General features: G+C 46.8%; 1 protein-coding gene and 1 long non-coding RNA gene across 4 annotated transcripts; one reads left to right on the top strand and one right to left on the bottom strand.

The window, feature by feature from the left end:
• Positions 1-21,047: 21,047 nt before the first annotated feature.
• LOC309882818 lies at positions 21,048-39,633 on the bottom strand. Of its 3 annotated transcripts, XR_014318364.1 has the most exons (6): positions 39,354-39,633; positions 34,959-35,123; positions 34,693-34,750; positions 33,696-33,869; positions 32,382-32,497; positions 21,048-27,696 (listed from the first exon to the last, which is right to left on the bottom strand). It is a non-coding gene; the product is annotated as an uncharacterized lncRNA (long non-coding RNA). The 3 variants fall into 3 exon arrangements; XR_014318363.1 differs by lacking the exon at positions 32,382-32,497; XR_014318365.1 differs by lacking the exons at positions 32,382-32,497; positions 39,354-39,633 and adding an exon at positions 38,903-39,136.
• A 770-nt stretch (positions 39,634-40,403) lies between these two features.
• On the top strand, positions 40,404-44,032 carry IRX5 (iroquois homeobox 5). Its single transcript, XM_082769697.1, has 3 exons — positions 40,404-41,072; positions 42,162-42,573; positions 42,706-44,032. The coding sequence occupies exons 1-3, from the start codon at positions 40,824-40,826 to the stop codon at positions 43,449-43,451; spliced, it is 1,407 nt and encodes a 468-aa protein (XP_082625823.1). The 5' UTR covers positions 40,404-40,823; the 3' UTR covers positions 43,452-44,032.
• The last annotated feature ends 27,829 nt before the right edge of the window (positions 44,033-71,861 follow it).

The raw sequence follows: 71,861 nt of genomic DNA on the forward strand, positions 1-71,861 counted from the left end.
TATAGCAGTGAGAAGCATGTTATTAGCTTGTCTTGATTCAGAATAGGTACAATTAACACAAGCCTCTCAAATAACACTCAAAAACAGTCCTGCTTACAAGCAAGCCAGAACTAAGTCAACAGCCTGAGTTTTTTCCTGTCATTTTCCACACGAGCATACCTAACCGGACATAGAGAGCCTCCTGGCCACACGTCCTGGCTGGGTGGTAACAGAGCACGTGGTCTGCTTTGACCTCGCCAGAAACAAAATCTATTGTGGATGGCTATGTTATTGCTCTTATATAAAGATAGGAGAACTCTGGTACACTTAATTCTAAATTAATATATACGAATAATTCCTTATTTAAAATAGATGTATAAACACAATGCAGTGTCTGAGGAGCATTCTGTTCAGTGACCCCCCAGTAACTTGCAATCCTATCCCATGCACCACTGTAAAGATTCAAATAGGACTAAGTCTTCATACAGTACATATCTACGGAACAAATCTTTGTGTTAGATATATCAGAATGCTAAGCTGTTCTTAGGAACCTTGGCTGCATGCAGAAAGGCAGGACTCTGCATATTCTCCATAAATAAATGGTCAAGAATTGAAGGGGACACCTGTCTCCTTCCACCTGCCCATTTAGCTAGAAATGTTAAGCCTGCAAAAGTTTACTGAGAGCGATCAATGTAACCGCTCGCATTTGCTTTGTCATTCTCAGATCTCTTCTTAAATGACTCAGGATTTCTTCTGTTACTCACATTTGGCAACGGCACCGTGCTGAACGGGGGCAAACTGCTATTTGTCTCGGCTTTACACAGCTACGTCAAGGTAATTCCTCAAAGGTATTTGAAGTAGTCTTTTTCCAGATACAGAATATGCTGAACTATCTGTGAGCAAAGACAATAAGGTATCTAAGTCAGCTATTTTAGTCTTTCCTGCTTCATGAAAAAATGTTGTGTGCCTAATAAATGGTAAAGCGGAGTGCAAGGAGTAAGTTCAAAAGTGAAATGTTCCCAAAATCCAGTAGGTATCTGTAACAGCAGGTTTCACTTAAAGTGGATATCACTTTACTGGTTTTAGCAAACTTCAAAGTAAGTGTCCTAATGCTACTCATTTTGTGTGTCTGTTTTACATCAGTCACAATTCTGTATCACGGTTTCACTTCTGCCTGATACTTATCATAAATTTTTGTAACTGGAAAGCACACTTAGTGTATGGATTAAATTAAGAATGGTTTTACAAAGCAGCATGATAGCAGACATGTTATTAACTCACTTTTTTACATATCTGCTGATATGTTGTTAGAGCATGTTAAAATATGGTATGGTAATCCATACCACACATGTAAGCAAGATAAATATATTGAACTGAAATAGAATCAGAAATCAGTTTAATGGGGCTCAGTTTCAGCTAACTGAAATGTAGTGTTTTTTTTTTTTCAAATTACATTTATTATTATATTTAATTAATTTTAGCATCTTAATTCAATGGAAAATGGCTAATTTTAATAAAAACAAGTCAATGCTTATGGTGAAATCTTACACCTACAGAAAGTTGGTCTCCAGGGAACATGAACTGGCAGCGATATCTTGAATACTGAAAAGGTATTACCCAAAATGGAAACTTTACACCATTTGCCTGAAAACGAAGCAGCTGGGATGATTTCAGAGCCTCCTAGTCCTTGTCAGTTTGGGGAGCAAGACAATATGCAATGTCAGCATCTGCAACACAATTTGAGGGGGTTTCACATGGCCCTGACACCAAACTTCCACAGCCACAATGCAAGAAATCTTCTCTGTTCCTTTAGAAAAACTCAACCCAAAAGAAATGCTGTGGGTCTATTTCCTATAAGGAGAAGTAGAGCTACATATGGAGAAGGATCTGGGAGTAGGTGGTGGCACTGGTTCTCACTTACAACTTGCTAGTACACTCGCAAGTCCACTCAGACCTCTTCTAAAATTAATGCAGTGGGAAGGAGATCAGTGGAGGTATGTTTTGCTTCATTTCCTACACCTTCAATTCAGTCTGGATGGGATATTCATTGCTGTTATTCAAAATATTCCCAGTCTTCCTTCTGAAACACACATTTATTTTTTTTCCCCAAGACTAAGGAGCATTTCATTCTAAGCAGCTGTTCTTAAAATATTTTTAAGCTGGAGACCTTACCTTGCAACCAACTCCCAAAACGTAGACTCATTAACAAATAGTGCAATTAAATCTATAGTCAAGCCTGTCATTTTGCTGGAGACACTTGATTCTACCTGGGTCAGCTACCCTATTTCCATCTGCTCTAGGAGGTGCACAAAGCAGGAGCACAGTTGCCAGTCACTTAAGAACAGGAGTCATTTGCAGAACGGAAGGTAAAAATCCTATCAGTGATCCCAGGAGCAAATGATCCTATCAGATACATTTCCAAGGCAAAATTAAATTGTTCCTTAAGGCCGTAATAAAAGCCCACCATTGGAGCTTGGTTAGGAGCATGTCACTGTTCCAACAGTATGAAAAATAAAGGCTGAACACCATTAGGAGGAAAAAAAAATAGCAGCCATGCACACATTTGAGCAGCAGGACTGAAACAATTCTGTCTTGCGCCCAAACATGCTGTGCTGCAGCATCTCACACCTCTGCTTGGTTTTGTAAGCAAGGCATACAGCAAGTATGTCTCTGAGGGCCAGGGTGGGTGGATCTCACAGCACACAGCCCAAGGCTGCAGGATTTACCTGCACATGCCAACAGGGAACACCAGGAGACCCTTCCTCCTTGTGGAGACCTCAAGTGCTGCCAACAGCTCCTCTGCAGTACAGGCAACACTGGTGACTTTACCTTTGACTTCAGAAAGCTAACAAAATCTTCTGGGTACCTATTGCTGCTGTTTCTCTTCACCCAATGTCCTCTAACTGGGGCTCCTGCCCTGGCACTGGCTGATGACATGGGAAGGAGAAGGGCGGCAGCAGCACAGACATGCAGAACGCACGGCAGCAGGACCTGCAGCTTTTCTCCTCCGTCCCCCTATGTGCAAGTACAGTATTTAAACCTGTCAGACACATTCACAAGTCATAAGTGCCCCCATCCAGGAGGAATTATGATTTATTGCAATTTTGAGATTATACAACAGTTATTTAGTCATTTTAGAGTACAAACAACTACTTTAGTAAGCCTACAGATAAATTATTAGTGCGGTGGATAGCTCCTTTGAAACAGTAATTTAATTACTCTCCCACTTGAAAAATCTACAAAATCTAGCACACATAAAAGGAGGCATCTCATGCACTAACTTGTCCAACACTTATAAAGACGTAGGGAGACATGAAAAGATGCTGCTGAAATATGTATAACCACCGAGTTCCTGAATAATAGCAGTCAAGAAGATAAGATATCAAGGATCTTTGCAGTCTTTAAATACTGCTAGAGGCCACATTTAAAAAAAAAAAAAAAAAAAAAAAAAGCAAGGTTATTTTCTCCCAAGTGTATCAGTACTTTGACTTGTATTCAACCCACATGTTTTTCAGGGCCAGAATCATCTGGTTTGGATGTGTACTGCTCCACAAGTGAGGCTTCTCACCCATAACCAATGCTCCTAGATAAGTTATGGAAATATATATATATATATATATATATATATATATATATATATATATATATATATATATATATATATATATATATATATATATATATATATATATATAAAATTTTAAAAGCGCTACTTATAAAAAAGGAGTAACTTACAGGTTTTACCCCCTTTTCTTAGGGCACATTACACCGTCACCCACATGCCTCCAAGAGACGTACCCCAAGCAGGTCTGAGCTGCCTAGATTGGGTGCCATGAAGCACGCAGCTGCAGCACGGGGCTCAGCACACATTCAGCACCCAGCTGCTCCATCAGTTTTGCAGCCCACACAGACACAGCGCTAGCAGAACACAGCACAGATGCTTCCATACCACATGTCAGGCCAGCAGTTATGGACCCCTTTTTTAAGTTATCCTTTCAGATCTCTGTAATCTCTTCTTCAGAATGATGTTTTTCTGTCCCACGCCACGTGGAAGAGCCACATGAAGAGCTGGGGAAACGAAGATGCCGTAAGGCAGAAAGAAGAAAGCGTGCATGACCCTTCTTGGGTGGAAGTTCAATTCCAAGAGTGGAGAAAAGAGCTTTTAAAAGCAGGAGGTCATCTAGTTCTAGAGTCCTGTTCCAGCAAAGAATCAGTACTGCTACAGAAGTAGGTAAGCCTTTTTTCCAGATAAGAGCACGATGTCCACTCCCTTTTAAAATCCAACACCAATGCCAGACTTACTTATTTTGTAGGCTGACGTAGGAAGAACACAAATTTTCAGCAGCAGCACTTGAATCCATTCAGGTTTGAGAGATGTATACCTCCTCTCCCATCCAAAAGCACAGCTGAATTTCTCAGATCCATCGACAGACAAAACTGTACAGACAGTCCTGTGTAGCGTAAAATGTAATTAAACCAAGTGCCCCCCAAAGGTTATGCTCCTGTTCTAGGTGTACAGCGTAACAGTCCCCTGGCTCTGGCTGTTTCTGGTGCCCACGTGTTCTGAAGCAGCCACCAACAGCGAGATACTTACTGCTCAGAGGGAGCTGACTACGTGGGCAATTCATGACATACATGCCACGTCAGTGACAGCACACGTACCAACTGCACAAATGCTTATCAATCAGTAGAAGAGCAACCTATAAAAATACTGCTTTGTCCCTGAAATGAGAGAGCCAGGCACTTGAAAACAGGTATACTCCTCTAAAAAAGGGAAGCATGTTACAGTAAATATCTATCCCTAATAACTATAATGATCTATGCCATCCATACTACTTACTGGAACTATCCATTCCAGCATTTATATCTACATGAGAATTTAGATAAAATGTAAGTTTGCACAGAAGTTACTTCCAAGGTGGGAAATATCCTTTTATTCACTGATGGATCTTGACTGAACGCTGCTGACTCTCTGGGCAGCACAAAGTCACTTAGCATCACGGCACACCCACACAGTAAGCTGCTCACACAGACAGCCACACAGACACCAGAGGACATACAGCCCTTGGTTTCCATGACAAGTCTTTGGAGAATGATATCTTAAATAACATTTTGAAAAAGCTGCAAGGGAAAGTGATGCAACTGTGAGACTGCAGACATCTTTTGCAACCACCCAATATAATTTTCCTAAGGTTTTTTTTACTTTCGGATTTCCCTTTTTCTTGTTATTGCACTCTGCATCCAACAGCAGCCCAGAGCCCTGAAGGACTCCAGGTGACCAGCACAAGCCGATACCAGCTGCTGCATCCTTACGAGGGTGATCCTTGAGTTTGGTGTCTTTTCACCAGAGCACCAGTTAACAAGAAGACCCACACTGACCACCACGACTGTATCTGGACTCCAGCACAACCATGAAAAAAGCACATTAAGGACTCTGTTGGGTGTTCCTGTTGCTTTCCTTCATCAGCCATCACGGACCCCATCCCATTCAAACCAAGCTTTCATTCATGGCCCGGTTGCCTCAGATACTGGGGAAAGCAAGGAACTTTCACTGACTTGGTCAAACAAGGTAATTGCCCAGAAGTCGATAACTTTATCATTGGAGATACTGCTGCTAATTGTCTCAGGGGCCCCATAAACTTCAATGGCTCTCCAGATAAGGATCAGCAGACTTCCACATGATGCAAACCTCAGAGAGAAGCATCTCGGGAACGTGAGGCAATCGCAAGTACACAGAAAACAGAAAGGGAAGACAGCCGAGTGGAAGAAGGTATAGCATGCTCTTCCTTATCCATTCATATTTTAAGTTTATGGCGGTGAAAGGGAAAGCTTACACAATTTTGACATAGGGACTTCATCTGCCACAGAAACGAGCTCCATTTAGCAATATCTTGTAAGATTAGGCACTTTCAATAGTACTTCAAAGAAATTCCCTACAAATGTTTTGTCAACATCCCCAAATGCTATGTTTGAAATGAACCTTCTCCAGAAAAGACACAAACAAACAAACCCGGTAAGATGAGAAAATCATCTCAACACTAAAAAATAATTAAATTATGCAAGGAATTAACCATTTCTTCAAAGAAACTAAGATTATCAAAATAAATAGTCCACTTTGCAGGTGAGTTGTATGCGCAGCTTTTACAAATTTGCAGTTTCCAAAAGCTTGCAAACACTGATTTACACGATACAGTGAGAGAGAGATCAGATTCATCAGTGGAAGCTGAGCAACTGATACACATTTCAGTTACTTTTTTTTTTTTTTTTTTTTTTATAAACTCAAGGATAGTTCACTGACTGTGTAATAGTTCCTCCCAAGGTAATTTGCTATGATGCTAAAAATGGTCCCAGAATATCAGAAGCAAGATTTTATTTTATGATAAAACTAAAAAGCGTATAAATTATGGTTGGCAAAATAACCAAGGATAACACTAATTTATGTAAATATGTACTCTACAATACAAAGAAATATTCATTTTTGAGAAGCATATAATAAGATTAAAAATCCCGCTGATTAAAGCAAATAGCCTTTCTAATGCGTTTTGGGTTAGATGGAGAATGATTCGAACATGAAATAGAATTTTGCTAAATTCAAAATATAAATAAAAGAAAATTAAAGAATTAATTAGAAACAACAAGATGTATTTCTCATCCCAGCCAAGAATACAAATCAGATAAGATAAAAAGGAATTTTCTATCAAGTATTGTCTATCACCCACCTCATCTGCCTGTGTGATCACAACTTCTGGGATGCTGCTGCTTCTGTCATCTTTTCATCTTCGTGCTGAGCTTCTTCTGTTCCTCCACGATCCGATAGATCCGAAGAACCACAGTCTAGCACTTCGCCAACACGCTCCTCGTCTTCTAGAAAGCCAACGCTGACTGAAGTCTCAAAGTCTTCCACAAAGGCTGACAGGGACTCTTTGTCAGCACAGTACGCGCTGTCAGAGGTTACCTGAGTCTCGTCAAAGGTCTGGTGTCTCAGGATGACAAACTTTGTTCCCTGTTGAACAAAGAAGAGACAAGACATAAAGGGCCTTTCAATAGGACACTGACTTCTTTAGCTCTGCCGTGAACTGTATTTGATACATAAGGGATCCTAAGCATGTATGATGCTGGAGACTGTAAAGTTTCAAAGCTTGTATACTACCTTTCTCAGGGACAGGATGCTGCAAACCAAAATTATTAGAGCAACATTCATCCATTTCCACAGAGAAATCCTTTACAAAAAGGAAAAAAAAAAAAAAAAAAAAAGCAGAAACCTGCACGCATTCTGTATCAAATAAACAAGCAAGTCTCAGCAAGAGGAAGAATTCTTTGAATGCGCTCACAACCACCACAAGAACCGGAACGCGCTCCCAAACTGGGCTGTTGCAGGGGTTTCTCGCTGCCTCCCAAGCACCTGGTGCGGGCAGCAGCCCAGGGGCGAGCAGAGCCACGCGCCCGTCAGGGAGCCAGCGAGGCTGCGCAGCGGGACGGGATGGCAGGGTGCTGGCACCGTGCTCCCCTCGCCCTATTAGCATCGTGTTTACAGGCAAAATACGGCGTGGTGCCCGTCCAAGTGCTGCATGCTCAGGGCAGTGTTATTAAGCACCTTCCTTTCCCACATATTTGTCTCCCACTAGATTCCAGGTTTTGGTACGGGGCGGGTTCTCACCTACAACGCGCACCACGCACCCGTTCATCCTGAAAACATGTCCTGCTGGACAGGCCTGCAAACACACCGCCCCCTTCTTTAATGCAACCCACAGTTATATGCTGTGCAGCCCTGTCATCCAACGTTTGAGTATAAAGAAAAAATATTTTTCTATAATTGTTCCTCCCATTGTTTCTGTTTCTGGCCTTGGAATAAAATAACTCAATGTTATTTGCTTTTAAAACCTAGCAGAGTATAACTTCACAAGTGATGTAGGGCATGATTCACTACAAAAAGGAAACAGTCTATGACTAAAATGACATAACGGTGATTTCCATGCAAAGCTTGGCTTCAAGGATTTACAGAAAAGGCACAAATGACCATTTATACAGCTAGAGCTACACTTAATAAAGCCGTGCAGCAAGTTCAGAGTGGTCAGTTAGGTACCCCAGTAAAGCCCTGGTGATCACCATGCACTCAGAGACCAAATTTTACATCTGTATTTGTGATGTGCTTCATGCACAAAACACGTGTTAAGTGAGACTCACCACAATATGATGAGTTCCCCTCTCAAGAGCAAATTAATAGTGTTTGCTCCTTCATACGTGCTGGACACCGGGCCTGGCGTTGTGGTTACAGGTCAGAAAGCAGCTGTGTTGATTAAGATCTGAACAGCGGGCGTTGTTGTTCTGCTGCATGTTTTCACACAATGACTGGCAATGAAGTTGCATCTTGACCCACAAAATCAGTATCAGACATAATCTCACCAGGATTACAAGCACCCAGCATTTCCTCCAGATGCTGCAGACGCCCATCAAGCACCGCCAACGCGTTCAGAAGGCACCACCTGCAGAACCAGCTCAGCTCCTCGGACACGGGCCCAGTTCAGCTCCTGCACTGGGAGAAAGCTCTCTCTGCACCATGATGTGTGATAGCTGCATTGGAGCTGTGCTATGTGAGCACATGAAAGCTCGTGGGAAGCAGCACTGTCCTTCCCTACCGAACTGATGCAGCAAGCTCTGAATTGGCAAGCTTCTGGCCACAAAAGTTCTCCTTTGGTCCTGCAGCTGAAACATCAAGCTAGCAGCAGTGAGGAACGGCTGCTCTGGAAGCACAGCTTTCCGAGGAACCGGGGACGAACTAGTGCTGGGCTGCTGCTGAAAGGCAGTCTCAAGTACGAAAAAAATTAAAAAAAAAGGAAAAAAAAGTCAATGAAGCAGAAACATTTGAGATTTCACATCAGAGGAAAGGAGGGGGGAAGAAGAGGAGCCTCGTGGCAGTTAGCTCAGCACTCTCGCCGCCGAGCGCTCCCCACGGGCTGATTAGCAGCAGAGAGCTGCCTGAGCACAGCCCCTGCCTGAGCTGGCGGGGTCCGGGCGGCCTCAGAGCGCCCCGGTGCCTGGTGCTCCACCACAGAACATGGGCAGCTACTCCTTCCCCGCGGTCACCAGCACAAGCTGGAGAAGAAGTAGTGGTTTCCTCCCTAATTAGGGACAAACTACATACATCAGGTTCAAGGGAGTGTGATGCCTGACAGATCCTCTGCTTGCCTGCTGTAGCAACGGGCACATGCCCAAAATCTCCCCTTGCGCTGGGGGAAGGGGGCTGTTGATTAAAGCTGTGCTACGGTCGGATCTGTTATCTTTAGAGAAACCTGATTTTCTGCGGTGAGGCCAAGACTTAAGAGCTATGCCTTTATATTTGGCTGTAACCTCAGAACAAAGGGGTAAAAGCACCATCAGGGCAACGTTAGGGGATAATGTAGTAGTTCTCTGGATGCCACAACCCTAGATCATCTTTTTTGTTGTTCTGTAGTCTAAAACCCGTAAACAGAGAGCACTTGTGTTTCACATCGCACCTAAAAACATGCAATAAACAGCACCTACGTGTAACCACCCCAGACAGAACTACTTCCAAGCAGAAAGCACCCTTTTCTCCCAAAGACCTATTCAAATGGACCAGAAAACGCCTTCCTAATTACAAGCCATGAATCCCACGGTCTGTTTCGCATGTGAATTTCGCCTGCAAAGCATCACAAAACACATGCATGGAGCACTTCAGATACACAGCCCGGCTGTTCCTCAACTCCAAACTTGCGCGCAGGCACAGCGCTGTATTATTTACACCACCTCCAACCACGTAATCCGTCCTGATGGGCGAGCTCCCCGCTAAATACTAGCGCATCGTGTGCCCCAGCCTCCCCGCGAAGGAGCCCATTCGCTGTCAGTTGTGCAATACGGGCAACTTTGCTGCTAGTCAAGCGGAAAAGACAGTGGGGAAAAAAAATCTGCGCGGCGAGTGTGACGCGGCGCTGGAGAAGGAAGCATTAAATGAGAGTGAGAGGTTATAAGTCTGACAGAAACCTGATCTGTATTCCCTAATTATGGAGGCTCGCTTTCACAAAACTGACACAAATGTTAAGCCAAATTAAATGTTGTCTAATTAACTATCATATACAAGGCTTCAAAGCAGAACGTCTACATGTTATTTAGCGAAGGAACTGAAACGCGAGGACTTGTGGATTATCAGTCAAGGCAGAGCTGCCACCTCAGCTGAGCGCGGCGAGGCTGAGCCACGGCGGCCCCACTCAGCCCTCCTTGCTCCATGGTGAGCTGAGAGCTGATGGGCACGATTTGGTGGCACCCATCTCCCCAGGGAGCTGCCAGCAGTCATGGCGAGCGGCCCAGCGGATGGGCTGATGACCGATGAAGAAGAAGCTCGGCACTCCGACCTCGGGAAAAGCCACGTGGAGATGTGACAGCCACCAAGGCGAGTGGAGTTTGGGAATCCTCCTTCCTCAGATCATCCACACGCACACTGTATTTCAGGGGGAGGTGGGAAGTCAGCTGGTGGATCTGCTCCTTCCCTTAGGGCCGGGAGAGGAAGGCAGGAGACGCCCGCCCGCGCCAGACTCGGCCCCAGCGCGTCCCCGCTGCCGCCCCCGTGCTCGGGCAGGGCTCAGGCAGCACGGATCCGATCGATTCGCAGGGGTTTCGCTCGTCCCGCAGAGGGAAACAGCTGCAGCGGCCCGAGCAAATCAGCCCCCGTTTCCCATACAAATCACTTCTCATCCCGTCTTAGCTTCCTGAAAACATGATTTTGTTGTTTAGGGAGAGCCACGTTAAAATGCAATAGCCAAAGCACTGGAAAATTGATTTGGGGAAGTTTGGGAAGATCTGCGCCCAGCCATGGTTTAACGGATAACACTGACCATACACAACGCCAGCGCACAGAGCTCTACTGTTTGCGTGCTCTCCGAGCATGGTAGGAAAGGCATGTTACAGGGAAAAAAAAGGAAATTGGGCAAGAGAAGTATGAACAAAGCCTTCTATTAACATAATTCCCCCTAATTGTTTTACAGCTGTTAAACTGACAGTATAAAAGGCTCTGCTATTATTACCAGCTGCAGCGCCTCTCTCCCTATCCGCCCTAAGCTTCCCAACACTCCAGTTACCCAAACCCAAGCTGAGCTAAACATTTAACCTGAGGTCAGCCTTCCGAGGCCCTCCTTTTCGTTTAACCTCCACCTAGTCCCAGAGGGTGGAGCAGCAATGGGACAGCAGGAAAAGGACAAGCGGGGTCCCCTTCCTGAGCCAGGCCCAGTTTGCCTCTGCCCCCACAGCCCCGAGATTTCCAAGATCAACACAAACACGCAAGCGTTTTAGCACCGAACATCAGCATACATGACTGGACTTGCCAAACAAAAGAAACGTGAAAAAAACCCGCAGCACTTTCACAAGGGAACCAAACACACCCTGCTTCCCCTTCCACCTCCGTCCCCTGCCAAGCTCAGAGCCATGCACTGCTCCCTGCCCTCGGCCCTGCTCACCTCCTGCTGCCACCCCGCAGGGACACCCGTGCCCACCTTCGCCCCCCAGAGGGGTCCAAAAACCTCCCACAGCCTTGCCAGCCGCTGGGCCCAACTCCGGACAGGTAGGGCAGCAGGGCAGACACCGGCTCCAGGTGCAGTTTGCCCAGTGCCCACCCCAACTCTGACCTCGCCCAAGTTTTTGCTGCCTGCACTTTTCTCCTCCGAATGCTGCCAGCACTCACGGCAGCGTCAGGTTATCCTCTATTTCAGGACAGACTTCATTTTTCTTTTTGTTTTGGAGAATCATAATCCAATGCTTCAATATGAGTATTTATATCTAAGCATTACGTACTTATATTCTAAGCATTCTATACTTATGTATTTATAATAGCATTTATGCCTTTCTTTGACTTACACTTGGAATTTCCATGGAGAATAGCCTATTAATCTCTGTATTTGTCCTCACACATTCACCTCTCCTTTATTTTTTACCCCCAGCAGAGATTTAAGAGCAATCTCCAGCCCCAAAGAAGTTTGTAACATTTCCACTCCAAACTCACTTCAGTCTACAATTACCAAACAACATAATTGTTATAATTATATATGAACCTTTGCCGTAAATTAAGATTAAACCAGGCTGCTGAAATAAATGCTAATATATTTAATTGTGGGATGAATTACCTTGGCTTCTTTGCTATTCCTCAACAGCAAGCCTTCTAAACGAGCATGACTGAACAACATCTTTATGTACATTCGCCCAAGTTCATCGTGCAGCAAACACAAGCCACTCCAGTTTCAAGCAGAGGGCACACTTTCCCTGTGTGCCTTCAGTGAGCAGCTACCTATTCACACGGGAAGGCAAAGGTTCTTCATTTTCACTTTCAAAGTTCAAAATTAACCTGCTAATGGCAGAAACCTGTTGTTTTCTGACACATGAACTGGTAGACTCGAGGAGATCCTCCTGAAGGCGTGGAGTGAGGCTGAGACTGAAGCAGGTTTGCCGTACTCTGTGCTGCTGAGGACGAGAAGTTACAGCCCTAAGGAAGCAGGAGGAAGCAAGAGACGGTTACCAAAGGCACCACTGCCTCCCCTCTGCCTTGCCCACATGGGCAGCATGCCGCCTGTTTCAGTATTTCCCTTCCCTGAGCTGAATCTGAATTCTAATCACAGTTAATAAGGATGCTACGATGTACGTGGGACGGGGAAGCTATCAAACTGCTTTTCCCTCAAAACTTGAGCCCAGATCTCTGCCACTGCAATAACAGTCCGAGTTTGGCAGCCCCTGATCTATGCTGCTAGCTTATTTAGGATATGTTAAAGGTAGGTATGGTAAATTTGATTTGCAACCCGTCACGTCTCATTTACGTGATGAAGCCGTCGCAATAAAATACTTCTGACATACTACACTGCCCTATGACATGACGCCAATGGAAAATGACATGCCCCACCGTGCTGAGCACGGTAACAGTTAGCTGAATAACCAGTATCTCCAAACAATTATACATTTGGCCAGTAACCATAGGGAGATTAAGTGTGGATTAAAAGACCTCTGTTCTCAGCACCTTCCTCAAGGCCCTTCGAAAATCAGCCCAGAGCTCAGCAGGTAGTACCGAGGTACTCCCAAACGTGCAGAAGTGTTTGTGCATCTTCCTGAAATAACCCCCTCACAATTCATTAATCATTCAAATGTTTCTGTTTTATGTGTGTGGCTATTTTCCCTTTATCACTGGAGCCCAAGCACCATCAAGCTGCAAGGGCTCTAACTGCCATTACACAGGGGCTGTGGGTTTTGGTCCTCAGTGGGCAAGTCACATGCAAGTCAGAAACAACAAACAGCCAAAATATTTTGTCACGGTACTGCTAATTCACTGAGGGCAGAGCACGAGAAGCCCTAAGGTTGGGAAGAGGTCGTGGTGCTTTGGGAATTTCTAAGTCTCTGGACAGCTCTAAGCCCGTGATAAAGAGGAACGTGTCAGCCCCGGAGAGTCACGGCCCAGGCCGCGGGAGCCGTGCATGAATCAACATTAAGGCTTCACGGGCGTGCAGCATTCCCCTTTAACAGACCTGAGCTACTGGATAAGCATTAATGAATTAAGTGTCCGGCTCTTCTGCGAGAGGGAAACACTATCCTTCTTTTACAGGCTGGGACTCCGGGCAGAAAGAGGTTAAGTGATTTGTACAGGGTCACAAAATAAATCTGTGTAAGTTGGAGCAAAACTCATGTATTCTGTCTCCAAGTCATGAGCTTTAGCGCGAGACCATCCTTCATCCCAACTCGGTCACGCAAGGGCTGTGCCAGAACCACAGATAGCTGAGACACAAGAGCTCGCACGCACGCCCCGTCTCCTTCCAACTGCTCGTATTTTAGAAATACTCACATTTTTACACACTTCCTCCCACGATAAAGCTTCACCAGGCCAAGAACTTGCAGAAGGTCAGAGTAATTATGTGTGAATGTGTCATATGTGTGGTAACACCCCACAGAGAGCTGCCAGGACACTTCAAGGCCAAACTGGTGAGGACCCCAGGTGCAACGGGGGGAAGCCTTGGAGAGAGAAGAGCCACCACTGGGTGCCATCTGCAGGACTGGAGCTTGGAGATGAGCAAGTTGAGCACATCGCTTAGCGGATCCTGACCAAGGAGCAAACCCTCACTCTGAGAATTATTGTTTTTCTTGCCAGCTCTTGTAATGAGATTAAATTAATTAAAGAAATTTTTAAATTGAATACCCAGGGCAAGAAACCAACTTCCTGATACTCAGATGTATTAAGCAACGTAATCTCCCAAAGGAAGTGGTGGAACCCAGATTGCTCAGAGCACTTAAAACCAGACAGGACCAAACAATTAGTTCCCTTGTCCAAACTGAGACAGACAATTTCTCACCTGCAAGCAGGCATTATTCCAGCAGACAAGCTCAGTCTTCGGCAGGATTCGATTTTTTCCCTTTGTGCACTCACAAACATGACTGGGCAGGCACGGCCAAGGACAGGGAGTTCCTTCAGCACCCTGCCTGCTTGCACCCACCCAGGCACTCGCCAGGCACGGATGGGTGGTGCGGGGAGGTGGGACACCCTGCTCTGCAGCCAGACTGAGGAGAGAAACCAGCGAAACCCACAGAACCCAAAGTGAAAACGCTCCTCCATTAAGTGCCTCTGATTGTGTCTATGCAGGCAAGCAAGTGAAAAACTTTGTTTAAAAGACTATCTTGGCATTTAATTGTAAACGTTTTCATTCACCCAGCTCCGTGACCTACGGAAGGCCACTTTAGGCTTACGTTTCATGTGAAAGCACAGAAGCCTGCTTGTGATGTGCCAGAACAAGCAAGCGAGAAGAAAAGAGTGACAAAAATTAAAAGGAGAAGGAGCCTGCTTATTCTCGCTCCTGGCAACCCTGAACGTTTAAACCGCACGCAGAAATTCAGAGCTACTTACAAAGTGTACTTGAGCTGATGCTGATAAATATCAAATGAAGTACGAATGGTTTTGCAGCATGTAAAAGACATTCTGAGAGCCTGCTAGGATCTGCCAGGCACAAACAGTGGGAGTAAACCAATCCACGGGATCTCAGGGATCCAGCTGCAGCACTAAACCCCGCTGTGGGTCCTGTTACACCAGGCAAAAAGGTTGCGGCCTCAGATGTTTGTCTTGCACAAGATTTTAGAAACCTGAAAGAATTTCTCGGGTGCTTCTTCCAACAAATGTTTTAGCTGGGAACAAAGCATTTTTACACCATGCTACTTGTTTGGCTGGCTGATTTAAAAGCAAAACAAAAACACCCCATGCCCCAAAAGGGAAACTTAAAAAGGGTCACCGGATAAAGTTTCATCATACCCATTGTTCCCAATGGGAAAGGACACTTAGACCACAGCACATCTCTGCTGGGGAAGGATGCAGTGCCTGTGCTCCCACACGCATGCTCCTGCAAACGCAGTTCTTTATTGTGGACTACCAGACGGCATCACCTGCAGTAATGGGAATGACCTACCATGTTGGTCTCGTACCGGTCACATCCCATGGGTTAACCATTCAATCATTATTTTACTTTTAAAAATATTCACTGTTAGACAGCGAAAGTATTCAGAAACAAAGCTTAAGAGCTGCAGAGGGCCCGGCACTGTGGTGCCCAACTTGTCTTGAAGGTCCCTTGTTGGGAATCTTTGCTTTGACTTCTGCATCAACAACACTGCCGATGTAAGGCCAAATAAAGGCAGGCTCTTCTCCTGCCTTTCCAGCACCATGCTGAAATGCAGACCGAGGGCACTGCATGCATTTATATTTTTAAATACCTCAGACAAGCAGGCCCTTCTGGGGTTCTCCTGCCTCAGCTTCAGCCGGGCCTCCCACAGCAGCCACGGCACCCAGCTGCAGAGCCGCACGTTTTGCTGGATGAGCCGCCCAACAAACACTCTTATTGTCTCCTCTTCCCCGCAGGCACCTAAACCACTGCCAAATCCTTCAGACGGAGCTCTGAGATTCCTCCATGTCCTCGCGCGTCTCCCCGCTGACAGCCTGCATCCGCACCGAGGCCGAGAGGTGCAGCCCCGTCCCAGCCCCGCCGGGTTTCCTGCAGAACGGCCGCACCTGAGGCACGCAGGGCAGGGACTCAGACACAAACGTCCCCAGCTGGGGACATCTTGCCCCAGCTGCCCACTTCAGCCTTGGTTCCTCCCCTAGCCCACGGCACCTGGAGCAGGCTGCAGCAGGAGTCACAGAGCCCACCGTGGTGCTTTATCCCACTGACACCCACCCAACAAGACAACACATGCCTCCCTCCTCCCCCCCAAATCAATCTAACATCAGAAAGCAAATCTGCATGGCTTCAGCAGCACTGGTAACCCAGAGGCAAAAGCCCTCTCCTATACACAACTCTCCTTGCAGTTCACCAAGACCCCAGATCCATTTAATTTCCTTAATTCAGGTTGGTTGTGTGGTTTCAGCTATTTCTGAGCTTAGCAACAAATGTGTAATGTTTCTGTCTTTCAGGCATACCAAGTTGCTTTGCTGTAATGTGCCTGATGGGTCAAAGCCCTCCTAAATCATGCTCATCGTAAAGTGATACTACCATCACATAAATTTAAGCCTTTTAGTGGGGGCCTTTCATCAACTCATAATGCTGTCCGTGCAGTGAAAGCTAGACACTTTAGGAAGCCTAATTGTAAGTTCAGGCTATGAAATGCTCATTTTTCTCTTTGAAACTCTTTTTATCACCATTTCTTGTTGCCCTATGGTGTATATTGATTTTATATATTATACAGCAAGAGAGATAATTGTGTGCAAAGAGCTGCATGCCATTTAAGAAAAAGGGAAATAAATAAGTCTGTTCGGTGAGACCAGGAGATGAGTGGAGAGAGTACACGTCACTCTTGCTGGAAAAATACACGCTGGTTGCGGACTCTGCTACAATCTAAACTGTAGCAATTACAAAAGTAATCACTAGATTACAAAAATCCATCATTCAAGCTCACAGACTTTCTTGGGGACCCTGTACATTTGTCTAAATGCTCTTCTAGCATTCGTTCATCATTTGCAGTAAAACTAAAGGTGGGTGTCCCCTTTGTCAGTATATCATGAAAACTGTACCAGGTGGCTAATCCTCCTTAGGGAACTTGAACCTTGGCAAAGTATCTACCAGAGTCTGAACAGATGCTTAGGCACTCATTAACCAATTCATTTCATCGTCACACACGCTACGTGAGTGTAACATTAAGAGCTTAACAACCCTTCTTCCCCACCCCCAAAACGGAGAGCCGAGCCTGAAAATCTGCCCTTCATTTGTTCAATATGGCCTAGGCTTGTAATGCAAGTTTAAGTTTTCCAACTGTCTGGAAACATGTAGATCAGCAACGCAGCACAGCAGGAACCCAATTTCAGAGTTTTCTGAGCAGTGGGATGCAGTTTTTGAATGTATTTTTGTGGTCCAGCTTCCCTATTTGTAATAAAACAGTAGCAGTAGGAAAAACCTCTCTCCATGGGTCCAATTCTGTAACCACAGTTAGATGAGTTGTCATCCTTATTGCACTGACAGACTCATTGCTGGAAACATCATGCCCAGCTGCAGAATCAGGCCCTGAAGACTGCAGATCGCTTAAGGATGACTTGAAACTTCACACTGCCCTTCAGTGCCACAGTGAGTCTGAAAACATTAACAGCTACCTGAGGAGTCAGAAGAGGGTTTATGTTAAATAAATGGGGGTGGAGAGAAGGGTAGATAAAAAATAAAAACACACAACAAAAACCCTGGAAGATATTCAGGAGAGATCTACAATTCTGCAAATTAGTTCATTTCTGTGTGCATGTTTGTTTTTAGCGAGAGCGTCAGAAGTAACACTGGGTATCCTTTGGCTGGGATTAACCAATTCACCACGGCTGAAGTTCATATCTTTTAGTTTACGTTTAAGGTAGAAATAGGTGGAGTAGGTTGTGAGGGGCCTCCAAGCAGAGGACGCTGACAGAGTCTGGAGCAGAAAAAGGGCATTTTGTCCTCAGCTGGAAGGCTGAGAGATTAGTAAGGGTCAGATACTGCCTTTATGCTTTACAGCACTGGGTACAGCACGTGCTGAGACAAAGAAAAGATGCCAAAAGAGCAAAAATAAAGCAAAAAGGAAACATCTTCACAGTTGTCAATCTCCAGGCAGGCAAAGCAGGCAGCCCCTGCTCACCCACTGCAAGACAACATCCCTAGAGAGAGATGGGCACCGCAGAGCTGGCAGGAGCTGAGCCTGGCAGCAACAGACACTGCCCAAGCCTCAGGAACCTTGGGAGAGAACAGCTTTGTACAAGTGGACTCCAAAACATAAATAAATAAGTTGCCCAGGGATGAAACAAGGACTTCTCAGATTGCTACCATGATAGTCAGCATCATACCACTGACGGTACCCCAGCATCACGCCCCTGCTGCCCAGGGCCCAAAGCTTCAAGCAGAAGGGGGGGGCAATGCCTCCATTTTGTTTATGGGAGCAAGAGAAGTTTTACACTCAGCAGTAATCCACCCACAGTCACACCAGCACCTCGGGTGCCCACTTCTGAGAGCCACACAACACAGGGGCTTCTGTCTACAAGCCTCTGGTGAGCAGGTGACAGCTCGGGAACCTGAGGCGAGCTCAGCCCTGGGGCACCACAGGGCCCTGAGAGGCGCTCACAGGAGGGGCACTCAGGGCCCGTATCCACAAATCCATTAGAGGCCGATTTCCTCAGCAACACCCCCTGCTCCCCATGACCACTGCTGTGCCCCAGCCCCTTAGGTGGCCATAATTATTTGTAACCCCAGCCTTGTCCAAAATCCCCCTCCACTTACCTGAGCAGCTCCTGCAGTCTCGGTGGCAGAGGCTGGGCACCCCTGGTCACGGTGCTGCCTGTAACACAGGCAGCTCACCGCCCTCCTGGAGCTCAGTAACTGGGCAGATACTGAGGTGAATCTCTTAAAAAAAACCCCTCAGCTAACAGCTAAAACCACACTAGGGGAGCTGGGCTGAAGCAGAGCAATGAGTTTTGAACACACTGAGGCCAGCCTTATGCCCACCAGCTCCCCAGGAAGCAGGAGCAGGGGCATGAGGTGGGCCAGGAGGAGCCATTTTGTGCCTGAGGCAGGCCAGGTGCTGAGTGCGCCCAGCTGGGCAGGCAGCAGCCACCTGGGCCTGCACCTGGCCCTGATGGCCACCTGATGGCCACCTCCTGGCCTCATGGGGTGCCCTGCGGGGTCCCCTGCCATGGTGCAGATGGGTGCTTGCCGTGCTCAGCACCTTTACAAAGCCTACAGTGCAGGCATGTGCCAGTAGCAACAAAAGTGCCTTCACAGACTAGCATTGCACCTCTTTCTGCCCAAATGTCCTGTTTCTGGGAAGTAAATCGGTGTTTTGAAAAGGCAAAGATGTGTGGTGCCCAACTGCAGCTTTTTTTTTTTTTTTTTTTTTTTTAATTTGAAAGAGACGCAAACAACTTCAAGCTGCCCTCCTCCCCCTTATACCCCAGGGGAAAAAAGAAAAAAAAAAAAAAAGTAAAATATGCTTTATTCCTTATTAGCTGGTAACACAACACCTCCTGAGCGGTTGTAGCAGCGGCAGTGAAAGTCGCCGCGTGGCCTGCTTAGAACAAAAACAGGAACGGGAGACAGCTCTGAAGAGGGGTTTTTACACGCAGCCCAGCCATCATAGCGTGCCCAAACCAAGTACTTTTATCCAGTTAATTTGGTGAATGAATCCCTCAGGGTCCCCAGCCATCCACCACTACAGCTCATTAGAGCCCCATATCCGACTTCTCACATTGTACCACTGAAAGCACTTCTGCTTAAAATGTAATTAAACTTAAAACAAACAAGAGCTCTCTTCCCCCCCTCTACCCTGCCTCCCCCGGCCCCTGCCCACTGCCGACAGAGGCACCGACCCTGCCGCGATATTTGGGAAAACGCGGCACATTTCCACCACTTACGGCGTGACATTTGCCCAACCGTTTGTCCTGTGAGCAATTAGAAGTCTAAATACTGGGTGTAATGCATTACTGCTGGGATTTAAACTTGCAGATCTTTTACAAACGAGTAATGTGGTAAGACTTGCTGTCCAATGAGGTGTCTTATTGAAATATCCCAGGCTGCTTCACTTGTCACAGCTGTCGTTTCAGCCATTTGCACTTACACTGTATTGCTTTCATTACAAAAATAGAAATTTGTGTCTTAAGTGCTGTTACATTACTAATGCTAAATATTTAATTCCCCAGGGCTCTAATTATGGTTGAGCACTGGCAACACTGATTCTACTTTTTAATAACAACTGTAAAAGCAATTTGAGCATTTTTCAATTAATTAAATACATAGTGTACGAGTAACCTCTTGTCATTTTGCCCTCCAGGACCTGAGCTAATTTGTGTGGAATAAAATGTTTTGAAAATTAACTGATATACTGGTCTGATCATTGTTGTTCTATTAAATTATAGCCTGCCAAACAAGCATTGTATAATAGTTACATACTAAATACAGTTTCCTTATTTATGACGGTATAGTGTTTTTTGAAAAAAGAAAAAGAAAAAAAAAAACAACAATCAAAAACAACAAAAAACCACAACACTTCTACATCCCGTTTCTAGAGACCAATGTTCACAAGGCCTAATTAGCAGGAAGGAGATGGTCTACGTGTGCTATCAACAGCAGACTTACAGCACAGTGAGTCTTCAGCTATGAAAAACAAAGCCTCTCTCCACTTTCCAGACCTCACTTTCACCTTCTTTCACAGCTGAAATTAAAAGTGTTAATTAAATGACTTTCTCCTGCATAAACTCCTACGGATTAGTTAGTGGTTTACACTTTAACACATGGGAATCAACTCACAATGTTAAAGCATGCAAGTAGTTTAGAAACTAATTTTTGTCTTCAACTTGCAGAGCCCAATGTGATAAGACTTTGCCGTCAGCTGAATTTCTTGGAATACACAGACAACTAAAAATACATAGCCTTCTCACTCGCACATTCAGGTATAAAACTAGTTTCTATGCATATGTAACGTGATGCTAAAATTAAAAAGTATGTATTTCCAGTTGATACAACACAGACACAGAAATTTAGAACAGCAATACACAACAGCACTTTATGCATCCCAGTAAGGGACACTAATCTCTTTTTTTTTTTTCCCCACATCCCACATAAAAATAATGTAAAACTTACTGTAAAGAATTAGAAAAAAAAATATATTTTTTAAATATTTTTATTTGTAGCTGATGAATAATATTCGTTCAGCCTGCACTTTAATATTGCGTTTTATTTTATAGCATGCAATAATAGTAAGTCAAACAATGCTTGAAAAGTGCTTAAGGTTTAATAGTTTAAATATCCCAAAATACACAGGTGAAAGTATGATGTTTTTTGTTTTTAGACAAATAATTCAATAGTAAGGGCAACATTCTTCTTTGAAATCATCCAAAACCTAGATGATATACAACACTACTAAGAATTGGACACTACCAAAGCACTTTTTATGTCTTATTAAAGTACACTGATATAATGGACATTCCAGGCAAAGGTTGCCTGTGAGTTAAGATTTAATTACTGCTATTTAAAAAGAAGACTTTGAAAAAGGCACCTCCAGCCACTTTGTTGGTCTGCAGTGACTTCCTCTCTCTCAGCAAGGTAACGGAGATGGCCATGCTTTAACCTGGAAGCACTGAGAAAACACGAAACAGCATGTTTTAGTACCTGCCTCCCCTCCTGCCCTTGTCCAGTTACCTGCTCATCCCTGGTCACTGCTGCCACGGCCGCTGGCCGCAGGGCCACCAGCCACAGCTTCCACCCACCTGGCGCTGCCTGGGTCTGACAGAGGTGTGGCTGCTTCTGATAGCATCAGCTGCGTGCTGGGGTCATTCACAGTGGAAGAATTTGGCCCTCTGATATTTTCCAAGACTGCCTACTCCTTCAGGAAAGCACATTGCCTGTATCTACATAAAGCATGGATGCTGATAAGGCTGTGTGCTTAGCTGTGCACAGCTCTGGTCATTCAGTTCTCACCAAAACCCAGAGGAGTGGAGTGTACTTGGCAGGGCTCTCCATGCCATGGGCCACGTAAACAAAATGCAAACGAGAGCTATAATATGGTCTGATCTTGAAAGCTACATATTTGTTACCATTACCTTAAATACACACTTTAAAAAAGAAATATTAAAGATAATTTTAAGACATGAGCCATTGACAGGAAAGGACGACTAACTGAATGTTCTCAATTTGACTTTAAATTATTCCAATATGCTGGAAAAAGACAGTTAAAAATTACACTATCAGTAACTATATCTGTTCAATAGACATTTTGAGGAATTTCACATCTAACATGATTGGTCACTGTGTGATGCAATTACAAGTTCACATTTTTTGCTACTTCCAAGGCATCATGCATACGGCATGCTGAACTCGTATCATTTAAAATGACCAAGTCTGCAGTTTACATTAAGTGAGATTCTTCACTTGCTTTGTCAAACTCTCAGACACTAAGAGCTGCAAGTCAAACTATGCAGGATTGCATCTCAGTTAAAAAATAAAAATCAATAGGCTGCAGCATTCCACTGGGACCAAGTAAATTAAGATCCTCAGTCAACATTGCAACACTATTTTTCTGCAAATAAATACTAAATAGAATAAACGATGGTGTTACTGTCAAACAAAATTGCTCAGGTCTTCAGCACTTCTGTACAGGTGTGTGCGCATATGCATCCATGAAACGTATGCATACAGAAAACACAAAGGTCATGAGTAATGTATTGCAGTAATAGCTCTCTTCTTAGAGACAGGTTTATTTAACTGTGTAAAAACTGAAGTTATCTTTACTGCTATTGAAAGCTTCCCTGGTATCTCGAGGTGTCTGACTTTCAATAAATCCTGGAAACATTCTGCTCACATACTGAGTTTTACAGAACGTGCAGCATGTGTCAACTTCAATAAAAGCGGTGAAGTTCTTTAATTACCCCATTCACTCGGGAGCTACTTTAACGAAGTATTTTTCAGACTGTGTAAAGATGTAAAATCCCCCCCCCCAAAACCAACCCAGTTATCTGTGTGCAATGACTACTCAGCATCTAACAATAATGGATATACTGAAGAATAAAAATGTGAATTATGCCAAGCCCATAATTCTCAGTGACTGACTACAAAGCTCTTATAGTCAGCATTAAGCTTTTAAAACTCTAACCCTAATCAATCATAAACACAGAAATAAAAACCTTGTGGTCTTTTTTGAAATCTAAAACACTAGTGCATGACTTTAAATAGCATTTCTATTTTCTCTGAATCACCCAGCATTCTTTCCATGTAAAATGCGTACTTCTGCATGAAAGCTGACTAGTACATACAAGTTAAAAAATAACAACAGCTCTTTAAACACATGAGCTAATTATACCTGGCATATTGGACTTCACTGATAACATACTGCATGCCATAGAGCAGAAGATATCCAACCTGGCCAAAAATAAAGGTGCGCAAGTTTCAGAGATCGAAGTGCAAACAACCTCTCCCCTTCTCCAGTGCTTATGCCCCCGGGTCTTTTCCCAAAGAGCCAATATCATCTCCCCAGGCTGCAGAGAACTTGGAATCGCATGACTTGCACACGTTTATTTCAACCTGGGTGACAGCACAGCAACAAAAAGCCCATTAAAAAGAAAAAAGGCAGATAACCGGACGCGATCTACTTGTGATCATTTTTTTGTGATGTGTTAGTGAATGGGTGCCAGCTAACTAATCTTAGCAGCGAACAAACCTAATTTATACACAGCAGGATACTGTCAGATTATTTTAAACCTAACAATTATTTCTAGCAACAAGGCGGCATTGCACTTAGTAAGCAGCATAAAAGACATTTGCTCTGTTTTTTCCATGTGCTGTTTGAATAATTGAGGGGGGGGGCAGGGAGGAGGGATGGATGAGTGAAAGAAACCCACCTAAAGCCAACAAAATGTTCAGCTCTTTGGAACCAAGTGCAGTGAGATAAAAAAGCATGTTGGAAAAAGGCACGATCTGAAAAGTCAGAAGCCTTGCCAAAGTAGTTGTTAGGCAGTGCCCCCTCCCAGATGTGTTTTTGTTGTTGTTGTTGTTAGTTTTTTGTCTTTTTTTTTTTTTTTTTAGAGCGAAGTTCAAGTAAATTTTAATAGCCATTTGGTGGAAGTTGCTACGTTATAGGTATTAGCTATAGCAAGATACCGCCCTCTCTTCTAAGCCAGAAGTACGTTTAAGACGACCCAGTCTGACCCCAGGTGTAACAAAAGCCTCAGAAGCCCACGAGGAATTCTTCTACCCCACCCATGCATTTGTTCAAGCACATATGTCTGTGAAAACATTTCATCTTCATTCAACAACTTCAAATGCTAGAAAATCTACTATTCCCTTTCTAATAATTTCTAATGATTCATTGCTCTTATTAAAAATTTACACCTTAGAGTTTGTCATTAACTGATTTTTATCTCCACACATTGTCAACATATATTGCCTTGAAAATGCTTTGCTATGTCTGGAGTATGAAAACAGCCATGTAAAATCAACGGCCATATTACAGATGTACAGATTATTTTCAGGAATGCACATTTTATTCAACCAAGACTGAAGTTAAAGAGGTTCAAAAGTAAAAGTACAGTACCATTTCAGAAGGTAAACTATGTTTTGTCCAACATAGTTGTGGCAACCATACACAGAAATCATGTGTTTATAATAATAAACATAAATTATGAAATGCCTGGAATTCTGATATATTCATACAGAATGCGGCAATCACTGAAGAGCCAGAAAGTCTAGTTGAAACCAACCTATTATTTGGAGTATTTATAAGAAAATAAAGTCTGTCTGCTCTGAAACCGTATTTTGTTTTCTTTTTAGTGCTATATAAACAATATGACAGCCTTAACTATAGCGCTTGATCATTTTAAGTGCCTGGACATAAAATTTTACTCATTGGCATAACACAGCCATGACAGTGCTCTACATAAGACAGATGTTATTTTTTCAGCACTGGTTTAATTACACATAACTATATGGTATTAACACTCGAGCAGACAAAAACTTTATTAGGAAGTCACAAGCGTTTCATTAAGTATTTTAACGTGGGTATGACAATGGCCCATATTAAGATGCAAGAATTACGGGCTGTCTCATGGAGCTGCAGCAGCTCAGCTCTCAGCGGCCATGGGAGACATCTCAGAAGTTCTTGGGATGAGGCACTTCACATCTGAACCCAGCACGGATGCCCAGAGCTCAGCAGGAGCTTGACCCCACGCTGCCGTCACAGGGCTCAGCTCTCATACCTGGAGCCAGCCCGAATTCACCTTAGAAATAAAGAGATCGGATCAGTAAAAAGGTGAGGAGTTTGGATATTATGTGGTTGGTGCTTTGCCTCCTTGAGCTACGCACATTTGCAGCGCAGAGCTCGGTGTACAGGCTAACAATAACAAAGAATTTGATGGAAGAGCTCAACGCTTTCTCAACGTACAGCAGTACACAGCCAAGTTAATTCAGAGCTTGGCAGTAAAGCAACGGATTTCACAGTCCCATCAGATCTATTAACACAATGTAGAAATATTACCCATTTTAAGTTTGTGCACATTCCCAAGTCTATGCGCCTTAGTCCTATGAACGCCCATCCCTCATCTCTTCACGCTACTGCTTTAGAGGCCTACAGGAGGTTAGTGCTCAGCAGACGCAGGCTGTGGGCTGAAAGCACTGTGCTGTTGGAGGATAAACCAGCCAGGGGAGGCTGCTCTCTCCTGCACAGCAGCACCTTGGTGCACACCAGCTCCTCTGCAGATGCTGTACATTGCTTTCCTGTGGCACAGGAGAGAGGCCAGGGCATGCTTCCTCATTCTTCAGCAGAGAACCAATTAAAAGGTATCGAATGCGACGCCCTGTGAGCTGGAAGTTCAGCCCTTTCTGCTACTGAACTGAGTTCTTTTCATCTAGCAGTGCCCCAAGAGGAGACGCAGGCAGAGTTGCTGCTCTCAGGTTTCTGACTACTCAGAAAGCCTCTTGTTCTTTGTCTGCCCGAGTCCCGTTGGTGGGACAGCACCTACAGTCCACAGCCTCTGTGCAAGAAGAGTCAGTTTTGAGGTGTGCTGGTTTAACCCAGTATGCCTCCACTACTAGAGATCATCTGTAACATTCTGATTTTAACACAGGGAACACCAAGACCTTGCATATCTCACTGGATTCCTGCATCTACTGATGAACCAACAGACAAGCAGCAGTGTATGGGGAGACGGAGCTCTGCTGCAGAGGTGGGGGCTCTCCCCTCTTCTCAAAAGGCAGCTCAGGACACCGTGTGCCAAAAGCAGCTTTGCCAATGCATGCAGTAGTTGAGGCAGCCCCTTTGATGAGTGTGTTCATGCAGCAGTGTGTTTGCTAGGTACGGAAACATTTGTACTGTTCAAACATCTTGACCACAGACGGATCTCCCTGCAATCACTGTCCTCTGCTAGCTACTCACCCTCTCCCTCTCCACTTGCATTGGCAAACTATGCAGTCCATCCCTGGAACACACAAATTATACATGATATAACTGCCTAGCTTTCCACCAGGTCACATTTTTTTGCTGCATCTTAGAGATGCAAGGGAACATGATGAAAAGACTACACCAGCAGCAGCTCCTCAACGTACCTCCTGATAACACACCACTTTCCCAGACATGCTGGCCTGCAGCTGGCCTGCACACTCCCTGCTCTTCTGTCAAAATAAACCGGGCTCCCAGGTAACCAGGATTTGATAACGTGATCAGCTTGGGCTGAATTAAATCTGGGTGTACTCAGCGAAACACTTCAGCATGCTTGCCTAGCAGGGGCAATAACCTGCAAGAGAGTGAGCAAGCGTGCGTGAAGCTTCCTTCTTTAACCAGCACAGATGCTGACAAAGGAGTCTCCATCTCTTGCCTTCTCTGAAGTTAATCCCAGCAATTTAAAGCAGACTTGTGGAAAAAAAAAAGACACAAGTGAATCTGAAGTTACTCTAAAATGCAACTCTGAGGACACATTAGTTCCACTAGAGACAAAGCATAAGCCAGACATAATAGGTCGAGTTATAGTCAAAAAGATTGCACAGAGAAAGAAAGAATTAATAATTCTTAATTTGGCATAACACGACATTCTCAACAGCTCGTCTCTCCTTCCAGTAACTGTGTCTTGGCATTGTACATATTCAAGAAATCATTGCACAAAAAACACTTTCTGTTGGTAAAAAATAAAGAAAGTAAAGCACCTTTCTTTGTAATACTGTCATTCTGAAAACTAAAGAAGCTTTTACTGAAAGGTAAAATATGCCCATCAAAACACCAAGGGACAAAACCTCATTCATTCCTTACTTGTTTAAGAATTACTAAAAAGAAACATTTTGCAGAGGGCTAAGGCAACAGTAATTTAGACAATAACAAATTGAGTGTTGTAAGAATAACTATCCCATTGAATAAAAGAACTCTGGCAAGAAACTTCTCACACGGCATTCAACATACTTTCAAATAAATGACTGAAGTATGCAAGTTAAATTACTTCAAAAATAACGACTTTCCAGCGGTTTACCATAATGACAACATTGTATAGAAAGATACAATAACTCTTTGTAGCCTAAAAATTGTCAGTTTCATTTTACAAAGATAACTTCCAAAAGCATCTTGTCATGACAATCAAGTTTTGAGGAAAAAAACAACCTGTCATTTGATAAATAGATTAAATTAACTGTCACAAAAACCACTTAAGCGCTCCTCTTTCCTGTTATCCTTCTCATCTCAGCAGTAACTGATAAGAAGATTTCAGGGAGGTTCAGTCATTGATGGCAGGATCTAGAAAAGAAATAATTTTACAAACAGTTATCATTCCCATTCACAGCTTCTGGTTACTGTATTTCACCAACTTGCACTTAATTAGCTTCCTTCTGCCTCTGATACAAGCTCAATGGACAAACTGCTTCATACAAATCACTGCTCACTGCTGCAATTACACCTTACACCAAGGAATTGCCACGGTTGCATCCTGTCATGTTCATAGTGCGGATCATTAACACGGTCCTGTTACCTAACAACTATGACCTGCCGATACCAGCCAGGGTGTTAACCAGCAGGAAATGGGACTCGAGTCATTATCATGCAGTTCTTTACTTATGGCCTATGCTTCAACTTGAAACTCCTACATTTCTGTGCAGCTATAGGAAATATACCCCTTGTCCACAGCACAGGAACAGATGCAACAGCTGCCACAGAATTTGAGAACAACGATCACAGCATATTTTCCAAAAGCCATTGTCTGAGGCTTTATTTGGCTAAGGAGCCAACTTCTTTAAGAGGAAAGAAGGGCATGGATTAGTCAATAAAAAGACTCAAGCCTCATATCCCCAGGACTCTGTATGACAATCCCGCTTCCAACATTTCCACTTTAAAGCTGTCATAGCACACCTGGCAGATTTCTAGTTGGCATCTTCCACATTCTAGGTTCCTCACATCAACTAGCCTCAAATGGCAGCTGAGGTTTTAATGCCAAGAAACACTTGAATGCAAACTGTGTCTGCCTTCTACCTTTCTCTAGGCCACGCTGCCACTTAGGTCACCGCACTGACGTAACAGCTACGCTGTCTTCTACTGCACTGCAGCACCACACCTACTGACGTGATGACAGGAATCGAGGGGTCTTCAGCCCTACCGGAACCTAGCTGCCTTCTTGGTTAGCAACTGGCATCCTTTTTCATGACGAGCATCGTAAGGACAGAGCATATGGTCCTTCGAAGGGACATCAAAATAAATATGACAGGTCAGTGCAATCATCATATCGAATGAATTCAAATGATGCCGTATCTAAAATGAAATGTGTGCACATAATAAAGATTCAAATGACAAAAAACCCTACCCTTTATCCCTCTCTGAATTATTTATGAATTCTGCAACTCCAGCTGTTGCCACCAGCCCAAGGACATTTCTTCATTTTGGGAATGACATTTCATATTAAAAGATAAGTTAACAAAACAAAAGGACACCGCGGATCTTCCTTAAAAACCATTGGAAAGCACAATACATTTTTCTCCAGCATTTACCAAGGAAAATAATCAACAATCAATTAAGCTCTTGTGTCTCAACTTGTTCCCATAATTCCAAACACAGATTTCAACACTCATGCATTAACTCAGCCATGCCTTTCTAACTGCAGCAGTTAGGCTAGACCCTCCAAGCACCTTGGGTCTCCCTCGCAGACTTTTAGGGTTATCTCCCTCTAACAGTTCACCATAAACCCCATGCCACCTTACTAAGCACTCTGCAATTCTATCACTACTCAAATTAGGGAAAATTTTCAGTACATAATGTGGTCTTTCTAGAAAAAGTTAATATTCTGCATGCATGTAAATGCTTTTGATGATAAATTCTTTGTGCATAAATTAAAACCAAAAGAAACACCAACTTCAAGACATGTAGTTTAAGGCACAAGAACAGCTTTCAAGTAGCTATGTCATTTAGATTAGCGAATGCCAGACGGTGGTGACCACTTACAGACTGTTAGCTCTTAGATTTCTAACTAACAATATGGGGGGGGAAACTTAGCCAGTAAGCATGACTTCCATCACCTACACTTCCATGTCCTCCCACATTCTGCACATGACCCTAAATATTAACCCTAACCTATACTGAGCCCCGTATGGTTTACCAAAAGCTTCTTCTCTGCCACAAATAAGATAATCCCTTGTTGCCCACGACCTTCGTTTCATAGTGTTTCCTCCTCTTCTTTTGCCTAACTGATCTGCAGTTGGGTTTACGTCCTGCTCCTAGGAGACAGACGCCCCAGGACCATTTAAGATTCATTTTGTTTGTTTAATCCTCCTCAGTCACCTGAAAGCAGACTAGCAAATGTACCAGTTCTAATGCCAGAAGGAGATGTAGGGAGAAATGTAAGAGATTCCAAGTTCCCATCACCAGAAATTTCTGGTATCACCAGCAGAGCTCCCAAGCCATTTGTCAGCTTCCTGCAGCCAAGAATGCGCCACTTGGCCTCAGTGCCAAGCACATCGCTCAGGCCTGAACCAGACTGCCATGCAGGCAGGTATGTAATAAGCAAACTTTGTCTCAGGGAAAGGTGGCAGAGCAAGAGGAGCTACCTGTGTTGCAAGTGAAACAAGCCAATGGTCTTCAAGCGGAGCCCACTTTGGTTCAGCAGGATCTCCAGCAGTATCTGCTTTTGTTCAGCTTGGTAACATTGAGCTCATACACTGTTACCCAGGAAAAGCAGATGCGGTTAAAACAAACATTTATTTGCCCTTCGGTCTGCATTAGAACTGGCACCCAGCCCTGACCAGCCTCCCTCTTCCTTGCTGCTGTGGGAAAACTACCAAAGACCACCTTCCCTTCCCATCTCCTACTGTTGGGAAAAAAAAAAAAAAAAAAAAAAAAAGCACAGAAACAAAGACGCCAGTCAGAGGATTTGGGATGGGTAGAACACCATTGAGCTTCACCAGTATTTTTCAAATCCCTGGTGTTGTGAGCAATCCCTGTCAAACTAAACAAATGTACATCGCATCCTTCTGCAAACTAACAAATTAAAAAACTGTAACATCTCTCATGTTCCAGGGTTGCCATTTAAGTCTCAATGCCACAGGTTCTCCAGTGCCTTCTGAAAGTACCTTCTAGCTGTGCTAGAGGAATGACATTTGCAAAAATCACCTGTGTGAGGAAGCATCCTTCTGAAGATTTTCACGAGCTACTCGGATGCAATTGAAGTCAGTCCTCAAAATATAAGGGAAGTCATCTTTGTGCCCAAACACGCTCACTAAACGCTCCTGGCTATGATATTGTTTCATAATTGACATATTGTACGCAAACATTCCGACAAAATATCTTGTCGCATGTGACTGGCTTACGCAGCGACTTATGCCTGGTGCTTTTGCAGAGCTCTCCCAATGTTGCACAATGCTATTGAATACAAATGACAAATTGATCCCTTCACATGATAATTTTTTTTTAGTGTTCGATATTTTTAATGTTAAGAAAATTGTACCTCAACATGGTCTTTAATCTAATCCTTACCCTGAACAATTGAAGTACATCTGTATTAATCTATTAGATGCTTTTCCACACCACACCTATGGCACTGCATAAATTACTGTAATTTAAATGAATTACTGCTTGAAAATTCTCATTCTGTAAGAATCGCGTGGTGTTACAAGGCACCAGAAAGAAAAATGTGCACTAGGGTAACTAAGTTTTATAATATCGTATATCTAGGTTCTCATAAACCAGCTATTCTAAATAGCTGTTAAAGGACAAGAATATTAGACCGATCATATAGAACACACATCAATATGTCCAAGAAGTCAATAATATGAAATTAAATCTACAGTTTATTTAGATACATTTCCATGCTCATGTATGCGGAATCCACTTTAAAAATGCCATTAGGCAAGCTGAAGAATATTATTGCAAAAGACAACACCAAGAGTAATTCTATCTCTGCCCTGGATAACTTGCATTTTTCTCTTTAATCATCTGATCCGCTGAACTGCACAGAAGAAAGGGAACTTGGAAACAAAAATAAAAATAAAGAAACCACCACCAGCAACAGAAACCCCACCTAAGTTCTTTTGTTACACTACGCTGCGTACTGCTACTGTTTAAGGATGACTTCTTTAAGACTGCACACTTCCACTACCTAACAGTAAAGAATGAAAAGCTTCTTGCTACAAGCTAAAAAGAAAGTCTTTACCATGCTCCTTGAAGAGCTCATTTTCACATTACTCAGGCTTCATTATGCTGAATCAATATTCGTTTAGTCACTGGGGTTATTGACATATTTTAAAATAAAAGTATACCCTTCAGCTACTGCACTCATTACGGGTAATTTGTCTTGTCAGGGAGCAGGGAATATTATCCCAGTCTTTCAGGGGCTGACAGCCCATGGAAATACCTCCCCTTGGTTACAACTGTAAATAATTTTAAGGTAAAATATTGAAAAATCAATGACTGTTTCCTGCAATCTGTCACAAACAAATCAATCATAATCTCCACAGCCAGAGAGTATGATTTGAAGGAGATGAGAGCAGATGTAATTCTTGGCTGGAATCTCTCATTTCAAAATCACTTCACATAATGGTGTCATCATTTAAACACTTAGCAGTCACTGCAACTGCCACTCATAACATCTAGTTGGACAAAACCGCAAGGAAGAGGAGGAGAAATGCCATCACTGTTATGTAAACAAACATCTCATTTAAATGGTTGCAACATTAGCAAATTGCACAGATATAACAGCTCGGCTCAGCTCTCCACAAAAGGTCCACTACGCTTTTCTTTCTCAATAGGAGATTCTCTATAAATTAGCCTCTTAAAATGCAAAGTGTTTTAAAACAAAACTAGGCTTCACAAAAGGCGCGTAATAATATCTGGCACTAATGCTGTTTCTAAAAATATTTCAGTTTCATTCACTCCAAATTGCTCCTAACAGAATTACACATCAAATTCTCATGAGATTGAGAAAGGAAAATTGTATGAAGTACCTCTGTCTTTTTAAGACCAATAAGGATCTCAATGCTTCTTTGTCCTCTACGTATTACGTTTCACATCTAATTTTCATTAAGCACACGCCGACTCAACTTTAGCATAGGTAACACCGCTGCAGAGTACAGGTGAAAAAAAAAAGTCATAACCTACATAAATTAATTGAGAGTATATTTTCAACTTGCACTCAAAGAGATTAACCGTTGTATATGGAATTACATTTGTATAAAGGATCAATTTATACATAAAGAATTAAGTACTGTGCAGTCAAAATGCTATAAACTGATCTTTGTAAACGTGAATCATTTGTGTAAAATGAATCTATTTTTATAGAGGAACGCTAATACTTGGACTCAAATTATTTCTTCATTTGTCCTCTACCTCACCCCAGACTACATTTTCACCCTGACACCGCAGTGCTCGAGACACTTCTGTGCAGATCAGCTGAGATAAAAAACAGCAGACAGGATGCAATTGTTGTGCAACTGCAACTGTGGGCCTAAGCCTGCATTCCTTGCACAAACAAAATTCCCAAGTGCTCACTGAGTGTGTCACTTCAGAGCCTATAATTTGAGCTCTTACTCTTTAATGTGCAGAGCTCGTTATCACATATTCATTTTGATCTCATTAACCTTAACAACACATATTTCTGAGTATTTATCTTACAACTGTAGGACTAAGGAAAAAAATGCAATTGAAAAGATGGAATTATTTTCTCTTTGCTTGCAAATATTATATATAATAATATTATATATATATGCATATATATATTTATAAAAGCCTCTCCAAATTTGTAATTCCTTTCAAGTAGGTTTTACGTTTATCTTCTACATGGAAAACACATCTCTAAGACTAATTCTTTATTGATAAACATCAAAATTACTGTTGTTTGTAGCAGCTAGAGAAATAATCTTCTCAGCAAAATAAACTATTAAAAAGGGAAAACAAAGTCTCAGCCAAGAAGAAACAGTTATTGCCGTAGTTTAACCAAGTGCAAGAAAACTGCAAATACCAGCTGTGAAGTCAATCAACTTATCCTGGGGAAAGGCCACTCTATTGTCAGAGGAAGCAGGGGGTGCGAAGAAACAATCACACAAAAAAAAAAAAAAAAAAAAAAGGAAAAGAAAAAGGTAAAAAAAAAAAAAAAGAGCAGCTCCTACTAATGCGTTGCCATACCTCACTATGGAGGACATTTCTTTTCCCTGGAAGAAATCTGGAGTGAAACTATCTGATCGAGAGACAGCCTCAGCTCATCAGCCCTTCTGAATCCCCTCACTGGCCAGCAGACACTGAGGGAGTGAGACCCTGCTTACCACATGAAGCCATTCCAGGACGGAGCAGCAGCGTGCCATACTGAATACGTCAGCATCTTTCCCCAGCGCCGCTCCCCTGAGCCAGGTTGTTATTGCTCATGACAATCACGCAATTAGGTGGGTCAGGAATCACAGAAGACAGAAGAGATCCATTCTTCCTGCACGCCAGTTATCCTGTTCATAAAAAAAAAGAAGGCAATGACTCTTTCCCTTCATTGTAAGGCACTTAATAAATATTAATAATAATAAAGTCAGTCACATCTCCTAGACAACACTGACAAATGTTATTTTTGCAATTTTTGACACTCATTGGGCTCAGAAGGGAGAACCCACAAGTTCAAGATGGAAAAAGACTCAGTTCCGTACTTGGACGCAAGAGGTCACAGAGGGCTGCACCGCAGTGGACATTACACAGCACCTCTCCGACAAAGGAAGCCCTGAGAAGAGCGAGCAGCACATGCTGCAGCACTACAGACGTTCATGGAGATTTCAGGGGTCAGCAGTGTGAGCACTGTTTTCTGCTGCATAAAGCATTAAGTTGCTGTAACAGCCAAGAGGACTGTGAAGGACAATACACATGACTTTCTGGTCAAGAAGAAGAACTATTCCTTGAATGAAAAGGTATTTCTTCACTGTATCTTTCTCAAGTCACAAAAGAACTATGGGTTATGGGAAACACCGCAGAAAGAAAAGATGCTGGCTTAAAAAAAAAAAAAAAAAAAAAAACACAAAACAAAGCAAAAAAGCTGACGGTACTTCTGGATTACCCAGCTTCTCAATTTACTGTTCTCACTCACTGTTTATTTAGGCCACTAGTATATGCTCATTTCTTAAACGCTGCTCCACACAATCAAAGAGCAATAAAAATAGCACAGTGCATATTTATATCATAGTCACATCATGCAGTATTACTGGTAATATTACACTATTAACAACACTCTGCCTAGTAAGTTTATAAAATCTTCGTGTTTGGGTGTTATGGAAAGACAAACCCTGCCTTCCATCTGTGTCCTTCCCTTCTTCAGTGCTGATTACACCGGTCTCACTGAGCTCATCTGGAGAGGGAAAAAAAAAAAGAAAAACATTAGCTAATTACAATGTTTGCTATCTGCACCACATGACAGTCTGAAAAGAAACACTGATGTATCTGGATACATGAATTCTGCTTTTTGTTAGAGACCAAACTTGGTATCACAAAGCACAGTGCCACTTCTGCAATGCCTTATTCAATGAATCATAAAGTACACAAAACATATCACTTACCATGAACTCTGAATAGGACTTAATATGGCTAAAAATTGTGGCAAGCCAAAACACATTCTGGCTTTGTATGAGGTCTCCTCCTGCGCTCAGGTGTGCTTGCTGGGACGGACTGCTGGATTCATCCTCCTCATCGCGGCCCTCACCGCTTCTCCTCCTGGCTGCGTTCTATCAAGCCAAAAAACAGACATAAGGTGAACAGGGAAATGGAATTAAAATATAGTATTTGTCACTAATTGAGACAGATTTCCCTTACAGTCAAGGATTAAGGACCAAGCAACACAAGGGCTCCTTTACCCATTTATCTAGCATGCTTGTTAAGTCCCACGGACACTGCTCTCACTGCATCCCCCTGGCTGATGTTCAGTTCTGTGTTTGCTAAGAGGTGCACCACAAACAAGAGCATGCGGCAACCAAAGGTCTCCAGAATATGGAAATTTAACGGCAATTAACTAATGAATCAGTAACAGCATAAATAACTTCCTTTTGCTTGAAAACACAACAGTCTAATAAATTATAGGAGTGTGGACAACAACTGCAACCTGAGTATTTTGAAGCACTGCAAAAGGTTCCAGGTAGGCAAACGGAGGCACGGAGGTTACAGGAACAAACCTACACCATATGATGTGCCAGAAGCTGAGGGAGGAAGCTAGCCCAGGACTCAATATTCCCAGTCCCTTACCTACTACCAGGTCTTCTCTGTCACCTTCTCAGGCAACATAAAAGTTCCCCAGCATTTCCACAGCCTCCTCTCAGATAACTACCTGGGTTTCCTCAGTTTCAGTTCTACCCAGGGACACAGGAGCAGGCTTCTTACCACAGAGAATATCAGCTAAAGTTTAACTGAACCAAGAAATCAAATACCAAAATAAACTTTAGGAAAAGCAAAGAGCAAGCAGAACAAAAATGCCTTGAAAGTCGCTTTTCCACCCTGGTCTCCGCAGAGCTGTTTGCTTCCCAGGAGATCCACGCAACCTAAAGCACGCTGACGCTCCGAGAGGCTCCGGCCCTCCCTACCCAGCCAGGGAGCCAGCACAAAGTAATTCTTACACCGTTAATATCATAAAGAAGTTGTAGGCATCTTTTTATAATGACAGAGTATTCTTAATAAAAGCTTCAAGCAGGTTTTATAGCTGCATATTATCCAATGAAACCAGTAATAAACAGCACTGTAGCGTTATTTAGTGCAACTCCGATACGCCAAGAGTCACAACCTCGGTTTTATTTATCGTGCTGGCTAAAATGTTAGTTCTTAGCTTTACAGTAGCAGCCAAGACTGTCGCTGTTTTATCCCAGCACACTGCCATCTGGATACCGATACTTTGTTATGGGATATGAAAGAAGAGCGTAGTTACCTAACGCAGCTTAATTGAAAACAGAAGACCTAAATATTACACCAGGCATTATTCCACACAAAATTAAACGTGAAGGGCATGAGAAGTTTCAGAGATGCTAGCAGAGACTATTTCAGGGGTAAATGCTGAATTCCTGATGTGTGACAGAAATGCTGAGAAATACTGAAAAAAGACGTGCTCGTGAAAGGAAAGCTGGAAAATGCACCCTTTGGGGAGGGTAGGAGAGCAATCGGTCACAAGTTAGGTAGCATAGGGAGATTTCTGGTGTGATCATCTGGATCCAGCTCGAAAGACCTGACTAGCTTTCTTTTTTGAAATTGATTTATATGAAGAAAAGAATTGGCTCTACATGTATATTCACTTCCACGTGCAGAAAGCAGCTTCAAGAAACGTTTGCATCTGCATGATCTATATTAATGAACAGGAACTAGAAACCTCTCCTGTTAATAAAGATCAGAGGGTATGAACTGTTAAAAAGAATTCTTTGGGTGCAAGGCCAGAAAAGCTACCTGGCACTACATTTCTCATCGGAGAGGCAACGCCGAGCTGCCGCAACTACCAGTCATTAGGACTGCAAATATGCATGCCAGAATGGGTAAGCGTGTAAGCAAACCAGATAAAATACAAACCCTTCTGAACACGCCACTGCTAATACAAGTCACCCACCTTTAACACCCACGCCGTGGCCAGGTTCTAGCTGTGGTAGCGCCCAGCACGTTGCAGCACCGCGGTGGGAAGGGAATTTGCCCCCGCATCGAGAGCTACGGGCACACAGCACGGGGAGCCACGGCCGTCCTGCTCGCTGAGGGGCTTCTCTTTCAAAATAAGGAGCCAACTAACGGGAGATGCGGCTTGCTTTAAGTGAAAAAGCTTGTTTAGACATGAAAGAGCAGCTCTTCCCCCCACCCCAGTCATATAGAGAGTCTATTTTTCTGCATATGTCCTCAGAACTGCAAGCAAAATAAAACCTAAAGACATATTTAACTTAGTCCATGTCATGCCCACAAATTCAAGAGAATCGCACCGTTTAAGTTAATTACAGGAAACTTCAAGGAAACTGAAATGCATTCTCAGGTTCTCCCATGATACTGTCAAGATCTTTGGAGCTGCATGTTCAATACAGTAAGTATGGACTGGATTTAAGGACTGCCAGCTGCACTCACGCATGGTTTTATTCCACATAATAAACAATTTCCCTGAAAAAAGAACTAAGACTGATAATCAGGTTCCTGTCAAAAAGTAATTTTAGGAATAAAGGCTAGCTGAGAAAACAACAAGACAGGAGTGCACCTACGCTCCCCAACGCCCAGTGGCTAGAGGCAGCAGGGGAGAGCTGTCGGCAGTGCCCACGGAGGTGCCCACCACCGTCTCGAGCACTAACAAGTCGATGCCCAGGCAAAGTACACGCAGGCAGCAGGAACAACAGGGGAGCTGCAGACATCTCGTGGGGCTCTGCCCTAAGACTCACCCGAGGCTGGCACTTCCAGGGCACGTAGTGACCCCGTAACGCCCAGCACCTTGTCCTGGGGAAGGCAGCGGCAGCGTGCACCAGCCATCGGCTGCAGGAAAGCGCCCTGCGTTCTGCTGCCAATGCTTCTGCTGATATTTCAGGTGCATTGCTTTAGCTGCTCTCCAGCTAATAACGTATTGATTCAACAGAGAAAAACACAAGCCCCTCACTCTCCTTTGCAGGCTAATTAGCTTTACTACTATGGTACCGTAAAGGTGAAGAAAGTATTTTTGTTTTCTTTACAGTTAATAGATCTATATATTCACATGTATTTGCTTTGTTCTGCTCTTATTTACTGTTAATATTTTAAAATACACTATATAAGACACCTCGTAGCAGCCAATTTCCCCTGCTATCTGTCTCAGTATTTTCTTAATACGAGCAGTCTTTAACAGAGTATTTGTCTCCTATGGATCTCTTGATAATACACTCACAAATTGAAATGGGGAAACAAATTATGCAGTGAGTGTCTTTGGTCAGGTATTCCGATAAAGAAATATCAAAAAGGTTTTGAGAAAACAGCCTCCTTCTCATCTACCCCTGCAGAAAAGAAAAAAAAAAAAAAAAGAGAGAGAGAGTTGAAGTGATCTCCTAATGCATCTCCCTTCATAATTCATGCCGAAAGATGACATTTTCTCAGGATCTTAATTAAGATAATGATGAACACCTGTGTCGGCATTCTTTGGCAAGACAGCATTATCCATCATAATCTTTTAAGTACACTCAAAAAAAAAAAAGCACCACCAAAACCAACAAAATCATATGACGGAACCAATCTGTTGCCTCTCTTCGCACTAAGTTTTACATCTCAGGCACACACACAGACGATTAGATCTCTACAGACTGCAGCAAAAGCCAGGGTCGGTAGATTTTAAAGTTTCAACAGAAAGTAGCTATTAAAGTAATTAGATTAAGTGTATCATATTCGAGATACCTAAGTTTAACTCCATCCAACACAATCCACCTGCAACTGCACCCCTCACAGCCAGACACGACCAACGCTGCACTTTTCACATATATTATTTGCTGTTATTTTCACAACCACCCCGAACCTTTTCCCCTTCCAAAAGGAAAATACTCACCGGCAATCCCTGTTAGATCTTCGTGCGCTATTTTATTAAGCTCTTTTAGCCCGTCCCGCAGATGTTTGCGCATCCTAAATGAACTTATGCAAATGAAACCAGCGTGGAAAAACGCCTAAATATGCAAGCTCAAATACTGCTAAGGTTTGGTCGCTGCGTTTCGTGTGGTTGTGGCAAATTCAGGTTCTACTTATGCCTAACACTCTGCTCGAGTCTGGGTAGTAAAGCCAGCAGAGATCGTTTTAAAAAGCTCTGCAGGGCAAGCCCGTCGGATTAAAGGCTAGGAAACGGAGAGTTTTAATCGCTTGTTCAGGCGGCTGAATTTAAAGGCGGAGGAGTGGGTTTAAGTAAATTCAGGAGCACGCCGGCGGCTCGCAGACCCCATCGGGGGGAACCCAGCGGGGAGAAACCCCCGCACGGCGCTGCTGCTCCCAGCCCGACCCGCACCTACCGGCAGCAGCGCGCGGCTCCTCCAGGCTGCGGGCGGGCGGGCGGACAGCGGATCGCTGCTTTTTGGGGCGGATTGCCGCTTTTTGGGGCGGATTGCTGCTTTTTCCGCCACGCCGGGCTGCAGCCGGGGTGCTGCTGGCACCGGGCACGGCCGCGTCCCGGGGGCCCGGCACCGGCGGCGGCACCGGCCCGTCCCGCCCCGTCCCTTCCCGTCCCGGCCGGCAGGGGGCGCCCCGCAGCGCCGGGGCAGCCTCTCCCAGAGCCGCTCCCCCGGAGGCCGCCCCGGGGCGCAGCGCCTCCTGCCAGCGCCGCTTCCGCACTCCGGCCGCTCCCCCCGCCCCGCCCACCCCGCGTCGAGCGACGGCGCGGCCGGCCAATGGGAGCGAAGGACGGCCCGCCGGCCGCGGGAGGGCGGCCAACCGGGTGGCGGGAGGGGCGAGGGCGGGGCCGGCGGCGGCGGGGGCCGATGGGAAATGTAGTCCGCGGCGCGCCCGCCCCGCCCGGCCCGGCCGCCTCCTGCCCGCCGGGGGTCGCCCCCCGAGCCCCCGCCGTCGGGGGGGGGGCGCCGCCCGCGGCCCGTTTGGGGCTGAGCCCGGGGGCAGCGGGGCCGCTGCCGGGTCCCCCCGGGCCCCGCCGCGTTCCAGACAGCGCCGGCTGCACCCCCGAGGGGGCTCCGCGCCCCCCCGCCGCCCCCCGACGGCTCTCGGTGGCCGCGCACCCCCCGCGGATGCGCCGAGCGCCCCCAAAAAGCACCGCCCCCCCCCCCCCCCAAACACACCGCTCGCTGGAGGGAGGGGCGGGGGGCAGCGAGCAGAGGGGTGGGGATGGATGGGGGGGGCGGGCGGCTAATAAATCGCATTAAATCTGCCTATTTTTCATTATTCCCTCCCGCCGCTGCCGGAGCGGTGCCTGCGGGCCAGGAGCCGGCGCACTTGAGCCTCGGCTCGGCGGGGAGGGCCCGGGGGGGCCGGGGGGAGCGCGGAGCCCCCCCGCGGGCTGGGCCCGGCCGCGGAGCCCGGCGGGGTCCTGCCAGTCCTGGCGCTGACAACACCCCGCGAAGGAGGAGCCTCGGCGGGCCGCGCTAGAAGGCGTCAGGAGCTGCGATTTCCAACTTAGCATCTTGGCAGGACCCTTCGGAAAGCCAGAGCGAGGAGGAAAAAAAGAGGGGGGGAAGGAAGGAAGAAAAGAAAAAAAAAATACACAAAAAGACAAAAAAAAAAAAACAACAAGCCGCCCCCCTCTCGGTGCGAGGGGGAGAGAGAGCGAGGAGCAGAGGGGGAAAAGCAGCGAGCGGCGGGGGCGGCGGAGGACGCGGTGCCAGGCTGCGGGAGCGGCGCGGAGCAAGGTGCCGCCGCTGCCCGCCGGGCCAGGGCCGAGAGGCGCCCGCGAAGCCCCGGCCGCAGCCGCCCCAGCCCGGCAGCCGCCCCCCGGTGCCCCGGGCTCCCCCCCGGGTATATGTGTGCGCCTGGCCATGTCGTATCCTCAGGGTTACTTGTACCAGCCGTCGGCGTCCTTGGCTCTCTACTCCTGCCCGGCGTACAGCACCAGCGTGATCTCCGGCCCCAGGACCGATGAGCTCGGCAGATCGTCGTCGGGCTCCGCTTTTTCCCCTTATGCCGGATCTACCGCCTTCACCGCCCCTTCCCCGGGCTACAACTCCCACCTCCAGTACGGCACCGACCCGGCCGCCGCCGCCGCCGCCGCCTTCACCTCCTACGTGGTAAGAGCAGCCCCGCGCCCCCCGCGCCCCCTTTTTCGGTCCCCGGCGCCCCCTTTTTCGGTCCCCTTTTAGTTTTTTTTCGGAGCCGCCGCGGCCGGGGCGAGACGGGGCTGGGGCGGGCAGCGGCCGGGCGGGGACGGGTTTCATTCCTTTGAACACAAAATCTCTCTCTCTAGATATATATAAATTTTAAAAATAAAGGAGCACTTTTATTCCGCAACAATTTTCTTGTTGTGGTTTGAAAGGGAACGAACGCATCAGCGGCCGGCGGTGGGCGAAATGCGGGCGGTAAAGCCAGGCAACTTTCCCCTCGCGGCGCTAATTGGGCAGCTTCATTACGGCCCGGCTCTAATCCCCGGCCGCCCGGCGGGGCAGGGCAGGGGGCGGCCGGGCTCGGCGCTGCCGGGGGGGCTCCGCGGGACCGGCCCGGGGCAGCCCCAGCCCGAGCCCCGCGCTCCCTCCGAAGCAGCAGGAGCGGGGACTTTGCCTGCGCTTCTCCCCCCCGGTTCGCGTCCAGGCGGAGTTGCACGGAGTTCTTTCCCTTTTCCCTTTTTTCTCCTCGTTTTTTTCTTTCCCTCTTTTCTCTGCCTTTCTCCCCTTTTCCCTTTATTTCCCCCCTCCAGCCCCCGGAGGAGCAGCCGCCCTGTACGGCCCGGCCCGGCCGCCGGGGCCCGGCAGGTTGCCCGCTGCGGTGGCAGCCCGGGGGCAAGAAGGGAAAGGAAGGGAAGAGAAACGAGAGAAGGGAAGGGAAAGACGGGGAGAAAGGGAAAAGAAGGTGGGAAGGAAGGGAAGGGAAAGAAGGAGAGGAAGGGAAGGGTCCCCCGGCCGCGCTGCCCACCACCGGCTTTTCGGGGCGAGGCTCCGCGTTCCCGTAAGCGGCCTCTCGGGGCCGGAGCCTCCCGGGGCCGCCCCCCCCCTCCCCTCCGACCCCCGCCGTTCCCCCGGGGGCCGCGGTCGCGCCGGGCCCGGCGCTGGGGGCGAGGCGGGGGCCGCGGGCCGGGCCCGGCGCTGTCCTTGCCGTGTCATTGTCGCCCCGCGGCCGCCTCACGTCGCCTCGCCCCGCCGGGCCGCTGTCCCCTCTCTCCGCAGGGCTCGCCCTACGAGCACCCGCCGGGCATGGCCGGCTCCCTGGGCTACCACCCGTACGCGGCGCCGCTCGGCTCCTACCCCTACGGGGACCCCGCGTACCGCAAGAACGCCACGCGGGACGCCACGGCCACCCTCAAGGCCTGGCTCAACGAGCACCGCAAGAACCCCTACCCCACCAAGGGCGAGAAGATCATGCTGGCCATCATCACCAAGATGACCCTCACCCAGGTCTCCACCTGGTTCGCCAACGCGCGGCGGAGGCTGAAGAAGGAGAACAAGATGACCTGGACCCCGCGGAACCGCAGCGAGGACGAGGAGGAGGAGGAGAACATCGACCTGGAGAAGAACGACGAGGACGAGCCGCACAAGCCCGAGGACGCCCCGAAGGGGGACCCCGGCTCGCCGGACACAGGTAGGGCAGCGGAGCCCTCGGGGCTGCCGGGGGGAGCCGGGGGGCGCCGGGGGCCGGGCCGGGGGGCGCGGGGCGAGCCGCCGAGCAGCCCCCGACTCCCCCTGCCCTGTCCCCCCCATCCCTCCCCTCCAGGAGCGGCGGAGCCCAAGGCAGCGCCGGGCTGCGAGCGCCTGCAGGAGCCCCCCAGCCCCCGGGAGGCCGAGGGCGGCCTGAGCGACTCGGATTGCAAGGAGCCGGCGGAGGAGCGGCTCGACGGGCTGCCGGCCTTGCCCAAGGCGCCCGGCGTTTCCCCGCCGGGGGGGCGCGGCGAGGAGCCCCCTCCGTACCGGCCACCCTCCGCCGCCACCACCGGGCCGCCGCCGCCCGCCGCCGCCGAGCTGCACCCGCTGCTGCCCGCCGCCCCCTCGGTCATCCACTCGCCGCAGCAGGCGGCCCTCGCCAAGCCCAAGCTCTGGTCGCTGGCCGAGATCGCCACCTCGGCGGACAAGGCGAAGGAGGCCGGCGGCGAGGCGGCGCCCCCCGGGCCCCCCGTCCTCGGCGGTGGCGCTGCCGGGGGTCCCCCGCGCCCCTCGCCGCCGCGGCCGCGCTCGCCCGGGGCGCAGTGCCCGTTCCCCAACGGGGCCGTGCTGCCGCGGCCCCTCTACTACACGGCGCCCTTCTACCCCGGCTACACGAACTACGGCTCCTTCGGGGCCCTGCACGGGCACCCCGCCGGCGGGGCCGCCGCGCCCGGCGCCCCCTTCAATGGATTAAACCAGACTGTCCTCAACAGAGCCGAGAGCCTGGCGAAGGAAAGCAAACTGGGCAGGAGCCAGGCCCAGGTAGACCTTTGCAAAGACTCACCTTACGAACTGAAGAAAGGTATGTCCAACATTTAATACCGGCTTCTCCTCCTTACCCCCCCCCTCCGCCCCCTGGCCCGGGACTGTGGTTTGGTTCTTCTGTTATTATTATTATTTCCTTTATTTTTTTTTTTTAATTTATTGAAAGAAATGCTAAATTGCTTCGGCAGTTATTTTTCCACTACCAAAAGAAAGGCAAAACAAAGCGAGCAGAAAAAGAGCAGCTCCCCCCTCCCCCTGCGCCCCCCCAGAAGTTTATAGAGTCTATTGGAAAGGGCTGGGGGGAAACCGCCCCGAAATGTCTTAACCAAGCGAAAAGCCAACGAGTGACACGCTCTCTCTCACACACACAAAGAAGAAAGATTTGTATGAAATCTTATTCTGTATATTTAATGTAGCTTTTTTGTATTTAAATTGATAATACAGTATCTTTGAAGTAAATTATGAAATCAAGACACCTGTACAGGCATTAATGTTGTTTTCGTAATATAAATATATACATTTCTGTGTCTTTTTCCGAATTGTTTCATAGTTTTAAAAATATATATATACAAGTTTAATTTAATTTTTTATGCCTATTGTTTTTTTTTCCTTGGGTGTGAGCTAAACTATAACGCAAAAAAAGAAAAAAAAAAAAGGACCTAGGTTATACTTCTTAGATACAAAAACCAACAAACCCCAACCTGCAGTCGCCTTTGTAAAACGCAAATATTTAATTAAAAGAGATTTTTAACAGAAGCAAAACCCCTCTTTTTTTGCCACGGGCGGATACCGGTGGACGCACCGGGGCCGCTCCGCACCTGCCGCGGGGCCGGGGCTGGGGGGAGCCCCGGGGGGAGCCCAGGGGGCCGCGCTCGTCGCAGCGGGGCCGGGGCAGCGCCGGTACCGGGCCCCCGGAGCGGGCCAGAGGCGAAGGCACTTGTTCGGAGCGCGGGCCCGGCTTTTAACCTAATTACTCGCAATCAGTGTCGCGTTTTCTGCAAAGCAATCAGCCGGTGAACTTTGCTAATGAGTTCGATTTTCTGCCAGATTTAAGCCCTCGCTGGCGCGGCGGCGGTGCCCGGGGATGGGACCGCGGGGGGGAGGGGACCGGGGGACAGGGGGCTCCGGGGGGGCCCCGGCCCGGCTCGGGGCTGGCCGCGGGTGCGCAGCCGGCCGCGGGCGCGGTGCTTGCCGGCGCTGGCAGGTAGGTGTCACACTCGGCCCGGCTTTGGCTCCCGCTGCCCGCCCGCCGCTGCGGGAGCCCCGCGGGGCCGCCGCCGCCGCGCCCCGGGCAGGCTGGGCGGTGGGAGTGGGGTGGGGGGCGCCGCCGGCCCCCCGAAGCCCCCAAAACGCCCCCAAGCCCCCGCCGAGCCTTGCCCCGCCGCTGGAGCCGGAGGCCGGGCAGCTCGCCGAGCCTCCGCCGCTTCCCTAAAGTGCTCCCTGGCCCGGGAGGGACCGGCCCCGGGTTTGTCCCCCCCGTCCCTAAATAAATGGGATTTTGGGGGTGCCGGCTGCAGGCGAGGGCAGCGCCACTGTGAGCGCGCTGGGAAGAGCGGCGGCGCCGCTGGAGCCGGTGCTCGGGCACCCCTCTCCGTTCGCTTTTTTCGTTTTTTTCTTTTTTTTTTTTTTTTTGGTTTTTCGTTTTCTTTTCTTTTTTTTTTTTTTTTTTCCTTTTTAACCAGCCGGATAATAATTTCGTAATCTTTTCAACTTTGTCAGAGCCGTTTATTAGCTATAACGGGTTTATTCATGCGTATTTCCATTTTACGGGATTTCAACTAGTAGTTTGTATTTTGTATTTTAAAGATGCGCTCCGTGTTCACTTGGTTATACACTCTTTGTAGCCGATCTCGTTTAAAACCAAAATTGTTTCAACCCGAATGTGTAAAGACTCAAATATTCCTGGGCTAACAGTATGTTATTTTGTCACTTTATAAATTATATATGATTTTTGGAAAAAAAAAAAAAAAAAAAAAAAAAGAAAAAAACGAAAAACAACGCTCCAATTCCTCGGTCGGATCTTTTCTTTACAGCCGGGGAAACCTGCGGGATGACGCGTTTTGGGCGCAGGAGTGAGCTCTGCTGGCCTCACCCGCCTGGCTTCAAACGGGGCGAAGTTTGTGCCGGGAGGGGCAGGGGCAGGGGCAGCGGGGGCCGGGTGCGGAGCGGTCCCGGCAGGGTCCCGGCGAGCCCCGAGCGCCCTTTGCCGCAGGGAGCCCGCGGGGCCCCGGGCAGACAACAGGTCCCGCAGCCAAACGGCTGCGTCTAAATAAAGAGGTTTTAATTATTCATCTAACCAGGGAGAGTTGATTTTTTTTTTTAATTTATTATTTTTTTTTTAAATCGTCGCTCTACCTTTTCCCAGCTGATCTTCCTCTCTCCAAAAAAAGGCACCTCGCAAAGCAGCTCAGGAGCGCGGCTCGGTCCAGAGCCCTGCTCCTCCTAACCGGGGCTGTTTTCAGTAGGTCTATCGGCCGTCTCAACGCGCTTTTCGTTTGATGTATAAATTCCTACGGGAATTAACCGTTCCCTTTAGGTTGCAGCCCGTCGCCGATTTCAGCCCGTCACTATTATTCCTGCCCCATCGATTTCACCCAACAATTTTGCTCTTCACCCGTTTCCCCTGCAGCGGGAGCTGGACGGCGCGCCCGGCTCCCCCATCCCCGCGATTTCCCTGGGATCTCTCATTTCCTAACGGAGCCCAGGGAGGGGGCAGCGCCCGCCCTTTTCCCCTCTGCTGCGGGAATTTGTTGCTCCAAAAACCAAAAAACTGGGGGGTACTCTTAAAATAAAAATCCCGCCTGCCGCCAATTAAAGGTTCCTCGGAGGAGCCGGGGCCGGGCGCGTTTCGGGGCCGCCGCGGAGCGGGCCGGGGGCGGCCGAGAGGGGGAGCGAGGCCGGCGGGGGGGTGCTGAGGGCCGGGCCCCCCCCGGCTGCAGGTGGTGCAGGTGGGAAGGGTCCCGGCCCCGCACCGCTCCGTGCCTGCCGGAGAGCTTCGCCCCGGCGCGGGTGGCAGCGGTTTGCGGGGCGCCGGTGTCCCCCCCCCGGAGCAGAAGGAGCAGGGTGGGTGCCGCAGGGACGGGGCTCGGCCCGACCCCACGCGTGGGGTGCCAGGGATGGGAGTTTCTCGGGAAAGCCCCCCCGCAGGGTGCCCCGAAGCCGGGCGCGATGCCCCGGGGGTCCCGTCGCAGCCGGCCGGAGCCGTCCACGGCAAAACGGCCCCGAGCCCCGGGGGAAATAGGGCCGAGCCTGGGGGGAGGCCGGAGCCCAGCAGGGATTGGGTGGGGGATTTTGGGGGCGGCGGGACCCCCTCCCTTCCCCCCTTAGCTCTGTCCCCGCTTCTCAACGGCGGAGGGCAGGCGAGGCGGGGAGCCCGGCGCAGCCCGCAGCCCCGCTGCTTCCTCTTTCACGCTTAAACCCCAACCAAATCCTAATTGCGGCCCCCCCGCCCCGGGCCGTGTTTACATCCCCCCCGCTGCTCGCCCCGCCGGCGCTGCTTTGCTGCGGGCCCGCTTTGAAACTGCGGGGTCCCGCACTGCGCTGAGCGGCCGCGGCCGCGTTTACGGGGTTTTTAGGGGGATTTAAGTTTTTTTTTTTTAGGGGTTTTAAGGGCGCTCCCCCCGAGCCCGGTCAGGGGATGTGAGCTGCGTCTCCCATCATCGTGCCTGGAAACGACTCGAAAGCCCCTCCGCCGCCACGCCGGGAGAAAGCACACGGTCAGCAAGTTTAAAGGAGGCGACAGGAAAAAAAAAATAATAAAGAAAAAAGAAACGACGGAGTTTGGCAGGAGCGAAAAGTGCAGGAACTGCCCCCCGGCCCCTTCCCCTGCCAGACGCCGGGGGAGCAGGACGCGAATGTGAGCAAGGACGGGGAGCCCGGCCCGGCCCGGCAGCCCCCAGCCCGCTCCCCTCGTCCTGCGACCTGCCCGGCTTATTCTTAGTAAGGACATCTGGGGCTGGCAGCGGAACAAGTGTTACCAAAACCAGAACCGGCTGTTTTTCCAAAGGAGCAATATGGTAATTCCTCATCCCCCCTCCGGTTCCTTTAAAACCTGGCACAAATGCATCAATAGCGCAGAATAAGGAGCCTTTGCAGAGAACAAGTGGCAGTTTTGAATTTACCTTTTGTGCGCGCCTCAGATGCAATCTTGAGGCATTTTTTCCCCTCTCTCCCACAGAAAAAGAGCGTTAATCTGCCCTATCTTGGGACCCGAAAGGATTGGAGTGGAGGAGATATTCACTGGAATCACATAGGGGAATAAGGGTCTTGCTTTATTGAATCATCAAATCCCAGGAATGAAGCTCTTAATTAATTATGGGTGCTAAAAATTCAGGCCAGCTGTTTCTTTTTTACTTGCCTCTGACAGAGAAAGACAAAGTCGACGGCGAGAGCTTCGGAGGCTCGCCGCAAACCAGCGCCCTGCCGCTGCCAGATGGCGCAGTGTGCGCGCCCCGGCCCTGCGCTGCGCTCCGCGCCCGCGCCACGGGCTGCGAGGCCCTGCCCGGCCCGGCTCGGCCCTGCCCGGCTCGGTTTGGCCCGGCTCGGCCCGACGGGGCGGCCGCTGTGGCCGGGAACACGGTGCGAAGCGGATGCGGGGCGGTGCGGGGCCGCATCCTGCCCTGCGCCTCCCGGGCGGCGCGTCTCGGCCCGGCACCTTTTGTTCTCCCCCCCCTCCGCCTTTTTTTTTTTTTTTTTTAACCCCCACCCCTTTTTTTTTTTTTTTTTTTTTTTTTGGCTTTCTGTTTGCTTACAGCACACCCCAGCCCTCTCCCGCGCTCCTGCCTGCCGGCTGCAAATGTAAACGCAGCGCTCGTTGAACTGGATCGGGTCCCAGGAGAAACGCGGAGAAACGGCCCCGGGTTTGCCGAGTTGTTTGCGAGGCGGGGTGCGGAGGGGGGGGAGCGGAGAGGGGCCGAGACCCCCGCGGCTCAGCACCCCGCTCAGCACCCCTGCCCCCCGGGTGGCGCAGCCGGCTACACGGGACGGAGCAGCCGGTTATTGATACAAACAGAGGGTTTGTTGCTAAAGGCCTTCCAAAACAAATTCTCCGGCTGAATGCCAATGTATGCATGTTGGCTGGTGACAGCTGATTAGTGAAATGATTTACGGCCAAGTGAGAAAAAAAAAAAAAAAAAAAAAAAAAAAAAAAAAAGGATACTGTCAAAGGCAGCAATTTGAAAAAAAAGAGATAAGACAGCATGGCCTCGAGGCTTCCCGCTGTAACGCCACCCAACAAACCCAAGCCTACGGTACAAATACCTGGAGCACTCAAGGGATCAGTGGGTCGCAGAGGCACGGCCCTATTCCGACTCTCCCTGGCCAGCTGCGGCCCCAGGAGGAGCAGCCCCTCGCTGGCTGCCTCCGGCCTCACCTGCGGCAGGGCCCGCTCTGCCCCGCTGGCCTCTCGGCCTCCCTGCCATCGGAGGCTTAGGCCTCCTTTTTGTTTCAAGACTTTTTCTGCTCATTAATTGATTAAAAAATCCCCCCTTCCCTCATTTCTCTGTAGCTCTTCTTCATAAAGAAAGCTTTTGCTCTGCAATAAAGTAAGAGACTTTGATCCCAGATCATCCTCTTAGGCCTTCCAGCTGAAATCAGCGGAGAAACTATGTGGAGTTATTGTTCGCACTTGCTGCACTTCTGATTCAGAAAGGGCTGATTTATTAGCTTGTCAAGGGAAGCATTGTTCAGGAAGGCAATCAAAAAGCACTTACCTAGCTAAACTAAAATTACTGCCTTTTCAGTGGCTAATTTGTATAACTCCCATGGAGGAACTTGGGAAGTGTTTGATGAGGCATAAAATGATGATTAATGAATTTATTGGCCTGCTGCTCATCAAATAGGAGTAGTATATCTTTCCTCTATTGGGCGTTGGGTCTAATGCTACATGTCTGTGTAAAGCAAGTCCAATATGATCTCCTTTTTAGCCCCCTTTTAACCCCCATGACCTGAAGAATATCTCCGTGTAACAGAGGCAACATCAGGGGACTGCAGAGACAAAGAGCCTGTTTGATACAACGGTAAATGAGAAACGCGAGGAAAGTTGCTGCAGGGACAGATCTGCTCAGTTTTCGGCTTTCAATCACTTTGACTACTGAAGTGGGAAGAATGTAGAAACTAGATAAGGTGTGAGAAGCGAAAAGAAAATGACAAACCAATTTTAACTTTCATAAAGGATCCAGCCAAACAACTTCATCGCTACTCGAGCGAGCGAGCGCGGGAAGCGACGGGATTCCCGGAGCTCGGGCATGCTGCAGCCCTCACCAGCCGGCCACACGGGGCAGTCCCCCAAACTGCCCTTATTCAGGGGTGGCCTGCAGCCTAGCCACAGCTCTGATTGGATTCACAGCAACTGCTTTGAGTCCATAAATTGGACATCCTTTTTCCTTCCCTGAAATAGCTCGTGCCGCTCTCTTCCCCTTTCAATCGCTATTTTGGGGCTGGGGGCTTGGAGAGAAAGGACTTCCTTTCCCCCCTTGAAAAGCCCACACTGAACTACTTGTGATTCAGTGCCCACCTGCACGCAGGTGAGTGACAAGATACCTTACGCACTACAGGCTGCTGCTTTGAACAGGTTAAGACCCCCAGAAGATCAGAAACACTGCTGACGTTCTCAAAAACTTGCTGAAATCAATTTGCCTGAGATTTGGTGTCAGAGCTCTCCCCAGGACTGAACCGTTTCAGCCCTCAGCCTCCACGTACCGCTCCCTCCTCCTGCCAACCCTGAAGCAGGGGGTTGAGCTGGCCAGGGGACGCTCACCTCGCACGTCTCCGTGTGAAGGTGCACATGCCTCAGCCAGAGCCCGCTGCCAAAAAGGCAGCTTCTCTCCTTACCTTCTGGGGCTTTGCAGAAGCACCCTCAGGCTTATGTGTCAGCAGCCCACCGTGCTAAAGATGAAGAAGGTGCAACGGGAATGTTCTGCAGAACTACTGACTGATCACCACCTGCTGAAACAATGTGATATTTCAGGCTCCAGTAACGCTAAGAGGCGCGGGAAATGGTGTGGAGGTGCCTGGTCATTGCTGCAGCCCGTCCTCCCCTGCTGTGCCTTCCCCCCTGCGCAGCCCACCCTGCGCTCCTTGCGATGGGAGTTGAGAGCTAAAAGCAGGCTCTGGGGGAAGCAGTGGGAAGCTCCTTCCTTCCACTGCCTCTTCGCCTTGCAACTCGCCCTCTCATGTACTTTTCCCTCTCCACAACCAGCGCTGCACTGGGAGATGCCTGCTGGGGAGACCTCCAGGAGCTGCAGGGAGGCTGGCCAGAACCTGAGGCTGACCCCATCAGAGCTACGGGACGCTTTCTAAAGCCACTGTACCTGTTCTGTGGTCTAGACCTCAGCCCCTGAAGTAGAAAATCTCTCTTCTATTTCAAGAGACTTCAGTGCATATTCTCTGTGGAAAACAAACGTGGCTGTCCCATGCTAGGTAATACTGAATTTTCAAACACTCCTGCTTGCAAAACGTCAGGTGTCTAACATATCAGGAATGGGTAATTTTCCAGACCTGCTCAGAAATGCTAGAAGAAGGAAATTCCCACAGTGGAGGCTGTGGGAACAAATTACAACCAAACTTTCCTGAGCCTGTTATTGGCCTCCTTCACAAAAGGAACATGGCACCCACCTTACATTCAGAAGATCAGAAAACAAGTATTTGAGCACTACCAAAAACTGGTATTTGTCTGAGACACTTGCAGCTGAAATGCTCCCCTCTAAAATAATGTTTATAAACAACCTCAAATAAACAGCACTCCCCTGACACCAGCCTCCCATCAGCGCACTGCTCAGCAAGTTTTATCTGCAAGTCCTTGACCTGTGACTGCTTTTACAAAGGCTCTCTGTTCATTAGCAATTTCGGGTCACTTTGAGTACTTGTGTCATGAGCACATAGCACAGCTGTAAAATACACGTATTAAGTACCAGCTGCATTAATATAGGGGCTTATTTTCCTCCACTTGGCTCCCAAAAGCAACATGATCTTACACGCTGATGAAAAAAGACATAGTTATATTTGCATAATTACAGCAATATTGTAGGTCTTTAGTGCAACAGACCTACGAGGTTGATTTATGATTAAATATGTATGGCTAAAAGTTACCATGCTGGGTAGTGTGCATAGCATTAGACAATGACAGTTTTGGGGCATAATTGCTTTAATGTGGGCAATTAAGACTAAGTGCATGTGATTTTAGCGTCTGCCCTACATTCCTCTGAATGATTACAATGATCAATACACATGATTTGTAAGTCGCTTCCTATTGATCGAATGGTAAAATGTTTGACCTTCCTTTGAGGAAGTAATTTGCTAAATTATGACACCACGTAAAGTCTTTCTTGGTTCAGAGGTGAGGGGTAATGGTGCTCAGAATTAAAAAAAAAAAAAAAAAAAAAAAAAAGAAAAAAAAAAAAGGAAAAAGAAAAAGAAAGAAAAAAGAAACTTTCCTCCCCCTTTTCCTGAAAGTCTGTAAGGTCCCTGCCAATCTGCTGACTTCACCTGTGGAGGGAGGAGCCTGGCACATTCATCCTGGAAATTAACAGGGGGCAAAAACCGAGTTGCATGCTCGGTCCATCTCTACGAGAAACCCTCTTGAATGAACTTTATCTGTTTACACCTCCGTGCCAGACCATCAGGAAGCTCTTGACCACAACACCCCTGTTGCCTGTGAGCTGCGGGAGAAAACCATGCAGCGGCGAAGTTGGGGAAACGGAGCCCTGTGCGAGAGCTGCGAGCAGCTGGGACACGTGGCAGGGCTTCCCGGGCTGCCTGCCAGGCTTCCTTGTGCTTTGCACACAGAGCGCAGAATAGCCCTTGCTGTATCACATTAGCAGGTATGAAAAGGAAAACAACAAAGAGTCCACGAAACCGTGTCAGCCAGCAAACAGTAACTTAGTTGTGGCTGAGATGCCTCCTCCCTGCTAGGATTGCCACTCCAAGCGTGCAGGGCAGCCAAGGAGATTGGGAGCAGTAGGTGCAAGGCACAAGCCCCTCTGCCCAGGTCCCCCAAGGCCCCTTGCCTTGAAAGGCCCTGGCTAAATGCACCAGGAGCTGCCGCTGCTTCCCTGCCTCCTGGAGAGGTGGTGTCCGGGCATCTCGGCTGGTGCTGGGGCTGCAGAAGGCCACAGGCGGTGCCAAAGCTGGGGCAGAGCGGTTGTGCGCAGGAGGACGCAGCACAACCGTGGCGATACCCAACAGCGAGGTACGGTCACACAGGTACTGCCTGCATCGGGACACAAGAGGAGAAAGCCAGCTAACTCAGCTCACTTTGCCTTTTCACAGCGCCTCACCTGCCACAGTAACGTAGTTCTCACCAAATTTCTCTTTTTCTTAGCATACCGTGCGGTGAAAGCCCTGACCTTGGACTGGGGATCAAGCTGCTGGATATTCTTTGCGTAAGCTCTCCAGCTGCCGAGATCTGATGTCAAGCTTTGCACATTTAAAAGATAAGAGCTGTGCCACGGTTTTCTCTGAATGTTTTTCTGGGAGAACCCCTTAGCAGGTTTTGCTCAGCCTAGACCTGCCAGCTCTGAATACACCCCATCTTCTCACTGGGCCCCCCCATAGGCTCCACCTCTAGCAGGGATGCAGTCCCCTAAAAATAGATCCCAGTGGCACCTGAGACCAAGCTTTTGGGCACTGAGCTGTGACTATGGCTCACGGGACCTTTGAGAGACCAGCTGGAGGCCAGGGAGGTTCTGTAGGGCACCTCAAATAAAAGAAAATACCTGAGGGGCGAGCAAACAAGTAACAGCACTAAACACTGGTACAGTTAATAGCAAGAAAAGGCACTCTACAACGTGACTTATTTCACTCTCAAAGCAATGCTTAAAACAGATCAGAGGACAGGCACACTGAAAGGACTGATTTGGCTCTACTGGCTATGAGGAGAGTCCACACAGACTATCTCAAATGCCTGGGTCGTGGATAACTAAAGCTAGGTGAGATGCTTTCACTCGAAGCTACATACAGGTGGGCCTCTCCCTGCTGGAATCAGCGATAAAACTTCAGCGATCCAAATCCAGCAAAAGCCAGATCCACCCACTGTAGTATTTATATAGCATCAATTCTTTTAACTGACTCAAGAAATGGTGTTAAGGAGTATTTAGAAATGTCAAAACCTTTGTAATCCAAGATTCTCTGCTACCTAAGTTGAAGTGCCATTGCAGTACACAGTAACTCTGGATAGCAGTTGTCATAATAAATGGACAAGATTTCCAAGCTCTTATTTACATGGGAACTTTACTCACGAATACTTCCCTTGATTTTCTATTGAAATATTTATGGAATAAGATAAAACTCCACAACCCTCGCTCAGGAATGCCCATAACCACCTACTTAGCTTTAAACATAGAGCCACAGAAGCTGATGAGACTTCAATACCCAGCTAAAGCACTGTTGAACCACGACAGGTTCCTCATGTGGGACTGTACATAGGAGAATCTACCCCACAGATTTAATGGTTTACTTAAGAAGCAAAATTCCATCAAACATTCAATGAATCAAACGACCGCATTAAAACTAGCATTTGCATAACTAGGTTGCTAGTTACGATGAGGCCCAAAAAAAAAAAAAAAAGGAAACATGAGAAGGTGTCGATATAGGAATGGAAGAAGAGAGACTTTGTATGCAAGACTAGTAGCAGGATTGGTGGGATTTTGCAAGTTCAAAATGTAAGTGACACATTTCTTTGTTGCTGTTAATTTTGTTTTGCCTTCTTATTAACTGCATCACTTTGATGAAGATTTTTAAAAATAAAATAATGGCTATCACTCAGGCTCCTTTGAAGTATTTCTGAGTAGAATGACTGGTAGCATTTATCGATTTCATAGTGTGACACTAGAAGTTTTGATATGGGATTTTAAAAAATGATATTTGAAGTTAAAAGAAGACATCTTGATTAAAGCCAGAACAAATTGTTTGGCTGAGATTCAAACTCTGGTTCACATGCCTTTCCAAGCTTGTAGATTCACTTGCTTGCTAGGAAAGGCCCATATGCTTTCAATGGATGAGTTAAGAATTCATGCCATGGACGAGCAGAAAACTGCTTCAAAGTTGGGAACCAGCAGAACAGCCAAAACCATACGGGAAAAATATATTAATAGATGTTAGATATAAGAATGAGGTAGAAAGGTCTTGTGTTTAAGGGGTTCAGCTGTGAGCCACAGACAGCGTGACCTTGAACCAAATCCCATCGTCTTCTGTGCATCCGTTGTCCATATGCAAACTACCGATAACGCCATTCTCATCGTCTACTTCACAGGAAGCCGGGAAGATGAATAGCAGCTATATGCTGATGTAAGTCATGAGGCTGGCTGGAGAGATGATCTGTTGGGCTACCCGTTTAAATCTCAGAAAGACTGTGGCGAATGCTACTGATCTGACGGGTGAAATCACTCACTGCCAACAGTCCTCTGGGTAACTCCAGTTGTAAAGGTGCCTCGGAGATCCCACCACCCGGGGAACCGAGCGCCTGTGCTGACAGCTTCTGCTGAAAGGCTTGACAGTAGTACTCATGGCATGTCAAGGTGAAGGGGGAATGTCTAGAAAAGGACTAGCCTGTATCTGAGGGGTGCTCACTCTTCAGGATCCAGCAAAGCCCTGCAATTCTCTCCTCCTTGTCAGTCCAGTAAGCAAGGACAGTGTCCCGTGTGGCCTGAAGGAACAGGAGTTCTTCAGAATGAACCCACACTACTAAATCTTCACAGAAATACTACGCCCCAGCCCCAGCCGTACGACTTGAGTCCTTTAGGAACAGGCACTCATGCTTTAAATAACTGACCTAAAGCACCTGCTCGCTGGGCGGTTCAGGAGAAGACCATCACCCCTCTTCTTGACCTTCTTCCATCGCTGATGTCCCTGGGGATGAGACTGACTTTTAAAGGAAACACTCATTAGTGCCACTTGGGAGGGTCGTGAAGAAGAAATACCTTGTCAGTTCTGCAATGGAAAATGTAATAACTCACCAGCAGGCTATTGACTGAGTTGTTAAACTCTAGGGGGAAAAAAACTGTTAGGTGAGCTGGTTAATATCAAGGCTCACCACTCACTTCTGCATACTACAGACCATGTCAAAAGCTTTCCAGTAATCAGTAGAGCTTAAGAAAAGTCTCTGATTAACTTTTCTTTCATCTTTCTCTTTTCCATCTGGTGTTAAAGATCAAACCTTCAGTTCCTCTACTCTTTTAAGCCTTGCCTGTTTGACAGCAAACTTCTCATCCATCTTAAATCTAGTGTGGGCTAGAATGTCTTTCAGCAGTGGCTAGAGGGTAGATATATTATCAGATACTAACCATATTGCTCCTTCTCTTTTTACTTTAGCTCTGTATTTGTTATTATAGGATATAGCTGGGTTTTCTGAGTGTTCAGCTTCTATCTCTCCACTGCAGGATAGTGCTGTGCAAATGCTTTGCAAATCACTGCAGCATCCCTTTCCAGCTTTGGAATGTACCCTCTGTGCTTCACGTAGCTTCTTCCAACTTCATCAGCTGCCCAGGATACCTGTCTCCTGAGACTTCCAGCATCTGTGCTCTTCAAGGTACTTGACACAGGGCTGACAGTGGTTTTGACAGTGCTGAGGCTGTAAGCCTTTAAATTGCACTGCTACAGCTTGCCTCCTTGGTGAGGGCAGCACTCTTCCCTGTGACAGAGGCTGCAGTAGGGCAGGGAGGCTCAGCTACTGGTTAGGAATCCTTGTCTTCTTGGTTGGATATGGGTGAGGACAGCTGGAACCAGTGGGATCAGCTTAGACCTGGCTCTGATCCTCCTCCCATGGCACTCTTACAGCTAGTTCTTAGCAGCAGAACAGGAAAAGCAGCTGTAATTATTTGCTACATGGCTTGCATGAAACAGAAAAAGGAGGTAACACCTCCCCAGAACTCTGTGGGCCACTGAGGGCCACCAGTTAATATTGCAGAGCATTTGGATAATGGTAAATGGAAGACCATCAAGACAATTACATTTCTATTTTTCGGTAGAGAAAATCAAGCTGTGACTTCCTAGCTTGTGTCAGTTACCAAACCTATTCCAAGCATGTTTATCATGATGCTACTTGTGGTACTGAAAACTCAGAAAAAGTCCTCATGGATTTGCAGAGGGAAGCCAAACGTATGGAAGAGGAAGATGCCAAAAGCTGTGGCAGGAAGAGGAAAGCTGCCTTCGACAACTTAGGCTGGCATGGCCATGACCATCGTGTGCAATGGCAAGTCTGAGAAGGCCGGGTCTTCATTAGCAAGCAGTGCAGCCCAGCAGTAGCAGATCCACAGAAATGACGTGCATGCTGTGCTTATCTCGGGGGCTTTACTTCAGATTAGCTCTAGTCTGGTCATGTGGGCTGAACGAGAACGCTTTCTCAAGTGGTTTATGCAAAAGGAGTGACTGCAGTCTGTGTGTCCTCAGACCACGCCATGATGTGAGCAACAAGCAGCAACCAGAAATAATCATCAGCTTGCTTGCAAGGCACACTCCTGACCCAAAGCTAGGTGCTAGTTACACTCTCTTTCTGTAAAACCCATTGTAAACTACACATATATTAAATGTCTATACTCAGTCGGCTTGATGCTGTATAGGACAAAAGTTTAACCACATAACCTACCAGTTCCCTGAAAAACACTGGCCTGTAATGCCATGCCTGCATAAAACGGGGGTGCAAACAGGCTTTGCAAACCAGTTTCAAATTTTAAAGTTACGAAAGAAGTAATCAGACTGAATTTTAAAACAGCTTGTCAGCCAGGAAAGGCAGATGGGGTTGCTGGGGGAAGAACCGTGTGCTGCTGTATGGTGGCACACCTTCCTGCTTGCTGGTCTGAGCCTGGACCAAAGAAACGGGTGCTACTACATGTGAGCAACACAAGAAAGCACCTGTGGAAGTGATCAGGGGTGTGTCAGAAGCTAAGTCCCACTAGACAGCTGTTGTCTGATGCTGATCAGTACCTACAATGTCAGGAGAAATGCAAAAGCACATTACTGGGCAGATGTAAACTGCCTGCCTTCACATCCTGCTCTTTATTTGTTAGAGGCCGATGTACGTCCTAGAACGTGAGGTTTAAAATCCTTTTCACTAGTGTTAATTGTAACATTAGGTGTTTCTGATTTCCACAGAAGCATCTAAATCTGAATCCTTCTACGTTGCGGTCAGAACAATTTGCTGTGGCAGACGGGCCCACAGTTAAATGATGTGTTGTGTAAAAAAGCTTTTCCATTTATCAATGCTGAATTTCATACCTTTAACTATCAATTTAGCTGACACCGGAATTCACTTAAAACATTACTCCACAAGGTAATAGATTCTCTATGTGTAAGCTCATGCTCACATGGAGAAATGGCACTCAATTGTATTTACAGTTACAAACACAGTTACTGTGGCGTGGCTGCTGCAGCTCCTGCAGCTCGTGGTAGTGCCCAGACAGGATTCATATTCATGAGGACTGAAAAGGCGGTGAAAATAATAATAAATGCAAACATCCTGATTAAACAAGAGGAGGTTGTGAAACACTGACCCAACTTTGGAAAGGGCCAACTCCTCGCAGCTCTGTTTAGCTCGTATCATTACACTATGGGCCCGACTCACCGTCACTACATTATTTCAGGATTAATTTGATTAAAATCAAACACCTTTGATTGTGGGACATTTTGCTGATGGGACAGCCTGAGGGATGAAACTGAGGCCACACTTCCCATTTTTAAAATTTGTTGGTTACATGTTACATACAGCTCGCAGACATGTTTTATGTTATACAGTTTGCCAAACTGCATTTTATGTGCTAAAGAGAGGTGAACTATGAAAATAAATGATTAATTTTTTAAGCTAATGATGTGCACGGGTTCCCCTTGAAATAATTGGAGAATACGCTACCTTTCTATACCACGTTTAATTCTGCTGAAAATACTTCTTTAGCAAATCATGTCTTTTAAAGCTCTATTTATCGTCTCAGGAAGTTCAGATGATGGTATGTCTCCTTTTTTGTCTGTGGGATAAGTACTCATTGTGATAAATCTACATTTCCCCTAACTTGGTTAGCTTAGTAGCTAACTTATCTGCCATACAGAAGTGTTTTCAAGATTACTTGCTTAAGTTTGCACTGCTTTGATGTGTACAAGCCACATATTTATTATGATTTATTTCACATTTGGTAAAAGTTTAAAATATTCTTTTTCCCCAATAAGACAAACTTTTTTTTTTTAAAGCATGTCTGAACTACAGCTTCAGTTTAAGGAAAAGCCACTTCCTTCCAGGTTCTCTAAAAGCATGGAAGGATGTCAAGTTTTTCTGAGCTGATGTTGTGAGCCGGAAAACCAACAAATTCTGGGCAGAATCAGCATCATCATAAATAAAATAGTAATGTTTTGATTTCGAGCTATAAATAATGAAACAAGCACCTGATTTTTATCCAAAAAAATTAAGGGGCATAATTAATTCAGACATGCTGCAGGGTAGTTCTAACATGCACCCTTTGTTCTCATGTTTTCTCTTCTATTTGACGTGGCTGGTAGGATGCTGCTGCAGACTAATACCTACCAGGACCATTACTGCTGGGTTACGTGGCTACGGCGCAGTATCACAGATGAACTTTTCTCCTTCAGAACCTGACAACTGCCACGCTGGGTGTGATCCCAGCCTCGCACACCAACATATATTTGTTAAGTGGAACGAGTGAATGGGAGGCTCTGTGTGCCCGGCTGGAGGTCGGAGGCTCCAGAGGTCGTGTATCCCCAGTGCATCCTGTACCAGTAGGAAGCCTGTGACATCTGCACCTCTTGGTGCATGCATAGGGAAAAGCAGGTAGTGCTGCAACTGCAGGGCCAGAGGCTTTTCTCTGCCACCCCTAAGCTTCTGTAAGGTCTCCCCTTTGGATACGACACTAGAGCACAGCCAAGAACAGACTGTGTGGCCTGGATCGGTAATGATGCTGCATCCATTTCAGTTCTTTCTGAAATTACAAATTTCAATGCTTCACTGTTCTCCTAGAGCACAAGTACTCTCCACTTCCCCAAAGCCTGACATTCCTGCCATCCAACAGATGCCGTCTTTAGGTCAATAAAAGTAGGTGAAACTCCAATACCTGCCAATTAATTTTGTTAGTCTTTTCCTTTGCTGTTTGCCAAGTGGAGATTTATTTATCAGCTCTTACTTGCTAGTATTTATGAAGCTGAGGAACTGGTTGCAATCCACTTAGACTCCTGCTTACAGGCAGCAGCAGACCAGGTCCTGAGGAGCAGGAGGCACATGAGGCTTCCGACAGTCTCCACTCTTAAGGATCCCATAACTGATGAGTTAGGGGGAAAAACCTGTCACTTCTAGCAGCTATTTTGTGGCTCTTGCAACTTTACAACTAACTGTGCCAAGTCAGATTCACGCCAATGAAGACAGATATAAAAGTGGTTGATTTTAACTGTGCATTAAGGAAATTACCCTTAATGTCATATTCTAACTTCCAAAGCCCACATGTAGCAAACTAAGTGCAGGATTTCAGAAAATCTGCATAACTGATTACATTAGCTGGTTTATCCTAGTCTCAAACTGCATCAGGTAGGAGACCGACACAATTTGTGTGATACAATTAACAGTACAATTTAATTACAGATGCTCATGCGCATATGCATGCTAGAACGGTAGGTCAGCATGAGTGCAAACAAACCCAGAGGTTACGTGGTGAGGGTTTCACCAGCAACCTTAGCAGCATCCTGTTGGGTTCGCAAGAGAAAGCCGGATCTCTCAGAGGGCACCCTCGCGCGTGGCTCCATTGCTTTCAGCTGAATGCCACAGGCTAGAGCACCGCAGTGCCCGCAGTCACTGCACATACGGACACGGGACACCGGCACAACAGGCACTGGGTCTGCTCACTTCCAAATGATCACCTCATTTGTGCCACAGCATTCCCACAAGTCATGTTGCAGGCAAAGAAATGCTCACACGTCATCCTGCCATTCTGGGCTAGCCTCTTTCCCTTAGCTTTGCTGTACCATCTTTACCTTTAGAGTAACCGGAGTGACTTTCAGAGCCAGAGGCAGGTGAAGGGAGTGCCTTGCCACCTGCACTTTCCTCTCGTAGCTTTTCCCCTTCAGAGTAACTGAACTGCTCAAGCAGCTCCATCACGCACTGGGGCAGGGCTCACCTCTGCGAGGTGGGAATTAAATAGCACATAGGCCTTGATATCACTCTTCTGGGCCTCCAGTGGCTCTCTTCCTCTTTGCCTTACTAAATCTATTTTCCTTATCGAGCTCAAGCCTATTGCAGAGTCTGATCTTCAAGCTGAACCATTCATTCCCATGTCTGAAATAGAGGCTCTTTCCTCTCACGGCTCCAGTTCAGTCTCACCTCTCATTTACTCCAGCTGGTTCCCCTCTGACCCATGTTTTGTCCATCACTCCAGTTTCTCTGTGTACAGAAAACACCCGCGGCTGTGCTTCTTAGACCCATCAGCCTGCAGAGCAGGGCTGCCCTGGGCAGGGTACGCTGCCCTCGGTGAGCATCCCTTGGCAGCTATGGCCAAGTGGATACAGTGAGCGCAACCTTTGCAGACCTGCTGGGAGCCAAACCCCACACGTGTGCTAGTAGCTCTCTTCCAGTCCTGCTCTGAACTCAGTCTCGCAGCCTCAGGACAAAACTTCTAACTCAAGGCGAAGGCATCTTTACTAGTTAGGCTACCTTTTCCTTAACTGGGTTGAAAGGTTATATGGAAAGGGAGCAGGAATTTAATCTGAGAGACTTATTGCGTACCAAAAGGTACATATTGTATTTCTTTTGAAATATCATGTCAAACAGACTTCGCATTTGCTGAAGGCACCTCCCTCATTCCCTGTGCCAGCCAATACTTTGAGCAGTCCAGCAGCAGGAGGTTTCTAACCAATACACAGCCTCTAACATGCTCATTAAATGGCAAGTTATATATTTATGCACACTCTACTTCCTATTCTGACATGACAATATAAACCTCTTTCATGTAGTTGAAGCGGCCCTCTCACCTCTGTACGCAACTCAGCCAAATTATACCTGAACTCCTGCAAAGAATTTTAGGGAAGATATTGGTCTAATCTAAGACCTGCAGGAAATAAATATTAGGAAATGTGCTTTTCATTCCCTTTGTTCTGAAGTTTTATGCCTTATTGCTGTGCTGGTAACACAGCTTTATCAGGAATGCCTGGCTTGTCCAAGATACTGAGCTCAAATCAAGTCACTCAACAGAGAGAAAAGAATAGAAGAGGAGAAGAGGGGAGAGAGAGAAGAGAAAGAGCAAAAGAAAAGGGCAGAAAATCAACAACAATATGCACAGTCTGATTGTTACTCATTAACATAAGGTCGGTGTTTTTATCACAGCTGTAATACAAAAAAGCTGATGTTGAGCTGGCAACATCTGCTACGTATCCCTCTATTTTGATACTCCTGTTCACACTAGCTAAGGCTCTGGCCTTGATTATTTAGGCTTAGATCCTACTGTAGTTACTTCTCTGCTCTGAAGACAGATCCTCTGTTTCAAAAGTGCATTCTGCCAAGTGGATTGAGACAGACAAATAAGGTCCCTGAGACTGCTGCTATAGAGCTTGTCCCTTGTGTCCTTACAAGGTACATAGGAAGTGATGATTTGCAGCTGATAATCACTGGGTAGAATACATTTCTGATAACATGATAGCGATTTATTAATTAGAACAGTGCAACAAAATCTGGGATGATGGAAGCCTAACGCAACCTGGAGCTTTATTTGAAGAAAACCATGTCGGCGGCCAAGCACATCAAAGTGCTCCCTGTATGTTGCACTAGCAGGAACATTCCCAAAGGACAATGGTTTTCATTTCCAAAGATTGTGTGTGGAAAACAAACAACATGCTACAAACACCTAATTCACTCCCTTCTTTCCTTGGTTGATACGAAGCAGGTAACAGTTAAGACTATGATTATGAATCCCTGCTGGTTACAGCTACCACAGCTGCAGAGGTGCCCCTTGCCACCCTCAGTCTGCTCACCGCTTCCCTCTGCTGCAAGTTGTTATCTCCTCTCGTCTGCTTGCTTGACTGCTCCTATAATGGCTCCTTAATTCATTTCAGCCAAAATGAACCATTAATTGATAAGTACCTAGCACTGGCACTGCTAAAGTAACTTGCCTTCTTCGAACTGAAAGCTCTCGGGGCAGGGATAGAAAGCTACCGGGGCAAGAACTTTAGGGAGGGGGCCGGGGAGCACGCAGGGCAGCGGCTGAAGACAACGTGTGCACGTGTTCTGGTCAGAAGCACAAAGATACATGGCGTTGTGGATTGAAACAGTTCTCTCCCATTGGCCTTAGCCTGCTGGAAATAATGAAGAGTAGCTACCAAATGGTACGTAAGACTGTTTACATAGGGTAATTTGGAAAATGGATCAACCCTTTGTACATACCTGAGGATGAAACAAACACTATCTTCACCATTCCTAACTGGCCTGTTTTGGTCATAGCCTGTTAGTAGAACAAGGTCTTTTGAGACATCCATTCTGCGAGTAAGCCTGCATCCTCCTCCGAATATCTGAAGTGGTGGAATTGATTGCCGGAGGAATACAAGCCAGGAGTGATGCACGTCACAAGCTCAATGTCGTAAAAATGGCATTCAGTAGGGGTAGATTGTGAAACCTAAATTAACAGCTGAGGCATATTTCAGTTAATCTAACACTCCAAAACCTGCAAAACTTCCAGAACATAAACAATGCAGATTTTTTTAATTCCAACTGAAGAGTTCAGTTGGCGAGGAAGCCAACCCGAACAGCTCCAAGTAATAAGAACATCTTCTGCCGAGTTGCTACTGATGTAGCACAAATTGGTTCAGAAACCTGCTACCTCCTTCATTGTACGAGACATCCCGAGCGTTTTATGAACACACCTCAGAGAAACTTGGCAGAGGCTTTGAGAAGCAAACAGAACGTTACTCGGAAAACATTAATGACCTTTACACCACCTGGTGTTTGATCCCAAGACAAACTTTGGGCAGCATCCACCCCTGAAGTCCCCAAGAGCTGCCAGCAGAAGGCGAGTGGCGATGGGAGGGGTTTCTCAGGGCGGGCTGTCGGGCAGTCACAGCGTGCATGGAGCGGAGGAGAGCCCGCCTGTGCCCACGGTGATCCTGGTGCTGACCCTCCTCTGGTTAAGCAAGCTGGGGCTGGGTTGTGCTGGCCAGGGCTGGTGGGACTGTGCCGTCACGGCTGCTGCCACTCTGCAGCACGGTGTTGGTTCAGCGGTGGGCGAGTCCAAGCGCCAGGAAGGAAATGATGGGGTTTTGTTCTTGCCTGAAGCTGTCATATTTCACACGACTCCATTTGAAAGACCTCATTTTATACGGTCCACCAGGCGGAGGCATGGAAACAAGAACTTCAGGTCCACAGAAAGGCCAGCGAGCCTCTGGGAGGACCCAAAACTTGGTGGGCACCCTGTGCCTGCCCTGGGCAGGTATTTGTGTAGCTGCTGCACAGCTGCCCTTCCAGCCTGATGCTCCTCAGCTCGGGAGCCGTGCTGTCTCTCATAGCTTTATGCAAGATTTAGCACAGGAAAATCTGCTCTTAGAAACATGGTAGGAGCCACCCCGGAAACATGTACACATCCAACTTCCAACATCATCTTGCTGACGTACGGAGCTGGTTTCAAACAAGCATGCTTTGTCTCTGCCAGGCTCATCAATGAATAATAAGTCAATACATTTCCATTGCCACTTGGTGTCCCCAAACCTATTAGCAGTGAGTGCCGCTCCCACGAGCTTGGCAGGACAGGTAGAGCTGGAAGCATCAATGTGCTCTGACACTTCGCTTTTGCCAGAGGCCTGTGCTGACACCAGCTAATCTCGCCGTGTGTGCCAGGGTGCTGAGCGCCATCCTGCCCAGCCCAGGTAGGTAGCTGCAAGGGCAGCACCCGCGTTACACAATGGCACTGCCCCGTACAGCCTGTTCCTGCGCCCAGCACGTCTCCAGAGAGGAAATCCCGAAATGCCAGGAATGCCTGGGCTCTCATGCTACAGGCTCAAAATGAAAGCTAAGCTTTTGAGCAGTCCTTCCTCCGTTTGTCTGTCTATGCTGTGGACCTAGCTAGAGCAGCTTTATCATCTCTGGGAGCAGTCCTTAGGGGACTGATGCATTTTAAAACAGGGATGGCTGCTACTCAAAACTTCTATTAACATTCCGCAGGATCTGCGCTTTCTCCCAGCACAGCTTCAAAACATGATGTCAGATCCTCGCTGCCCGAGCACCACGTGGGCGTGCAGCGGGACCAGCGCCGTGATACTTAACAAGCGTTTGGGCTCCAAATTCCACCAGGAGTTTCACGTATCACACTTCCCTCAAGAATGTGAGCAGGCAAGTTGGCCAGACAGCTCTGGCATTTGGACATGGGTATGGCCTGATCGACAGCTGAATGGAGTCAGAGAGACTGCCTTTGTTGATTACAACGAGTTGCGGAGTCAGAGCCTGCGCTGCACAAAAGGACTTCATGTCGTCTTTATGACAACCACCCCTGCTGGAATTAGTATTCAGCTCCACATCCCCTCAGTGACTAATTATCAATTCTGAAAAATGCCATTAAGAACGTATCTCATGCCGATGAATTACTGCAGCCACCCTCCTCTACCTTTCCCACCCCCCAAAACCAAACAGAGCTACCAGGAGATGGGGAGGCACCAGGCAGCCCCTCGGGCTGTCCCTCCTCTTCTTCCAGACCACACTGCCTTGCATTTCTTCCATGAGACACGCACCTCGAGGTGTAAGCAGGAACACTAAGTAGCACCCATTAGGAAAAGAGAGTTGGGAGGGAGGATTTCCTTTTATTTCCTCCCGTTGGTTTACTTTGTGTAGTTGGCAGCTTCCCTCCATTCCCTGCCTGTGTTTGCTTTGGTTCTAGCACTTCTCTCTCTCCCAGTTCCCTCCTATATGCAGTGACAGAAAAGACAGAAACAGCTTAAAGAAACAATAATTTGTGGCCGTAAATTATCAGGAAGCCTACAGGTAGCACTCTTTTGAAATTGGCTAGATTGCAAGTTGAACGTGTCTTTTTAATACAGAAAACTACAAACCAAAATCACAGCTGCCATAAGAGCCTATAGATCATTTTGTATAAGGCCGTATTAATATTTTATATCACTGTCATCTCTGAGCCTTCTTAGCTGACTTGTTATTGTGCACAATCTGGAAGGAGACGTTTGGCAATAAGAAATATCAGTGGGGGAAATAGGGAATAATACTTCAGCAAGAGGTGTTGCATGTGATGCAAATGAGTCTCTTGACCTTGAGCTTCCCCAAGTGCGGTGTCACCGAGCGGATTCATTACAGCACAACGCTACGCAGACAGGAGGGCAGGGAGGTGGCTGAACAGAAATAACCCAGCCCGTATATTCTTGATGTGGAGAAGCCTATCTTGTAATTACTAAGTATGTGGCATTTTTAAGGCAGCCTTGGCTCCAAAATGTTATTCTGAGATAACACAATATGACTCAACACAGCAGCGTGAGACAGAGGTGACATGAGCAGGTAAGTTGTCAAAATAGGTGACAGATGGAGTTGTGCTAAAAAACATTCAAGGTATTTGCTTCTTAGTTTTCCTCCAACATGCATCTCCCACACAGTTTTAAAAATTTACCTTGAAGTGCCTCTACATAATCTAATGTGATGAAAGAGAGAGAACAAGAGTGAAAGAACGAATTGCAGAGTTGTTACAGATAATATGCGACATGCAGCAGATACCAGCACACAGCAAATAGCCCTGTTTGCTGACAACCTATATTGCTTTTGAATAGTTTGGCACAAATTGCCCATACATGCGAGATGCATATTTTCTCCTTTTCCTTACAGCTCTTGTGATTTGAAAAGTAAACTCCTCAGTGATCAAGCTAAATGAAATAAATCAGTCTATTACAATGGTATGAGATTTGGCACAAATCAGCACTGCCTGTTTTCTTGTAGGACACACTGTCCTTCCACCCTATAAAAGCAAGTGACATTACCTGCTGTCCATCTTGTTTTGAGATATATATTACATGGACTCATTGTGCTATACTATTCCCCTTCTAACACACCATCAAAGTTATACCGACGCTTTTCTGTATTTATTCACATCTGGAAATAAAAACTGGAAATAAAAATGGGGATGTAACATCACCCAGTAATGTTTGTCTCTGGGATAGACCATTATTTGTACCATACAATCACCTGATACTATAATGAACTCTGCCCAGACAGAGTTTCACCTGGCGTCATGGAAGCTGTTCTCTTGGACCACCCAGCAGGATCAAGGCCCAAAATGTTCCAAAATACTCAACTTTGAGAACTTTGAAGGGTTTACCAAAAGCACTGTGTAACTGTTTTGACTTATTTTTTAACCATCAAAAAAAGATGCCCAGCTCAGGATCTATAGTATTTATGTGTTTTAGTACAGATTTGCATCTACTAATGACCTGTCTATTTCCAAAATTGAAAGCAGTGATTAGAGAAACTGATGCTTCCCTTTAAATAATCTGCCAGCTCTTTGCTGGTTCTCACAATGTGCTGTATTTTGGGAACCTCAGATACAGACCAGATCATTAATATGCACTCAGAAGCAGCCTTGCAAGCATTCACATTTATAAAAAATATTTAGTTATTTGGAACGTTTTGCACAGAAACAAAAACAACCAAAACAACAGCAACCATGATGAGATCCTAATTTAGAGACGTTGCAAAATGGAAAGTCTATTTCCATTCAGAAACAGAAAAGTAAACCCGTGACTTAGCGTGTAAATATTCACTTAGGAAGGAGCTCTTGCACCTCTAGAAAACAGCACACCCTGGGCAACAATAGAAACAAGGAGAAAAAACAGGAATTGTAGTAAAGGCTGTGCGCTCCTCCCAAGGTGGACGTGGATCTGCTCTGCTCTTCCTCATGCTACCACGTCTAATACAAAATGTGCATAGTCACGTTAATGCCAAATAATCTACGGAGAGTTTATCAGCTCGGGCTCAGCTTTATGCTGACCGTGGCCTTCGGCACAGCGCTGGGTGCATCTGGCCGGCACGGAGCGTGGGCAGCTCTCTGCTGCTGTCCTGCAAGCTCCAACATGATGCTCCCCAGCCAGTGGGCAGCCAGAACATGCAAATGCTGTATGGATTGATGGGTCCTGTTGTAACCACCCCCAGAGGAAACAGAAGCATTAGCTGGGATTTTGTAGTTTCTGGGAAATTACCTATCCCCAAAGCCACTGGCAAGAGCTGTTACCGGTGAACTTTTCTTGTTACAAAGGGAACTGCAATCTAATTTCTGATATGTGTCTGGATTAAGGAAAATAACAACGCACTGCAGAGATCTGTGAGCATGCAATAGGCAAAATGAAGCAATCTGAAAGCAGTTACCAGCTGAGGGGTTGATACGATCCCGTTCCTACCCGCATGGTTGACGAAAGCCCAGGAAGCAGGAAGGAAAAGGCAGTTTGTGCAACATCTGCCAGGCTCCCATATGGCATGTTCCAAACTCACTATTGCCTGATGACAGCACACAGATTAGGGCATCAGTGTGGGTTGAACTGGAACTGATCTTTCACTGACTTTTGAATAACTTCATGGCATGGATTAAGAGGGGCGTGAAATTCATCTTCACATCACCGTTGATCCCTTGCCCATAAAAGTTATTCCAAACTCAAGAGCATTAACAGAGGGTATTTTGAAAACATACCTAAGGAATTGAAACTATTTAGAGCTTTTATTTAGGCAATCCACACTCAGCATAGTGCTAGAAGCATAATTTAGCTCTTTTGTAACTCTGGGTTCTTGTTGTACGTTGTATAAACACGCATTTCAAGCCTTGGATAAGACTCCCGGTAAGATTTTTAACCCTTGTAGCACGAGTAAATCCGTAGCTCTCCAAAGGTTGTTCCCATCTATTCAGCACAGCGTGCTCACGAGGGCGAGGGAGCTTTCACCGCTGTGTGGCAGGTAGGGAAAGCAGAGAGCAGAAAGGCCATTAGGAAACCAAATCTCCTGGCTCCCACACCACGCCTTGCAGACAGTGTGAGGTAGTGACCCCAAACCCCGATAATGTAAAAGCTATTTACCTCTCATGTTACGGCTACACCTTTAGCACAACCGAGCAACCCGCGCCATCAAAGCTACTCTGTCATCATGCACATTTCCCCCCGTCTTTCATTTAACTTTCTCTTGCCTGTGAGATTGATAACTGGTATTTGTGCGGGTCCCAGAGATGGGAGTCATGCAGTGTTATGTCAGGCAGGGACAGGCAGGCTTGCTTGGCATCATTTGGTACTCAATGAAACTTCCTAAGTTGGAAAGTTTCATTTGAACTCAAGCATAACTGAGTTTGTCTTCCCTTAAATAAGGAAGGGGCTGATAGAGAGAGCAAATGGAGGGAGAAAGGGAAAAAAAAAAGAACAAGAATAAAAAAAAACTATTCTGCAGACCTGTTAGTCTTGTTTTTTTTGTTGTTGTTGGTTTTTTTTGGACTCTCCTGTCAAGACTTGCTGACAGATGAGCTCTGTTGAATCCTACAGTGGTGATTTAAGATGTTACTGCAACCCTCTCCCTCCCACCCCCCTGCTGCTAGAGGTTACAGCCCACATAATAGAATTGGCAGAAAAGAATATTTTCCTGCGTCTCGACCATTCCCGTTTAAATTCTGGCATATTAGCTTCAATATTTTGATGTGAGGCACAGAACGAGGGGACTGGAAGGAGCGCGGAGGTCACCCAGTTCACGCTCCTGCCTGAAGGCTGGCTCAGCTGTGCTGTGTCACACCTGACAGATACTTGTCTGACATCCTCTTAAACACCCCCAGTGCTGGAGACACTACAGCCTACAAGATCCAAGTGGCTAATGAAAATGCTGCAAAGTACGGGGCCTGCAGCAGACTCCCATGAAATCCTACTATAGTTTTAGCCCACCTTCCTTGTGCTAGCAGCTACCTACGGCTTTTCAAACAACTTCCCAAATTTCAGAGGCAAACGGCATGTGGGATGATATCAAAAGCCTTGCTAAAATAAAATGCTCCATTGTTTGGTCTTTCTCCTTTCTCCACACGTGCCATGGATGGCCAGCAGACTGCACTGGCACAAGCTGTTCTTGCCAGATTTCCCCTAATCTATTTTTGAAGTTTGATTTGGTAACTACAGTTATTAGTATGAGAAAGAAAATTGAACCAACTACAGCATAACTTCAGCTTGCTATTCCCTCACCTCCTCTTTTCTTAAAGACCGACGCTGCATTTGCCACGCTGGAGCCCTGTGACACCACCTTCGTGTCCAGAAGCCCTGTGACTACTACACTTTCTCTGAGGAACTGCAAGGCAATTCAGCAGGACCCCAGTGTCCCACTTGCATCCCATTTTGTGCACTGGTCTTTCTAACTGTATCCCACTACAGTTACGGTTCTTGATCCTGCAGCTCCCCTCCCCTCCTGGCATACTCCTTCCAGAATTTCAAGTGAAGAGTTTGTGATTTAGCTAAACTGGTTTCTCACTATCCCTCCTCTCTTTTCTTTGTACACAAACACTTTGCACTTCTGCTCTTAAGACTGTTTCTTGAAGGACCTGCTAGATCTGTTTAACACCGCTTTTCCTTGGAGAAGATTTGGTGAACATGCTGACATTTACATTCCTAAAACCCTTCCTAAAACTTTGAGGTTAGCAGGAGGGAAAGAGTTCCTGCCTAGTGGGCACAGCCCATTTGGTTGTTCTTTTCCATCTCCCATACAAAAAAAAAAAAAGTTTAGATGTCTTTCAGCAACTGCCTAGATCATCGGTGTTCTTTATTTTGCAATGAAAGCCTCAGTATCTTACCTCTCTGTTAATGCCAGATGCCATGCTCTAGAGGAATCAGCTGATTGCTCATAAATGTTGTACACTGGTCCTTCTTCAACGCCATTGCACCCCCACAGGGTGACAGCATCCATATTCTTTCGCCCCCTAGTTGCACCCCTTGAAACTTTAACTGCAAGTCTGTCTGTCTCTCCAGCCTGGCCCTGGGAGCAGCTTCGTGCACCCTTGGGGCCAAGGACAACTCCTGCAGGGCATGAGCTGCAGTGCCACCAAAGCTCGCCAGCTTTGATGGGTGACCTGGAGCGGCAGAGCAGCCACGAGCTGCTGTGCCTACAGGAGATGTGCATGATCCCGTACACAGCTCCTTTTCTGCTGGGGGCCCCTGCTCAGAGTCACACAGAGCACAGCCTCCCTACGCAGACCTTTAACACTGTTACAGAAATGTGCCCTCCCTGGGGTGGCTTTTCCATCTGACATTTGGATGTGGCGGTCCTTGGTTGTTTCCCAGGCTCCGGGAGGTGCTGAGGTGATTCCCGGGTATGTTGTGCTGCCTCACCCTGGGTTTTTATTAAATGCCAAGAAGAACACCTCTTCCCTTGGAGACGAGCAAAAGCGATCCCTGGAAGTATTGGTATGCAAAACAAAACTTCTACATCACCATTAGCAAAGCAGAATATTTCTGTTCCCATTATTTCAAGTTGAATAATTTAATGTTCACCCTTTTTAAATTTACCACTTTTAAATTAAAAACTCATTAAAATGTTTCAATAACAGTTAATATTAGCATAGCAATAAGACATACCAAGTGGGCATTACCAGGAGATAATTGACCCGATCTGTAAATTGGTGCCCTTGGCTTTACCTCTGGATGTCAATCAATTAAAGCAGTCAATCATCCCCGCGTAGTGCCTGCCTCAGCAGGTCTTATTGCTTAATCATATAACTGTTGAGCTAATACCATTCATATTTCTGGACAAAAAATTCCACTAGGAATTCCCATTCATTATCACATCAAAATTAACAAGATCTTGAAATGCATATTATATTATTCATAACACAATACTCTGCCAAATGGAAAACATCAAAATATATCTCTTCTGCTTTCATTTTTTTTTTTTTAGCGTGCAGTTAATTAGCAATTCTTTAGGATGATCAAGTAATTGAGATACAGGTTTTAGATCAGGTTCACAGAGAGTATGTGGTCAAGTTAATGAGTCATGAAGAGACTAAAATGTCACTGTATAGAAAACTGACTTCTGCTCAGCTGATATTAATTGCTCTGGCATCAGCAAAGTCAACTGCTCTATGCCAATTTACTTCAGATGAGGATCAGGCCTTATGTTTACAAGAGTGCGGAGTTTGCTGAATGACTTCTAAACTTCTATGTAAGGAAATTCAGTCCATGCATTTATTTTTATTTTTAACTCTTTGGATTCTGCCTAAAAATCGTTACTTGTATGAATCACTCCCGTAAAGCTAATGGCTTGGCAGAATATCTCATGAATAGAGCTTTCAAATTAAATGGATCTGCCCATGCCAGTTAAACTCAGACCCTTTGTGAGCTGAAAGCTGACTGTACTTACTAGAAAAAGTGTTGCCTTCAGGACAGCACTGCAAGCAAACGGAGCATGAGGCCTCAGTCCTACACATGTTTATTATATTATAAAACACTATACTATATATTATATACATTACTTGTTGGAAGAGGCTCGAGAGTGTCAAGGTAAGCACATGCATATAC

Source organism: Aythya marila (assembly GCF_965140915.1).
Source record: "Aythya marila genome assembly, chromosome: 12".
Classification (NCBI taxonomy): Eukaryota; Metazoa; Chordata; class Aves; order Anseriformes; family Anatidae; genus Aythya; species Aythya marila.

Bases quoted from the DNA above. Each gene is read 5' to 3' on its own strand.
- IRX5 (XM_082769697.1), top strand. From the start codon at position 40,824: ATGTCGTATCCTCAGGGTTACTTGTACCAGCCGTCGGCGTCCTTGGCT. The intron at 41,073-42,161 runs GTAAGAGCAGCC...CTCTCTCCGCAG, and splicing joins CCGCCTTCACCTCCTACGTG to GGCTCGCCCTACGAGCACCC. The intron at 42,574-42,705 runs GTAGGGCAGCGG...CCTCCCCTCCAG, and splicing joins CCCCGGCTCGCCGGACACAG to GAGCGGCGGAGCCCAAGGCA.